Source organism: Mustela erminea, chromosome 15 (genome assembly GCF_009829155.1).
Source record: "Mustela erminea isolate mMusErm1 chromosome 15, mMusErm1.Pri, whole genome shotgun sequence".
NCBI lineage: Eukaryota > Metazoa > Chordata > Mammalia > Carnivora > Mustelidae > Mustela > Mustela erminea.
In genome coordinates, this window is record NC_045628.1 from 1,505,779 (window position 1) to 1,576,333 (window position 70,555).

At 58.2% G+C, this 70,555-nt stretch overlaps 1 long non-coding RNA gene across 1 annotated transcript; it reads left to right on the top strand.

Moving 5' to 3' along the window:
- Positions 1 to 18,268: 18,268 nt before the first annotated feature.
- LOC116573942 lies at positions 18,269 to 39,771 on the top strand. Its single transcript, XR_004279070.1, has 3 exons — positions 18,269 to 18,284; positions 24,925 to 24,927; positions 39,710 to 39,771. It is a non-coding gene; the product is annotated as an uncharacterized LOC116573942 (long non-coding RNA).
- Positions 39,772 to 70,555: the final 30,784 nt, after the last annotated feature.

Genomic DNA, 70,555 nt, shown 5'->3' on the forward strand with positions numbered 1-70,555 from the left:
CTTAAAGTGCAGGCGAGCACCTGGTTTTTGAAGGGGCGTCTGACCTTGTGATGGCAACCTCACACGGGCCGAGGACGCGAGATTTCTTGACCACGAGTGCGTTTCCACAGGCCTTTTCGTGTTCTCCCGCAAGCGGCATCATGCATAGCTTCTAACTCCGAGGCCAAAGCCTGAGTCAGACCACATCTGAAACGCCCCGAGTGGACTCAGCGAGGTCCCATGGCCGCACAGCTGCTGGCCTGGCAGGAACAAGGCGGCTCCTCTTCCCAGACTCGGGGAACCCCGTGTGGCAGGAGGGTGGGGCGCAGGGACAAGTGGATGGCGTCCTCCGGTCTCTGGGGGCCGGTTTGGAGCCCCGTGGCCCTCATGTCTCTGCCCCACAGGCTGGGTTTCTAAAACAGTATATGCCCGTCTCAAGCCCGCTCAGTTGTCCCCTTCCGGGCTGCAGCAGTTCTCACGTTTATCGTCTTCCTGTGCCCGCCGACCCGGAGGTGCCCACTCGACCTCAGCTCACGGATTCGTCCCTCTGTATGGAAGGACAAGGCAGGAGGATGTGTCTGGGACATCCCAAACGTAGTCTGTCCACCTGGACCCGTGCGAAGTCAAAAGTCACAGGGCGGCCAGTCTTTGGGGTGATTCTGACTCGGCCTCACAGCGACCTCAGATTCCACCTCCCTCGTCAGTCACTGTGCTCCGGCGGGGGCTGTGTCTGCTTCTGCCTCTCCGAGTTCTCCAGCTCTGCCACGTTAAAAATGCCGGAGAGAGTGCTGATGACCACCCCGATGTCCCCGGGGCTCCTCACTGCCGCCCGCCACTCTCTGCACTCGCTGGCGAAGGGGGTGCCTGGAACGTCCCCTCAATGCAGGGCTTGCTTCCCACGTGTCACCTCGGGGGCTGCTTCCCTGCCTCGCCGTTGAGTCATCACCCAGGGGTTTGTATAGGTGAAGCTAAGAAGTGCTTCGGGACCTGGATGGGACACTCAGCCATGGACGTGACCACTCTACGAGCCGACAGGAGCTGGGGGCTTGCCTGGGGAACGGGGCATCAAGGACCCGTGAATCCAGACGCAGCAAGCGTTCAACATAGACGTCCTCCACGGAGGGCAGCCGACTCCGCTCTCAGCGCCGCCCGAGTCCAGGTGTGCTGATGACCTCACACGTGTTGTGGCTCAGTGACTCTGGGGTCCCGGATGGAGACACACGTGTCACCATGTCATGCTGTGTCGGCATGAGGAGGGACGCTGACAGTCTGAGCTTCCCTGGGCTTTGAGATTCGCATCGAGAACACCTACAACAGGTGCATAAAATGCCAGCCTCCTCCATCCCCTGAACGCACCACAGCCAGAAACCCGAGTCAAGCTCCTGGAAGCTTTGACGACGCTCCGTGACCGTCTGTGCACCCGTCTCTTCGTGTGACCAGCGGTTTTGTCCCAGCAGACTTCCCAGCCCCAGGACTCTTTCTGGGACCAAGAGGTGGCAGCGAGGAAGGAAGCTCAAGGAAGCCCGGGGTGCAGGCCGGCACGTGGCGGTGCCTCCCCGGGGAGCCGGTCTGCACTGAGCCGTGGAGGACGGGGGCTGGGAGAAGCCGCTTTCCAGTTAGGTCACGGCTCAGGGAGTGGGGCTGACAGGACACTCAGCACTGCCGTCCACCATGGGGAGAAACTACAGGGATTCTTTTTTCCTAGTTCAGTCCCTGGAGCATCTCCTTCTCCCAAGAGAGAAAGAGAAGGCCTCCCGTCGGACCAGCGGCGTGCTCCGTTCTCGGCCGGGCCGGAACTGTCTGGGTGTGGACACCGGAGTGTCCCTCCAGCCTTGGCCACATGTGCCGGCTGCCCAGCATCTCACCCGCACCGTCTCGTCGGTCCTGCTCAGCCCCTCTGGGACCCGCCTTCAGCCCCATTTTACGGAGGCTGCAGAGGAGGACCAGAGAGCTTCAGCAGCCTGCCTGAGGTCATGGGGCCGGGAACCCGCAGAGCTGGAGCGGCGGCCCCGACGGTTCTGGTCCGCTAGAAACACGCTCTGCTCTTGGATCGTGTCACAAATCCCACAGGTGTGATGCTCACACGCACACAGCCTGCAGATGGGGCTTAGTTAATGCACAGGTTAGCCAAGCCCCCAAATGACCCCATTTAATCTCTGACCGGATCGCTTTCTGTCCTGTATAAATAAGGACATAACTGGAGGTGGGGAGCCTGGCTTCGTCACGGCGTGAGCCCAAGCGGGAGTGTGAGAACCCACGGCTTTAGACAGCAGACTCCGCGGAGCCCCCTTGACCTGATGGCCTCCCCTTTCCGACCCGAGAGGAAGAAGGCAGGTACCCTCTTTACTGATGTCTGCAAGTTGAAGAAAAATGACTGAAATTCAACAAGCTAAGAACAAGTCAAAGCCCATCGTGGTATTCAGTATTTTTCCTCCCACTTGTTTTCAGGACCGGATCCCCGGAAGCGAGCCGAGGTCCTGGAGGGTGATTATAAAACTGAAGGACTCTGGGTTCTGCCAGATCTGAACAGACGGGCAGCCCGGCTCCGGCCTCTTGTACCCAGACCGTTAGCATTGCCTCCAGGCTTCCTGCCTTGGGAACGAATGATTCTGGGAAGCGCACGGTTGTCGGGAATGCCGGGAAAGGTAACCCTGGAAGGTTATTGCTTCCTCTCGTCATGGTTAGCTTTCTCGGGGGATGTCGTCAAGTAGCCGACAGGACATCCCGGTGAGCCACGATGCCGCGTGGGGATGCTTCTCCCCGCTCGCGCTCACCGAAGACGGGACGGGTGAGACCGTGGACAGTGGGGCCCTTACCCAGAAGATACGAGGCTCTGACGAGTGAACTTGTAACATTCCCTGGTGCTTTCGGATTAAATGTGGACTTGAATAATGGCTCTAATTACTTCCGTTACGATTCTACCTTTGAACCCACGTCAGACAAGCATCGCAGCGACTGCCCCTAGTTCTGGGATGACTCAAGCGTTACTTCCCCGTGGACAGTTTTATTCGGCGGTGAACAGGTACTTCACACCTAACGGAACAACTTCCTTCCGCACAGAACTTCAGCGCGCGGGCTACCCTGAAGGCCGGCGTGACACTGTCCGCCGTGGACTTGATGATGTGGCCCATGGAGCTGGGGGGGCAGGGGGTCTCCCACAGCACCGCGCCCCCTTTGTCCCCACCACCAGGCTGCTAAAGCTGACACACCCTTTGCCGTCTGGCACAGCCGCCGATCTCTCTTCTGGAAAAGAGCTCATTACAATCATTCCATTTCACCAAGGCCAGCAATGAGAGAGGCCTGTGTGTATGAGTCGGAATTGGAAGGTTCCCAGCGACGGCCCAGCCCCCCTCCCTGAGCCGCAACCTTGCTGGAAACCTGCTTCCCAGGACCTCGGAATGGGACCTTGTCTATAAGTTTTGGTCCAGACTTCATTTATTTGAGCACGCGAGAGAACACACGTGTACGTGTATCGGGGGCAGGCGGCAGAGGGACAGGGTAAAGCAGGCTCCCTGCTGGGCAGGGAGCTCACATGGGACTCAGTCCCAGGACCCTGGGATCATGACCTGAGCTGAAGGCAGACGCTTAACTGATTGAGCCACCCTGGCACCCCAGAATGTGACCTTATTTGGACCGAGGGACTTTGCAGATGCGATTAGCTAAGATGAGGTCAGGCTGGGGTCGAGGGAGCCCCCACCCCAGTATGACAGGTGTCCTTTAAGGAAGAGACGCGGAGACAGACACAGGAGCAGGACGACCACGGGACAACAGAGGCAGAGAGGGAGTGATGCTCCCGTGAACCGACGCCACCAAGGCTGCCCGCGGCCACCAGAGGCTGGGGGTCTGGAGCTCAGCCTCCCCCACAGCCTCAGAGGGAGGCCCACAGCTCATCTCGGCCTCCGGGCCTCCACCCCATGAGACCGTCGCAGTCTGCCTGTGGCGCTCTGTCACCGTCGTGCTGTGTGTACAACAGAGGAGCGCGGCTGGGGCAGGCTCGAGGCAAAGTGGTCCTACGAGGTGACGTGTTTGGTGCTCACGAGGCAAACAACTAGTTTGAAGGCACGTTTGCTAGTCATGAGTTCTGTGCGTGAGCGTGGGGTGGCCTGCTGGGGCCGGGCTGCGGGCTGAGCGGGCCCTGAGAGGGGCGGTGGTTCCTACCCCGTGTGCGTGCGTGTGTTCCGTGTCCATACATGTTGTATCAACCTGCAGGGGCATGTGTACTGCTCAGCGCCACTACGAAGCCCTCAGTTCCTGCTGGAACGAAGCGGTGGCTACGCCCTGCGTTCCCAGGGACTGAAACGGAGAAATGGAACTTAACGGTCTGCCCCGGTGCCAGAGGCAGAAGCTCACCATGTGGTGGAAAGGTCCCAGGAGAAGATCTTCTGTCTTCTCTCTCTCTGGCCGGGGTCTTCGAGGCCTCAGAGTGTCGGAACCCAGCGCAGGACGGCCTGTGCGGGGCTCCGATTCAGCCCTGGGTCCTCAGGGAAGGAGTGGAGCCCAGCGGCCAGGCCCTCCTTTGGCTGCCCTGCGGTGTGGGCACCTATTTGCTTGGGGCAGCCTCACTTCTGAGACCGGAGAGGAAAGCAGACGGAGACCACAGCTCCGCGTGACGTGAAGGAAGAGTTTTCTAGATGAACGGAGAGCGGGTCCCTGCCTTTCCCCCTCCCTCATTCTACTCTGGTCCCTTCTCCTGCCCACGCCCGGGCCACGCCCCACTGAATTCACCTCTGCTTCTGTTGGACATTTAGTCATGCAAGCCTGCTTGTTCTCTCTGACGGCCCGGCACCTCCCCAGACCCGGCACGGCCACCCCCTCTCCTCCTGACTCCCCGAGCACGCAGCTCCCCTGGGCCGACACACAAGCCTTAGAGCGGGGAGTCCTAAAACAGCCGGGTCTGGCCGGAGCCTGGACGTAAAGCAGACACACACTTCGCTGTCGGGCCCAGGCTGCCGCGTGGCCTCAGAGCCCTCTTTCTCGCACAAACAACTTCCACCCACTGCGCACCTTCCAGGTTTCTTTAAACCGAAGCCATTAAAGCCACGACGTGCAGGGTTCTGAACGCAGGCTCCAGCTTTGCGTGATTTTCCCTGGTCGCTGACTCGGGTCTCGCCCGTGGGGGATTCCAGATTTTTAAAAACACCGGCTTGCTCTTACGTAGTCTTTTTAAAATAGTCTGTTTTGTTTTCAGAGAAAAACCAAGTCTTTATTATTTTTTTGCACTCGTGTTTCAGCAGTTTGCACAACATCTAGTCCCATCTCAGACCTGCAGCGGAGATGGCGAATAGCGCGGACGTGGCCTCGGAGAGGGGCCCGCGTGTCCGTGGGCTTCACTGGGAGGGGGGGTGGGCGACGCTGGTTGCGGCGAGGCGGCCCAGACTCTCAGCAGGAGACGACTACGTCGGCACCTAACGCGAGACCCACTGGGACCTGTCGCTGACACCGCGGAGAGCGGGACCTGCATGTCCTCACACACACAGGGGAGGGGACCGCGTGAGGTCTGGAGGCGGCGGTCACTCCCCGAGGGGTCACCTTTCCCACTGTACGGTGTATCAAGTCTCCGTGGTGTTCCCCTGAAGTCTCTCGCGATTTGTCGAGCCCACCTCGGTCAGTCTGCCACGGAGGGCGGCCGGGGACGGCGGTGCTCTCGGCGTCCTTCTCTCTGCCACCGAACAAGTGCGGCGTCGCTCGTGCCGGAGGTCTCCTTATGCACTCAGTCTCTCCCTGAATTGTCAGCCCTAGAACGGAGTCGGCCGGCTTTAATTCTGGATACAAATTTTCCCACCAACCGTCCTTGCCTCGGCTCAGTGCGATCTTCGGCAGGGGTGGCCATGGGGATGGGGACATCATTTTGGGGGAAAGAACGAATGTCTTCACCAGAGTTTCTTATGCTTTGTCTGGCAGGAAACGGTCGAACCGAACTCGCAGGGGTGAGTGCAAAGCCCACGGAGGAGAACTTACAACTTGCCGTCCCAGTAGACCCACAGGCCGGAGTAGGAAGTCGGCCCCGAACCCGCAGCTCACGCTCCCCCGTCCACTGTGCTTCTCTCCCGTTTGTTGTGGTAAAATACGCGCCACAGGAAGCTCTGCCATTTTGGACGTTTCTAGGTGTACAATTGAGCCGCATTAATTACATTCCCAGTGTTGCACGCGCACCACTGGTATTTCCAGAACTTTCCAAATAGAAGCTCAGTGTGCAGTAAGCAAGGACTTCCCCTCTCTCACCCCTTTCCCCCAGAGCCCCATCTCCTTCAGCGTTTGTTCGAGGAGATCCCCAGGCTCTCCTGCGTGCGTGTTCTGGTCTGGCCACAGTTCCTCAACGAGGCAATGACGACCCCTGGTTCTATGGAACTTAACCCCAAAGTGCCTCCATCGTACGCATGCATCTTATACAATAAATGAGTTCATGAACATTGTCTTCTTGGGCTTACTTGAATCCAATAATGTTATAAATTATCTGGTGACAATGCAGTGGGTGGGTGGTGGGAGGGGGCAGGAGGGACCTCAGTACGAACCCGTAGCACGGAGACGACCATGTCGATTTTACACTTTGGATCCCCCCAGGGAAAAATCCACACAGATCACTCCAAAACTTTTATACCTGGGGAAAGTTGTCATCATTTTCCTCGGGCATAAAAGTGCTTGCTTTCTGAGCCAGTAAGAGCATCGGACAAATCTGAGCTCGGTGGAGCACGTTCCCATCTGGAAGGCTGACTGTTTCAGCAGATTTCCTCACATCGTTTCAAACCCGTCTGCAGAAGCTCCAGCCGACTCAGAACTGATTTATTCCGGGTCGGGGAAAATTGCTGCCAATATTAGAAATTTGAATTATCAAATAAATACCGATGGAGAAAAAAAAAATCAATGTTTCTGGAATCGTGCGAAGCCGTTAGCACACAAGAACAGCAGTGACGCGCGCCTAAGAGCTGGGGCGTTCGGGGTTCTTACAGCCCTCATCCCCTACCCTTCTCCGTAAGCCACTCTTAATAAATGCAAACATCTGTAAAAGAAAATAAATACATCTGAGAGTATAATTTCTTTTAGTCCGCACGCTGATCTCTCAAAACACGTCTCATAAAAAATAAAATCCCATTTGGAGATGGACGCATTCCACCCGACTTCGAGAAGGAAAAGGGATATCCATGTCCTTGATCACGAGGAGATCCCAGGCTGGCCACAATCCTGAGGCGCATGCAGTGTGACAGTGGCGGCTTCTCGGAGGCACTCAGAAGCAGCTCGGATCCTGGGAGCAAAGAGTGTGCTTGCAGAGTACGATCTGGCTGATGCCGTGTTCTTTGCTAAAGGCTGTGAGGTCTTAGCCTAATAAGCATAATCTCATTACACTGCAAATAAAAGTTTCCTATTTATCTCCAGATTTCAAATGAATCTAATAAGGCTTATGATACAGCCACCCAATACCCTAATCATATTTCTGCCTATCTAAAAGCAATCAGTAATGGTGTTACAGCAGAACGCGCCGACAATGCCTCTGACACAGAGAGGAGAATGAGAGCCCAGCTGTACTAATTAAATTAAATGCTGGGCTGATGGAATACATTTGCCGCAGCCGGGAGAGTATGGGTGCAGAATTAATAAGCATTACGGCTCAGAGCGAGAGATGATATCATAATGGCCGCCCGGTTTTGATGTTGAGAGCCTCATTCAGATTCAATGTACCATAATGTACGGGCCTGACAGCTGCTTACAGAGGTGCCGAGCCTTGAACAAATTACCCGGGAACTTTCTCGTTTCCAAGCTCCTCACCAAGGGACGCGACTACTCGCTGGGCCCCCGCCGCCTAAAACCCGCCCAGGCCGCGCCCCTGGGAGGCGATCTGCTTGTCCCTGCCGGCCGCTTGGCCAGCCCCGGCTCTGCTGTCCCCCGGCTGGGACGTTTGGGTGTCCTCCTCGGTCGCTTTCGGATTAAAACCGTGGAAGGCACGGCGTCAGCACAGGCAGGAAGAGATTGCGCTGGCATCAGTTCGTCCTCGGGGGCTGTCCCCGCATCTCCCCGGGAAGGCCAGGGCCCGGGGTGACACTGGCACAGGGGGCCCGGCCGTGTGGCCCCCGGGAGCGTGGCGGGGACGGTGGGCCAGGGGGCCTCCCGGTGCCAGCGCCACACAATCTCCTGCTCATGAATGAGCCGCGCTATCTCCTGGCCGCCGTGGCGGAGTCCCTGGTGCCAGCCGGCCGGCCGCGACTCATTATCATGAGAATTTTGACAGGATATTAAATTTACTAATCCTGAACTTTCCGGACTGACCCTAACGGGGAACAGACAATGCCGGCGTCTGCCGGGAAAACATTCTCTCCGTGTTCTCCTTCCTCTGCCTTCTCTGCTCCCGCCGGCCCGCGTGCGCCCGCCGTCCCCCGGACCCCCGCCTCCAGTGCCCCCAGCCCAGGCTGCAGGCCGCCCTCCCCCCGGGTTGCGCGCTCCCTGTGGCAGGAAATCCTAAGAAGACGCCGCGCCCCTGCCCTCTGTGGGTAGGTGTTTGCGAACCCAAACTCTGGGCGCGTCCTTCTGAATGCAGCGGGCAGAGCCGAGGGTAACCCGTGGGTCTGCAGGGTGAACGTGACGGCGGCTGTGGTTTTGGACACTTGGACCTGAGGTGCGTGACGGACGCATGGAGACACACCTGCACGCCGGCCGCGGCCTGGCTCCAACCCGCACGCGTGTGCGTGCTCGGGCAAAGACACGCCCGTGCGCACACGGCCCCTGCCCTGGCGTGGGGTCGCATGGCCGTGCTCCCTTGGGACGCACCGCAGGAAGACGCAGCCCCACGCCGATTCCAGGCGCCGCAATCCCCGAGAGGCCCGCACACGCTGGTGTGCGCTCGGAGCTCCCTGCCTCTCCGACTGCTCGCTGTCGCTGCCCGCAAGCCAGACACCGCACATATGTTGTGATAGCAACTGGTACTCCTTGTTTATTCCGTCTATAAATAACCCGCAGCAGACCCTATGAATATTTTTAGAAAGTTTCGGGCATCACAGCGGAATCCGGCATCTTGCCCATTCATAAGCTTTCCGTGCTGCAGAAAAACAAAACGCGGCACAGATTTCCACTGACATTCTGCCAGTGTGATCTCTAAATAATTCAGCATTAAAATCTGGTCAGCTCTCCTACCTCCCCGAAAAACTCCTGCAAATACAGTGCCAATTAAGTTGCTGAAAACAGCAGATTTCCACTGATACTCTACAGATAAAGCTGACCATTAAATCCCCATTTAACGTCCAGGCAGCGGGAGCCGCTGACAGCCTGCAAAGCTTGTAATCTCATTTAACCCCTCCTGTCACGAGCAGGCCTGCCCCGTTAGCATAATGCCACCAAATTAGACCTGGCATGGCAACAAGAGAAAGAAAAACCTCTTTAGCTTAAAAGTCAGGCCACAGTGGGCAACCCTGACCTTCAGCATGGCCCGCTCACCCACTCCGTTCTCCAGGGACCCTGGAGACATTTACCCTGAGAAAGGAAGAGAGAAGGACAGAGGTGGTGGGGGGCCCGGCCGCAAGGCACTTGGATTTCCCTGGGGGCAAATTACAGAGAATTTTCCTAGACAATGGAAGGAAATTTCACCTGGGCTTTTTCAAGTCTTTCTTTGGTAATAAAAGATGAACCCCGATGGCTGTGTTCAAACTCTTTTGGCTCAATATTTCTCTTTGCCTGCAGTGGCCTCTGACTTCGAAGCCAGGGGACGCCTCTGTTGGAACACAGAGTTCCCCACTCCATGCCTGAGACAGTGTGCATTTTAAATGAGGTCATCCTGGCTGGGGGCGGACGCCTTCAAAGCCCACGTTGGAACTGGCATTTACTGGAGTCTGTTTTCATAAGGAAATCGGCGCCTCTGACAGCCAGAGCTCACGGCTCTCTTTCCCCGAGTCCGACTGATTTTGTTGAGTGGGTGGTGGCTGACCATGGGGTCCCAGCGGAGATGCTGGGGGAGGGCTCTTCAGGTCGAACCCGGGCTACCCTTAGAGAAAGAGCCACCCCACGTTTCACGCCTCCCTGAGCATCCGAAGCCCACGACGACACCAGGGCACACTCCGTTTCAAAGGAAAAATAACCCCTTCTCCATTTAAACAAGCTTCCTTCCCACGTATTAAGTAAGGTTTTTGTTTATTTTTCCCCTGAAAAAGTAAAACACGGTTTCAGGCCAAAAGTCAGAGGGACGTCTCCCAAAGCTTGCATCCGTGTCTCTAGCGCGTCTTCGGACCGGAAGACCCCAGACACGGCGGCACCGTCAGAAATCCTGCCGCAGGTCTTCCTTTGCCGGCCTTCAAACATTCGTGACCGCGCAGACCACAGGCTTCTAGAAGTCCTGGCAGCGCGTAAGAGACACAGAGAGAGCCAGAGCCAGAGCCAGAGCGCGGGGACAGAGAAGGGGGAGAGACTCCCCGTCTGTGCCCGAGGGGCCACTGTCAGTAGGAAGCAGCTTGGCAACCGTATGAATAAATTCTGCTCTGCAAAAAGGACAGAGAAGCCAAGATGCTTGCAAACGGGAAACTTCGGGGCCTCCTGGGCCGTCAGCACGCCGTCCCGCAGTGCCCCCGGCCTGGCCCTGGCCCCGAGCGGCTGCGGCCCCCCCAGCGCCTCCCGGGACTCACCTGTTCCCGTTCCCAGGGCCCACGCAGCAGGAAGGGACCTTCGGCGCGTCTGGGAGCCGCAAGCCCTCTCCGCCGCGGACCAGTACCTGCCGCGGGCTGGCTCCGATTCCGGATCCCGCCCCGATATACATATATATTTTTCTTTCCTCGCTCCTTGACCAAAGTTCGCTGAGACCGCTAGCAGCAGCTGCCTCAGTGTTCCGACTTCCCGGGGCTGCGGTGGCTGAAGCCCGGCCTGGCCGAGCCTTCCGGCGATGGAGCGGTTTATTTAATTTGTCAGGATAATGCGAGCGGCTGAATGAGGCAGAGAATGCAGCGTGGTATGAAAGAAACAAAGGCTGAAAGTAGCACTATTTTGATTCCCTTTTTAAAATTACTTCCAAAGTGTGGTATCTATTGTGGAAAATAGTGCTGAACAAAGCACAGTGTCTTGGCAATATTCACGGAGCTCACTCACCCACAGCCGGCTCTGCCCGTCCCCTCGGAGGTAGAATACACTTATAAATCATGTATTGCAGGGACTCGAGCTTCCATTGTGTCCCCAGTGTAAACAAAAAGGCAGACAGGAGCTGAATGGCATACGGGCAGCGAGGCCGCGCCGGAGGCAGCCATTCCCCCGGCGCTGGGGAGGGAGCGCTGAGGTCAGCCGAACCCCACCGAGGGCTGCCCCACTTTCTCCTCTTCGCCCACCGCCCCCGACTGGGGCCTGGAGCGATTTCCAGAAGCTTCGCCTGGGAAGCGCAGGCTGGGGACGCGCCCTGCCGCCTACACTCCCAGGAGGAAGGGCCACCCCAGCTCTTCCGACAATTTCCGGAAACTTCTGCGTGGAGGGCCCATGCGGCAGCCACTCGCACAAGTCTCGGCGCACTGCGCACGGGCCTCCTGGCGCCAGGGCAGGCCGGGCTGGTCCTCGCGGCGTGCGGCGTGTGCACATGGCCATCCGTCGCGTCGAGGGGCGCTGGGGCTCGTTCACGTTCCGCTGCCACACGCTTCTTCCGGAGGACGTTGCCACGCGCTGCACACGTGAGAAAGGGGCCCTCACACCCGCCTTCCCTGCCAGTCTGGGGAGGAAGCTCTCTTTGACCGTAGGTTTTCTCCTGGTCAAACCTCTCTAGACGCTCATGCCGACAGGGAAAACGAGCGCTTTCGGGGCGGTCTTCGCCTCTCGATGGGGAAGCGGGTAGGTTGGGGTTTTTCCCGCAGGGGGCCGTGCCTGCCTTCTGGAGACCTGCCTCAGATGGCATCTTGGCCCTTGCTAGAAATTTGTACTGCACACCCTCACCCCGCACCCGTCCCCGTCCCGGGGTGAACCACACCTAGACCCTGAGCCCTGGACCCACTCACAAGCGAGCTGTATCTGGAAATGTGTGTTTGCAAAGTCACTTGCTTCTGCACGGAAGGACCGTGTGGTCGTGGGGAGAGAGGCCCGGCCGCCACATCTGCGTGTCTGAGCCACTGCGGCCACGAGCCCAGGGGCCGTGAGGGGACCCAAGGACAGGTGGCTGGGCTCCTGTGTCCTTCAGGGTCGTTCGGGCCTCCGTGCGGAACACATTTCACAAATGAACACACCAAGTCTCCCAGAGGCCAGGGGGCCCGGCCCCGGCTGTGCGCGGTGGGCAGTCTCCGGTCTACTTGGCCCCACTGTTCACTCTCTCATCCCAATTCCGCAAATTAATGCGCCTTACCTTAGGCTGAGCAAAACAAAACAAAACAAAACAGAAAACAAAAAACCGAGCTCGTATCTCTTGCTGTTCGTCGTATTCCCCCCATATACAATTCTTCTTAGAAAAATTTATCTTGTGGGGCCCCTGGGGGGCTCCGTGGGTTAAGCCGCTGCCTTCGGCTCAGGTCATGATCTCAGGGTCCTGGGATCGAGTCCTGCATCGGGCTCTCTGCTCAGCGGGGAGCCTGCTTCCTCCCCTCTCTCTGCCTGCCTCTCTGCCTACTTGTGATCTCTGTCTGTCAAATAAATAAATAAAATCTTTAGAAAAAAAAAATTTATCTTGTAACTGAAAGTTGTACCTTTCCCCCGTTTCGCTTGGCCCCACTTCCAGGAATGCATTCTGTTTCCCTGAGGTCGGTGTTTTCGGATTCCACCAATAAGAGACGAGAGGGTGTTTGTGTTTCTCAGATTTAGCTCATTCAGCGCAACGTCCTCGGGCTCCGTCCGCGTGGTGGCGAGCGGCAGACTTCCTCCTGAATAGTATTTGTGTGCGCGGGTCTTTATCCAAGCTTCTGCAGGCGCACATACCTCTTTCCACGCCTTGGTCATCGTGACGATGTTGCTCTTGTCCTGGGATTCCTGTGTCTCCTGCGTCCTGTGTGCTGTGTCCTGTGTTCTGTGTCCTGAGGTGTTGCTGCATTTGCCCTTCCAAGGACCCTCCATGCTGGCGTCCAGAGCGGCCGCCCCCGACCGCCTTCCCACCAACAGCGCACGAGGCGTCCCCTTTCTCCACATCCTCGCCGACACCTGTTGTCTCTCGTCTTTTGATACTAGCGTGTCTTTCAGTGTTTTAAGGCTGGGCGTGCCCCCTGCCTGCCCAGTGTTCCCAGCTCCTCGCCAGCACGGCTGTGTGCTTAGCTGGGGCGAGCGCCCGTGTCACAGTCCTGTTCTGGAAGTTCTTCTCCCTGCAGCACACGTGCCGGTGCTGGAAAGGTGCACGGCGAAATACCATCCAAGTGGGGTTCCACATTCCGGTCCGGCTGTGACGGGGCCAGTGTCCAGCCTCTGAGCCCTGGCCCCTGTCTCAGAAACGGGCACCACGGGACACTCGCCGTTCGCAGTAATGGGAACAGAGTGTTAGAAGGGAAGCGTTCAGGATGGCTGAGTCAGAGCCTGAAGACGGGTCCCGAGGGGCACATCTTAGCTGTGTGAGCATCGAGCCCACATGGGTCTTGAAAGCCAGAGGCAGGGCCGACATCCGTGAGCCCCACGAGCTTCCAGAGCCCTCGTCTCCATCCCCCACGGCCCCGCGTCTGTCCGGCCTCTTCGTTGTGGCCACCGTTGTCGGCCCTGGAGGCACGAGGAGAACGGGGGCTTCTGGGACATCCCGCTGGGGCACACAGTGTGTGTGTGACGGCGGGAGCTCGCCGACCGGCCCGCCTGCTGCCTTCCTCTCACGGTGGAGGTAACGGGGCCCCGTGAGCCTGGGTCGCGGAGCCTCAGGGAACAGCTCCTGCTGGGAGTCATGGGATCCCGCTGGTCTAACTGTCCCGTTTTACAGAGGGAGAAACCGAGATCCAGGAACTTTCTTTACTCGAGACTGGTTAGGAGACCAAAAGGCTTTAGGTCTCGATCTCTGAAGGCCCCCAATACTTTGAAATCTCTAGACACAGGGTCCCCAAGAAGCAGTGGTAAAAGCTACGAATGCAGTTACTTCCGATGTGCAGACATGCCAAGAGACACTGCTGTTGTCTAGAGTTTGAAGTTTTGTCCACGAGGTTCTCGGACCGTGAATGACCGAACAACAACTCATCTGGGGGGCAGGGACCGAGACTCCGCGGCTTGGGGGGGCCCTCCTCTGTGCGATGTCCTTTCTGTTTGAGAGCGATGTCCTGCGCACCACGAGTGAAGTGGCCGGGCTCCTGGCCGCGTCTGAGCCCCTCCCCAGCCCCAGGCTCCGTCCGCGGGGCTGCCCAGACCGGCTAGCGGTGGCGGGAGGCCGGGCTGTGGCCCCCGGGTTCCTCCCTTAGCGGCGCAACGACTGTTTTCCAAGCGTCGGGACGCCACAGACGGCCACTGTCCGCAAGAGGCGGTTTCAAGGGTTTTGGCTTCTGGGGTCAGTCCGAGATTCCAAGGCCGGGGCACTGGCTGGAGGCCAGGAAGTGAGTCTAGATCTCACCTCAGGTTCTGGGGACACTGGTAGGTCCTCCGGCTCCAAATCTGTCTTGACAGCTCATGTGTATCGGCAGTACCCGTCCCCTCACTCTCACGTTTCTAGAGACACGTGTGCCTGTGACATGTGTCGGGACAGCCGCCTTGGGGAAGGGAAGTCAGTGTTACGTGTGCATCTCCGGCTCCGAGGGAGAAAGATGCTACGAAGTCTAGGCAGTGGAGGTCTTCGTCTGCAGGGGCAGCCGGCAAGGGTCGACACCCGGCCCTGCCTCCCACTTAATCCACATTAGCCGAGATCTCCCCGACTCTCCTGTTCAAATCCTGCAGGCCGTGGTCCCGCGAGGCAGGGAGTGTTAGTGCTCCCGCACTGCACGCCGGACCGTCATGTCCGACCCGCGGGAATCTGCGGTTCTGCCCTGAGGCACGGGTGGGAGAGGCCACCGTCACTCTGACTCTGAAAGTCTCCCCGAGAGTCGACGTAGCACGACGGCTTCATGAGGCATCTCCTGAATTCCGTCGCACGTTGCTGGGCTCTGGGATGTCTCGATTTTCAAACAAGGATTTCTGTCTACCGAGGAAGAGTCACCAAAGGAGAAATTCCCATTATTAGCCAAGCACTCTGCCTGCTTCGCGGGATTAAACAGCAAACCCGTTTACAAAACTCCATTCTCAGTCCCGTTTTCTTCAGCTCTTCTTTCTCCTCGTTTTTTCCATACGCTTTAAAACTCGCCACAGTCTTCCCTCCCAGCTGCACAGGATCAAAAGCCTCTGTGCTAATCCTCTCCTGCGCTGCCCAATTAATCACTTCTTGATTACAGAGCTTGGCGTCCTGCCCTCCAGCTCACCGACAGGCTCACTCGGCCTGCTCCTGCTCTGCTCTGCCGCGTGGTCCTCCTCATCCTCAGGCCCCGCTTTCTTCCCTCCCTTTCCCCGTTCCCCGTTTCATGCTCTTGTTTTCTCTCAGCCTCCTGGAAATCGGACCGCTCCCCGACGCGCTTGGCACACCCGGGGCAGGCCCGCTGCGCACCTCTGACGGCAGGCGGAGGGGGTCCTAGCGCGGGGTGGGAGTCACGCACCACGGCCCAGGCCGTGTCCATGCCCGCCCTCTGGGAGCCTCTGGAACTGTGGAAAGGGGGGGACGTTTGACAGGGGGGACAAGCATCAGTGACCGTGGCCAGCGCAGTCCCCCGCGTGACCTGTCCCACCGCTGGTTCTGGGGGATGTGGCTGTGGCCTGCCGACGTGGGCAGGCAGGGCTCCTGCGGGGCTGGTCATCGTGGTCGTGGGGGGTGCGGGCGGTGCGTCTTCCTGCCTCGTCTCGCAAGGACCACCGCGCTGCCCGGGGAGGCCGTCCTTCTGCCGCTCATCAGACAACTACTCCGATACTAGATTTACTCGTCAGTAACGAGAGTGCTCTTCATCTGAGCAGTTCAGTGGGATGTCAAAATGCGCAACAAAAGTGTCTGCTCTCATATAAAATACTGGATATGTTACAATTTGCGTTTTTTCTGAAGATCTATTTTAAAACTTCGTTATACGGCATAAGAGCATTTCTGATCCCTCTTTATGTAATTGCCCTAAAACGCAGGCCTTTCCTAAAATCACAGGTGTCCGCCGAATCCGGGAGTGTGTGCTGAGCAAGGCACCTGGACCCCAGGGGGACCCGTGAGACGAAACAGAGGGATAACCGCCAAGTGCTGTAGACAGCACGCCATGAACACCCAAACACAAGCGGCTTCCCTCTTGGGGTGTTCCGGAAGGACACACCGGCCCTGGGGAAAGTGGCTCACCAGCTCGCGTGTGCCCGGCAAAGTACAGAATCCTTCCTCGGTCCGTCCACGATGCCCCGTTACTGACGGTGAAATGAACACGGCGCCCGAAGACAGCCTTGTGGCCGGGAGGCTGCCCTGATGATGACGGCCTGGCTCCCTGAGCCTCGAACCCTGGTTTCCTGTCCTTGTGCTCCCCCCACCTAGGGCTCCATCCCGCTGGTCAGGCCCCAGTGCCCGGCCACCTCACAGCACCCAGGGTGGGAGCCATGAGCCCCGGGCGGCCACTGAGACCTGAAATCCTGCTGAATCAAGGGTGGTCAGTGCAGAACACACACACATCAGGTTTTGAAGATTCCTATGAAAGAAAAGTGCTTTAAAACATGTAATGTGAAAAAAAAATGTAATGTGTATACTCTGTTTGGGAGCTATTTAGGGTTTATGGCTATGCTGAGAGAAAGAACCAGGGATGCCCCACATGCCCCTGGTCCCCATTATCCACACCCCCAGGGACGGGGACCTTTGTCATGACGGATCGCTGGAGTCCACAGTCACAGTAGGCTCCTTCGCAGGGTTGTGCCCTCTGTGGGTCTGGACAAACGTGGAATGACGTGTCCACCACTATGGGGTCACGCAGAGAGGTTCTACTGCCCTGATATCCACCCTGCTCGGCTGGCTTGCTCCCCAGCCCCCAACGACCACCAGTCTTGACCGTCCGTCCCCAGAGTTTTCTGTGTAGTTGGAATCACAGGCTGCCGCCTTTTTTAACTTCTTTTGCTTAGCGACGTGCATTTAAGTTTCCTCTGTGTTTTTGTTTTAATACATTTGAGAGAGAGAGACAGAGACAGAGACAGAGACAGAGAGCACGAGCAGGGGAGAGAGGCAGAGGGAGAAGCAGGTCCCCACCAAGCAGGGAGCCCGATGTGGGGCTCGATCCCAGGACCCGGAGATCGTGACCTGAGCTGAAGCGACACTCAAATGACTGAGCCCCCCAGGTGTCCCCTCTGTGCTTTTTCAGGGCTTGACGGCTCATTTCTTTCCAGCACTGAATACGACTCCATTGTCTGGATGGACCCCGATTTATTTATCACTATTCTGCGGAAGGACGACTTGGCTGCCTCCTAAATTTGGATGATTATGAATAAAGCTGCTGTAAACATCCCTGTGTAGGTTTTTGTGAGGATGTCATGTTTAAGTCATTTTAGTAAGTATCAAGGCCCAGGACTAATGGTTTGAAAAGAACATATTAGTATATTGGACTAAACGAAGTATGTGATTAAAACTAGTTTTCCTTATTTCTTTTTACTTAAAAAATAGTTATTAGAATATTTAAACTCACACTTGGGCTCTCATGGCCTCTCTCCGGCAGCACAGGCCTGAAGATGCCTGGAGAAGCCGGTGGAAAGTGGTTGGTGGCTGGGCCCTGCAGCCATGCCACCCACACCAGGTAGATGAGCCCCCAGGCCCGGCCCCGAGTCGGAGCCCACGACAGTTGGCCAGAACCTCTCAGCTCTGGGCACCACTTCTGCAGCTGGAGAAGAACCCAGCCAGCGGGGAGGTCTGGGGACTTGAAATCGAGACGAGTTAGAGCAAAGAGAGATCCTGGAGTTCATGTGCGTCTCAGCTTGGTGCCAGCGGGGCAGCTAGGAGCTGATGGGTCCGTCTGAGCTCCACGCCCTCCAGATGGTGGCTGGTCTTCTGTGCTGCTTCTGTAGGACAGGACACCCGTGCCGTGGTGGGCAGTGCACGACCCCAGAGGCCACGACCTGAGCTCCCTGTGGATGCGTCACCGCGGTGTTCACGTCTCCCATCGTCCAACGGTCCATGCCACTCCCCGAGGCTTCCTGGCACCCACAGCCTTGTCTGCAAGCTCCTTCCCGCGAGCGGGGGCACCGGGGACCCGGTTTGGGCTGCCCTGGAGGGTCTGCTGCAAGAGCAGACGGGTCAGGGGTAGCGTCCAGAGTGGCACTGCGAACACGGCCATGCTCTAAGCCGACTCTGGCGCAGCAGCCACGGATATCTAGGGCACCGGCGCAGCATGGCAGACGCTTCCCTGGGGAAAGGGCACAGACAGGGCTCCGCGGCTGAGCAGAGAGAGAAGAGGGTATGTGCCAATTTCTGTGTTTGTGGCCGGGTGGTCAGGGGGCCCGGCTTCCCGAGCGAGCCCACCTGCTTACTGCAGGGACCCCACAGGAAGCTCAGGCTTCCTACTCAGAAGTCAGGGACACGATGTAAACCCCTACTGAGAGCTGCCCAGCGACACCCAAGCGGGCCCAGTTTGGCAGCTGCTCCGTGAAAATGCCCGGCCCCAGCTGCCCGTGGGGTCCTGAGTCCTGGCCCCACACGTGCCTTCTGCCCTCTGGGCTCCAGTGACGACAGCAGAGACGGGCAGCTTCGCTAACACGCAGCACCTGCCGCATGCAGACGTGGCCTGCTCTCGCCGCAGTCTCGCTCGCCGGTGTCCCAACCCTGCACCGCAGGGACCATGATTATTACTCCCGCCACGGAGGGAGAAACTGAGGCAGGAGACGGGGCGAAGCTTGGCCAAGGCCACACAGAGGTCAGCTCACAGAGTGAGGATTTGGGCCCAAGAAGCGAGGTAACCGCGGCAACCGCGGCAGGAGGTGCCCAACCCCCACGGTGCCCGCTGAGTAGTCCCCAGCTTCCCGTGGGAGCCCCACACCTGGGCCCCGCTGGGGTGACGCCCAGCTCATGGGGGCCAGGGGGCTGGAGGCGTTCAGAGAGACGGGGCTCAAGCGTTCAAAGGTGAGGCTTGGAGGCGAAATGAACTTGAGGCCGAGGGTGCCGAGGAAAGACACGTCTGTGTGTCCGTTGCTGTCTCGCAGGCGCAGCGGGAGGGCCTGGCCCGGAAGCCCGGAGCTGCGGAGCCTGTGAGCCCGGCCTCGCTCACGCTGTCCCGGGAGCTCCTCAGAAAGCCAGACGCACACACACGGCTTTGGGTCTGCAGGGTTTATCTACAAATTGGTCATCCACATGGGATGTAAAACAGTCCCCAAAACAAAATTTTAAGAGGAAAACCTTGTTTTCAACGGATCTTTACAAGGCTCTGTGAAACGCCAAGGTCGGCTGGAGGTCTGCTGCCTGAAGGAGAGCCGGAGGCGGGAGGCACGCACTTCCGCACGGTGGGGGCTCACCGCGCAGCCCAGTGCACAGAGCGCGGTCGCAGGCCTTCGGTGGGACGCACAGGGCCCGCACCATCCCCAGGCCGGGGGCCGTGGCTGCTGGAGGCGCTGGAGACACCAGCAGAAGAGGGACGACACTTCCTTCTGCCCATGATGAGCCCTTGTCCACGATTTCGGGGGGAAGCAGAGAAGCCGCATCCCCTCTGGGAAAGCGACCACACTGGGCCCAGCCACATCCTGGCTGTGCAGTTACAGCCGTCCTTCCGGAGACAGCCTGCAGCAGGGTCTTTGCGCGGGAGAGGCGAGCGCTCAGAAAGGTGAGGCTTAAAGTTCCGCATTTAGGGCGAAAAGCAGGTGATCCCAGGGCCCAGCCGGGAACTGGAGGAGCCCCGGCCAGCGTGTGGGCCGGCCAGAGAACTGCAGCCTCCCCAGACGGAGGGGCTGCCCCTCGCCCGGAGGAGGCCTTCCGCTTCCCGCCCCGGGGCCGGCGTTTTCTGCAGGGACCGCTGTTTCCGAGTTTGGACCCCTCCGGGCAGGTTGTGCTCTGGCCACGCCCCAGCCTCTCAGCATCTGCCCGGGGAGATGCGTCCTCAGGAGAGCACGCCACTCTGCATCAGGGCGCGGGACCTCTAGGGTCCAGACCCGGCGGCCACTGGCTGGCTCATGGCATCACGGCCCCAGTGGGGCCATAACGACCACGCTGAGCCCGGGTGGATGCCGCTGCCCCGTCTGTCCACAGTGATTCTCAGCCACCCTGCCTCCAAGCGCGCAGACCTGCTCCCGCGACGGGTGTGGCGCAGTCTGGGGACGGGGACTTGAGGTCATTGCCGGAGAGACGGGAAGTGGAGAGGGAAGACTGTCCGCGTGTCTGCCGGTTCGCAGGCTGGCTGTGAGCCAGGGGACAGAAGGCTGAGACACTGTTTCTAGGGCCGGGATGGCCAAGACCCAGGTGCCAGCCGTGCTGCTGTGGGGCGGAGTGACAAAGCGGAAATGGAGAGTATCTCAGGGTCAGTGAGGTCTGAAGGGAGTCGGAGGGGAGTCCGTGGGCCTTTTGGCACAAGAAGGCTGTTGCGTGTCGGCAAGCATCCTGAGCTGAGAACTCATGTCCCTTGGTGGCCCAGGCCATCCCGCGGCTTTCTGGCCAGACCAGAAATAATGGGAGACTCAGGGAAGGCAGAGTCCTCCAGGGAAGGACCATCAGGATGGTAGCAGAGCTGAGATTTTGTCGCCAACGACAGGACCCGCCGTGGGTAAACAGCCCAGAGATGGGGCATCAAGCAGGTTTCGTTGCGCAGATAGGCATACCGATGTCCAGATACGTGTAACGCCAAAAAACCCCTTTCAAGGGTTTTTTTCAGGTTGAACAGCTGCTCCACCATCCAAACTGGAGGCCAGCTACCAAAGGCTGTGGTAAGGAGTGTCTTTCCGACAAGTTTGTGGGAGAAGAAATCATCTCAGTAGAGACCACTTTCGGCTCAGGCTCCGCGCATTCACGAAGACAAGAAGGAGACCTGGGCCGTGCCGACTCTCACCCTCCCCGCTCCGGGGAGCACTTGCTGGGCCTCTCCGTGCCGACTCTCACCCTCCCCGCTCCGGGGAGCACTTGCTGGGCCTCTCCGTGCCGACTCTCACCCTTCCCGCTCCGGGGAGCACTTGCTGGGCCTCTCCGTTCCGACTCTCACCCTTCCCGCTCCGGGGAGCACTTGCTGGGCCTCTCCGTGCCGACTCTCACCCTCCCCGCTCCGGGGAGCACTTGCTGGGCCTCTCCGTTCCGACTCTCACCCTTCCCCGCTCCGGGGAGCACTTGCTGGGCCTCTCCGTGCCGACTCTCACCCTTCCCGCTCCGGGGAGCACTTGCTGGGCCTCTCCGTGCCGACTCTCACCCTTCCCGCTCCGGGGAGCACTTGCTGGGCCTCTCCGTGCCGACTCTCACCCTCCCCGCTCCGGGGAGCACTTGCTGGGCCTCTCCGTTCCGACTCTCACCCTTCCCGCTCCGGGGAGCACTTGCTGGGCCTCTCCGTGCCGACTCTCACCCTTCCCGCTCCGGGGAGCACTTGCTGGGCCTCTCCGTGCTGACTCTCACCCTTCCCCGCTCCGGGGAGCACTTGCTGGGCCTCTCTGTGCCTGACTGCGCCCCAGACCCTGGAGAGATGGCCTGGCTGCTGTCCCCTGCCCTCGCGGCAGGATGAACTGAGGGCAAGGGACCAGGCTAACGGGGTCAGCTGCTAATCAGTGGAGGTGTCTGTGGGAGCCTCCGCGGCCCGGGGGTGCTCAGGCAGAGGTGCCGCCTGGGGGAAGAAAATACATTCATTTGGCTTTATGCTATGGACTTGCTTGAGGTCCAACAACATCATTTTCTGTATTTCATAAATACTGTTTTCTTTATTGCCTCACTCAGCAAAAGATTTGAGATGGCTTGAAATGATCCACAAATATGAGAAGATTAAGTAACTGAGGGAGTCCACCTCATTTAGTAAAACTGAGGTAAAATGCATAAACCATTTTATGTAACAGGAGGCTCCTAGAGGGTTGGGTTCATCACGCCGAGTGCAGTCATTAAAAAATATTAAAATATATACATAAGAATATAAACAGCCCATTGTTTCGCCAATCAGATAACCCCACCCACATAAAAATAATTCACACACAACAAAGAAACGCGAACATTATAGAAAAATACAGAATGGAACGTGAAATCCCTCAAAGCCACCATAATTTCCCCCAAATTCCTAGTTCTGCCAAAGTTAACCATAACAATTTCTTGTGTTCCCTTTTAGGAGAAATAAAATAGAAAAGGCAATCTATTTTTTTTAAACTCGCCATCCCTCCGTCATCCGCCATCCAACCTCCATCCGTCCGTCCATCCGTCCATCCCTCCGTCATCCATCCGTCCGTCCATCCGTCCATCCGTCTGTCCATCCGTCCGTCCATCCCTCCGTCCATCCCTCCGTCATCCATCCGTCATCCCTCCGTCCGTCCATCTGTCCATCCCTCCGTCATCCGTCCGTCCATCCCTCCGTCATCCATCCGTCCCACCAATCTTTCCGTCCATCTCTCCATCCACCCATCTGTCCTTCCCATCTCTCCCTCCCTCTCTCCTGCCAACCCTCTATGCCAGGTTTAATTTTAATGAACAATCCAGAAGTCTCTAAGGTTTCAAGAACAGGTGCACGGGGAGATCGTTGGAGCCACGTCTATGTTAGGCCTGATTATTCCTGAGCTCTAACTTCTCCATGATGGGGTTTCAGTAGGAAATGCTCGTACCCAGTCTTCTCAACTTCTCACTGTGTTGTAACAGTTAAGAAAAGGTTGGCAAGGACTGGGATTATTTCTCAAGGAGTCTGTAATCTGAAGGTGTTTTTACGAAAAGTCCTAAGTGGAATTTTAGTTGGCAGCCTCTATTTGTGTGGAATTCTCAGGTGCATGAAGAGTGGGGCCTGTGGCTTCCTTGACTGCGCACATTTTATCCAAGCACAAGGGGTGGGGCATGCCAGGGGAGCCACTCTCCTGTGGGGCATGCCAGGGGAGCCACTCTCCTGTGGGGCATGCCAGGGGAGCCACTCTCCTTTACTCAAAACCCCGTCAGGCTCCACGAGGCCGGGGATGTTGCGTTCGGCATCGGGAGGGTCACACCAACTCAACGTACAGACAAACCAACGGACGTGAGGAGAAGCACGAGGCTGTCTTGAACAGACGAGACTTTGCAAAGCAGGCGGGTGACATCACCTGGGTTGAGACGCCAGTGGAGGTCTAGTTTTGATGGGGCCTAAGTCTCTTTAATAAAGACCTGAAAACTTGCAAACTTACCATTGTGAGTATAATCCCATACAGAGCTTTGGAAGGGCCCGTGGAAGTGAGGGGTCCTGTGCGACGCTTTCCTCACTTCACAGAACGTCAGTCTCCGCCAGGCCCGAGCATCAGGCTCACGCGGCCGTGGGTTCTCGGGGCTTCCTGTGGGGGCCACTCCTCTCCCAGAGCCCGTGTCCCAATATCCGGAGACAATCTGATGGTCCCACCTGGGGGGCCGAGGAGGTGCTACGGGCATATTTCACGCGCAGGACACACCCTGTCCTCTGGACCCACGACGTCCGTGAGGCCGAGGCTGGGAAGCCCTGAGTTACCGGTGGCGACGCGCTCCTACAGAATGCCAAGTTCACCCTGTACTGTGTCCCACCCATAGGGCTCGAAATACCGTATGCGGGGCGACTCACAGACTCCACAGGGTGGACATAAACATTCGGCTGCCCCGTGCCGCGGCCGCCGCCCGCTGGTTCTGGGCTCCCAGGCTCTGAGAGTCACGCCCGCTCAAGCGTCGGGACCAAGGGCACTGTTTCCACCTTGTCCTTTGTACTCGGCTACCAAGTGATATTTGAATCTGCCTCGACGAAATTAATATATTTTAGCGCTTATACCCAAAAATCATTCATCTCGAAATCTGCATCTCTTATAAGTTCATCATCTTCATTCACACTTTGTCACAAAAATTAGGAGTTTAGCTTTTCGAAAATTTCATTTTCCACTTGTCTTTTATTTGCAGCAAGACAGTAAACCAGCAGATTAGCGTTTCTTTCATCACAGCAGAGGAGGACCAACTAGAACGTAATACAATCAAAACAGATTGCTTGGGGAAATAATCCCTTTATTTAAAGGAATTACCAATACGCAGCCGGCTTTCAGAGGGAAACAAAACTGTCACGGAGCTAGCCAGGGTCGGAGAACGCACAGGCAGAATTATGCTCTTCCGCAGTCGCTCTTTCAAATTACAGCGACGCTCGGTCCCTGCGACGGCTCCTTAGCCTGGAGTGAGTTACACTCCGCGCTCACATCGGCGGCTCGTCGTGCCGTCTGACGGTGTAAACGCAAAACACCTTCACCTCATGTGCAACGGAGCCGACAACCCCTGCCTGGCCCGAGTCCAGGCGGCACCACGTGGCCATGCTGGTCCCATGTCGCGTGCACCCGTGACAGCTCTCGCGGCAGGCCCCCCGCGCCGTGCGCCCTCACCTTCTGCTAAAACGCTCCAACTGGCTGGGAGCTGCTTTGGCCACGGGAGCGCACCCGGGTTCTCCTCTCCAAGGTTCGGTGACAGCAGGAAAAGTCTACTGCCACGCGAGGGACAGCCCAGTGGCGCTTTCATGAACGTCGTACGTCCGCATTAAAGTAAGCACACGCTGCCCACTGACATCACGTCTATTTCCAAAACAATTTTAAAACAAATGAAAGCAAAAGCCTGAAACGAATTTGTATGTTTGCTGTCTTGGGGTCATTTTCACTGTATGAATAAAGGAAAAAGGTGAATTGAAGTCATCCCAGGATATTACTTGTAAGAGGTTAAAGTAGGTGCTAAATGGGCAGATTAATTCTGTGGGGAAATGATGTTAAATCTTTCTGAAACCTTGAAATTTCTCAAAAGCATTCTCGCTGCTTTCTTGCGCTGTAGAAATGCAATCGTCGGGCTGGATAATCTGGCGTCTTAAATAACTTTGCACTTAAGCCCCGTCAATTTGATCTTCCAAGGTTAATTGATTATTTCAACAAGCATTCTTGCCAGAGAAGATCTGAGTGCTTACATCTTTTCATTAATTCATGCTGTTTGGTGAGAAGGTGAACATACGAAGGCGCTGTTTGGTTTAACGCTTTCCTGACCCTGCCTCCTCGAGCGCGGAGACGCAGGGCAGGACACAGCCTCGCTCAGCTGAACCGCGGCCCCGTCTGCGCAACGAGCATGCAGACGCAGACCCTCACACCCCACACGCACACCCGGGTTTCCCAAACACAGATGCGCGTGCCCATTTTGTAATAATACAACAATTTCACTTCGACCGCTTCCCTATGGCTGGCGCTCGGCCTTCCCGGAAACACCAGACCATTCATGCGGGACAAAGCCTGCTCTACCAGCGACCACGTTTGTCGTTGACATCTCCTTTCCAAGGGGCAGCCGGAACCCCGGAGGACCACGGCTCACACGGACGGCGGCCCTGCTCACCGGCTGAGCAGCTCGACCTGCTCCAAAGTCAGGATCTCTCTCACGGGCGTCAACACGGCGCGGCAGTAACATGTTTCTTAAACAGACAGAAAGCAGCCCCAGACCTGTGTCTTTCTGAAGTCCCTCTGTGGCGGCAGTTCTGCTTCTGAAAGCAGCATGTCCGGTCCCGATCGCCGGGAGGGCAGGGGACGGCGGACTGCCCCCGCAGCAGAACGCCGCCATCTCCTCTTCCCTCGCTGCCGTTCCTGACCAGGCGGGCTTGGACAGCGCACGGAAGGATGTCCCTTCAGCAGCCAGTCTGGGGCCGGCGGCTCCCCTGCGGCCACCTGCCCCCACGCCCCTCGTGCCAGCTGGCTTCTGGTCCAATGCCTCGGTGGACCCCTGCCCCGCGTGCCTTGGCACAGCCCGTGCGCGCTCCAGGGCGAGGAAGGGGGAGGGAGGCCCGGGGCGGGCAGCGCCGGCAGGGTGGGCACCGCCGGGCAGAGGCCGGGAGCGCAGCCGCGGCTGGCAGGGCTCCCCCGCCCTCCCTCTGTGCGCTTCCAAATGCAAGCAGCCGCACCACCCCGATATTGGAAGGAGCAGGCCACAGCTTTATTTACATGACACAAGAGAGGGACAATAAACAAGCCCTAATCATGGTCATTACCCAAATCATACAGAGCAGTGCTGCTGACCGCTTCTGCGGCTCCGGGGCTAATTTTGTTCCTTTCCTTTCCCTCGATGATAAAAGGGGGGACATGACAGAATCACGAGAGCAACCCAGGGTCCCCAAAATCCACGCACGTGTAAATCAAACACATACGAGGGGCTCGCCGTGCGGCAAATTGGTGCGGGAACAGGCAGGGCCACGCGGCGGAGGCCCCCGGCCCCCGACGTGACAGGTGCGGCTGCCAGCGGCACAGGGACTCCGGCCCGGCAGGAATCCCGGGGTCCAGGAACGTTCCAGCCCGGTAGGAATCCCCGGGTCCGGGAGCGTCAGGGGACTGTTACTAGACAAGTGTAATTAGGATCTACCCTGCTGCTCCTAACAAGCATTTAATTAACTTCCAGGCAGTGTAATTAGCCCCAGACTGCGGCTGATTTCCGTCCTCACCTTCTGCTGACGCGTGGCCTGCACGAAGGCGTCCGGCCCGCTGACAGCCTCATGGCTAGTGTTGGCGGTGGGCAGACTCTCCAGCCTCTGGGAAGACGCAGCCCGGTGATGAGGTAAAAGACGCCAGAACACGGCCGGCCGGGTCCCGGGGAGTCCCAGAAGTTCGCAGACCCCCAGGCAGACGCAAGGCTGTTTACCAGGAGGGGAAGGACGGTCAGCTCTTGACTTTGCCGGCTTAGGTGCCACGAAGGCAAAGACGTCCCAGCAGCAAACCCAGGGCTCCCCTCTGTGCTGGGCTTTGCCACCCACGGCACCGGGGTGTCTCTTTTCCCAACAAACCGGGTGGTGTCTGCCTGGCCATCTTCTCCCGGAGGACACGGTGTCTGACAGACGCCCTGGCTGACCCCTGCCTGTCGTGATGATACAGAGAATGGAGGGCAGGGCCCAGGCCCCGGGGGCCCCGGGAGCCACCACCTCTTTCCAGACGCTGCCTCTCGGGGTGCACACCGTGTAGCCTGCTCCGCGGTGCCCCGGCCTTCCCCCACCAAGGGCAGCAGCACCTGTTGTGCTGCCCTGGGCCCGAGGCGTCGGCTGGGGCAGGGGGAGAGGTCCAACAGGCCACGCTCAGCCCTGAGAGGACACGTGCTGGCCAGCGAATTCTGTTTGCACACCCCCTCAACGGTGGCCCTTTCCCCAGCAAGCGAAAGACGGAGGCGGCTGCAGCGTCTGTGGGCCCATGACTGTGGTCCGTCCGCATGACGGAATATTCCTCAGCCCCGGAGAGGACGGTCCACACGGATGGGCAGACGCAGGAAGACGGCACACACATGGGGTCCCTAGAGTCCTCAGCCCCATGGGCAGGAGGCAGCACGGTGGGTGCTGGGGGCAGGGCAGTGAGCGTCCAGTGGACACAGAGACCTGGTCTGGGAGGAGGAGAAGGTTCTGGAGATAGTGTGGTGGCTGCACCGTGGCCTGAATGTGCTCCATGCTCCTGAGTTAGGGGGCTCACGGAGTCCATGGTCTGTGCAATTTGCCGCAGTAGAAAGGGAATCGGTTCTTCATCTTCTACCATGTGTGCCCGGGAGCACATTGGGGCACTCAGGGGAGCTCTGTTACTTTCTCCCGGAAGCCTCCCACATCCCACGCACCAAGGCCAGACCTCTCCATCTGGGCCATTGCACCATGGGGACAGCCTGAAGCTCCTTGAGTACGTGCTGTGCTTGTGGTTACAGGTGGCTGGGGGACAAGGGGCTTGCTCTCAAGTCCTGGAGGTGCGTCTGTGCCGTAGGCCCCTTCAGATGGGACACACGGCTCAGCTCCTGTGGCTGCTACAGCCGCCCTGGGGGAGGGGGCTGTGCCTCTGTCCAGCCTCACGGCCCCGGCCTCCGTCCTCAGCAAGTGCTCCCCTCCAGCCAGTCGGCCAGCGGCTCTCAGGCGGGGCTGCACCCACAGCCCGCTCCCTGCGGCCCTCGGAGCTCCCACAATCTCATGCGTGTGTTGCAGCCCCCACGGCGTCCACACCATCCCAGGCGCAGTGTGTTGGATGGCGAGAGGGGCCGGGCCTGGAAACCGCACGCGGAGGCCCGAGGTTGGGCTCCCGTGGAGTGAGAGTCGGGAGGGGGCTGAGAGGACAGTGTTGGGCCCAAGTGGGTGTCGGTGACAGAGCGCCACGGGCAGAGGGAGCAGCAGATGCAAAGGCCCTGAGGTTGGGTGACTTGCCTGGAGCTACGGAGCAGGGGTTCCCGGCTGTCTCTGCTCAGGCCCCAGACGCACCGCCATGACGGTGTGTCGTGTCCACTCCGGTTCTCTCTTCTCCCTGTCCAGGGCGGCCGGGGAGCCTTGTGCCACCCGCCTGCTCCTCTTTGGGCAAGACCTTGACTCCTAATCATGTGCAAAACCACCTGAGGATGCGGGTGGCTTTTCCATTCACTTCCACGCTGGCGAGGGTGATGCGGCAGTCGGGGCACGTGCACTGACCCTCAGGGCACAGGACATGCCACCCTTGCGCTGCCTGATCTTCCATCGTGTGGGTTTCCATGAACACGTTATTTTTCGCTATTTCTGGAACAGCGTCATTACTATCTTGTATTTGCCCCAAAGAAGAGAGCGTCAAATGGTGAGCACCTCCAGGGCTGGCATGGACTGGGACACAGTAGGGAAACCTGCCTGTGATGTGGACACTGGGGCCACTTCAGGTGGAAGCTGGGGGGTGGACATGCTCATCTGTCGGGGGAACCTGCCTCCGCTCCTCCGTGGCTTCCTTCAGACCTGGAACGGCGGCTCCATGCGGCCCCATGGGCGGCCACAGCCACGACCCCCCCGATAGCTCCCAAGCTGCAAAGCCAGACACACGCCCGCAAGCCTCAAACACCAGCTCATGCACTTAAAAATGAAGAAGTGGCTGTCCGTCCTCCTCTTGGCTTTTGGAGGAGAGAGAGAACCCCCAAACAAACTGGACAGAAGGGGCTGGTGGACCTGCCTGCCCACCTCCCGTTTCTCCCGGGCCCCCGCACCGATGTGAACTGACCCATGCCCGTCCCCTCCCCCTGCCCGGGCTTCCGTCATGGTGTTACGACCTATCGTGCACCTGCTTCGTATCTGGCTGTTGCCCCACCCCCCCGCCTGCTGGAGGGCCCCGTGTCTGCTTTATCTGCGGTTCCTGACACCGTGTGCCGGATGCTCGATCAATATCTAGTAGATGAGTAAAGAAGGAATTCACTCCCCACACTGACATCAGGGATTAGGAAAAAATAAATCAAAAACAGGAACATCCTAAGTATGTTTTGAGTGCGACATTAACTCAATCTGTGTTTTTAAGTAAGCTCTACACCCAACGTGAGGCTTGAACTCATGACCCTGAGACCAAGAGTCCCAGGCTCTTCTGCCGGAGCCGGCCGGGGGCCCCAATTCCGTCAACCTATTGTTCTTGTCTGCTGAATTTTACAATGGGAACCAATGTTCAGAGGAACGGCCGTGAATACTGGAAAAGTCAATTTAATTGATTCGTGGAATCAACATGCTCCCCACGCTTGCTGTGTCCCTGGCATCGGGGGAGCAGAAGCAGGTACGGCGCCGTCTCTCGAGCAGCTTAGGAGGCACCTGCCGGTGCAGGCTGCGGATCCCTCATAAGAAGGAGCGCAGGGAGGGCTCTGAAGGAGAGGACCCCGTCCTCACGCAAGGTGCCTACATTGCCGCGGACCCCGCACACTCGGCAGCACGAGCCTCCCCCCCAGACTCAGCCTCCGGAGGCGTCTCGGCCGCTCCCCCGTGCCAAGCCCTCACGTCACCGTGCACCCAACCTTCCCTGTTCGAGGACATCCTAGAAGGAACACTTCAGCAGAAAGGCGCAAAATGACCCCAGCGAGAAACGAAATTGTGCAGAACAGAGCCACATGCAGAGAATTCAGTGTTTGTCCCTCTGTGGGGGACAGACACCAGCACTGGCGCCTGTCACTCGACGTGCAGAAAGGAAACATCACTGAAAACATTGTCGTTTGTGTGCATAAAAATGAACTTGGGCAAATAGGAAAGAGTGCTTTCTCCTCGTTTCCTACCCCAGCCTTTCCGCCGTGGATTTCTAGCCCTTCCTCAGAGCACCTCCGCGAAAGGCAGAGAGACAGGGGAAGTCGCGGGATTTCCTGCTTTGTCGCAGGAGGTCCAGGAGCCTGTGCCTGCTGGGGACGACAGAGCGCAGGTCGCTCCGTGGTCGTGGGTGGCGAGGACACTGCTCCTTCCCCACGATGGGGACACACGCGGCAAGGAGTCCCGGGCGGGGGGCTTCCGGATCCCAGGACGGGCCGGGCACGTCTGCTGACCTGATGTGGGGTAGCGGCTAGATGGACCGGGACATCACAGTCAAAGCCCCGTAGAGGCCTCAATAATGAGTCGGGGGCTCCAGGGGCTCAGTCAGTCACGCATCTACCTTCGGCTCGGGTCATGATCTCCGGGTCCTGGGATCGAGCGCCGCGTCGGCTCCCTGCTCGGCGGGACCCTGCTTCCCTCTGCTCCTCCCCCCCCTTACTCAAATAAATCAATAAAATCTTTAAGAAAACGCCCAAAGATGCACATGGTCTCATCCGTCTCACACACGTCCACACATATGAACACACACACACTCACACACTCAGATGTTTAAACACAAAACCCGCGATCCAGAAACCTGACTGTTTCTCCTCAAACATGTATTTTCCATTCTGTTGTGCTGTGATGTATGGGATGGCGAGTTCACCGTCAGAAGACCTCGAGCTGCTAAATGACTTAAGGTCGGATGGTCCGGAGCTTCGGACCCAGGTTTTCTGAAGACGCTCTGAGAAGGGCTAAGGCGGTGGAGCCCCTGAGCCTCCGCTCTGCCGGAGCAGCCGCCGGGCGCCCGCTTCCACACGGCGGCTCCAAGGGCTATTCCCCTCGACACCCCTGATCTTTCCGAATCCTCTTATGTGTAAAGATATTAAAGCCAGACCAAAGACGCTGCCTGCCGTGATGGGGGTGATCTCCTCCGAGGTGGTGGCGGCAGAGGGGTGCTGCTGTGTGTGGACACGTCCTCTCTCACGGGGTGGAGGCCACGGGTCAGATCAAGGTGTCAGCAGGGCTGGCTCCTTCTGAAGCCGCGAGGGTCGATCTGCGTCAGGTTCTCTGCCGGCTGCTGGTAGTTTCTGGTGGTCCCTGGTATTCCTTGGCTTGTAAAAGCTCACCCACCTCTGCCTGCACACCCTCACCTTCTCTCTGTTCCTCTACTGCGTAAGGACTCCAGTCAGAACGGGTGAGCATCGGGATTTACAAGGGCGCCTGCATCTTAATCTGACCGTCTGCTATGACTGTTCCAAATAAGGTCAGTCTCATTCACAGGCACTAGGGGCTTAGGACTTCAACGTCTTCACGGGGTCCGTGAGAGCCGGCCTCTCTGTCCATTCCTGGAGGGCTGTGGTGCAAAGTTTCCTCGAGACTCTGGGTTTTCAGATTATTTCAAGATAAGGACTTACAATGATTGCAATTTCATTTTGGGGACTATGAAGCTTCTCTAGATTCTCTGCTATCAAAATGCCACGCTGCCTAGGATCCTGCAGCTTGGTGGGCGGGTGGGTGGGCGGTGGGCACCCCTGTGGCCCAAGAGGCAGCAAGAGGACAGCGTTGGCTCCCTGTCGCCACACCACCAAGGAACCGTCACCAAACCTGCCAGGGAGGCAGCTTCTTGCTGAGGTGTGGATGGAAGGGTTGGGATACTGGTCGGCAGAAAACGCTCTGGAATTCAGCCACAGGCTGACCCCGGCAGTGCTGACCGGAAAGATGGGGGTCTCTGAGTCAGCTTCCACAGCGCGTCATGGGGACCGGATGGTGAGAACAGCCTGTGCCCGTCCACATGGAAGATAACCATGGCAGACGCTCGCACGTGCTGTCGTTAGGTCAGCAACAAGGTCCGTCTCTCTTTTCATGCTTTCTCACGGACACTCAGGCTGTCCTGAACATCGCCTGACCTTTCCCACACGTGGTAGATAAATAGTACGGAAACGTGTCACGTGCCTGTCGTGTCTGGCCCTTGCTGAACTTGAGTGTGAACGAAGATCTTGTGACCCGATGGACTCGTGTGACCTCCTCGCTCTGCCTTCTGAAATCACAGCCGTTTTATTATGCTTTTCCTCACAGTGAACCAACGGGAAAGGTGAAACACTGTGCCGAGGGAGCTGGGCTCGACACTTCACCTCGCAGTTGTTACTGTGCTGGTTACGGTACGTGACAGATGACCGGGGGAGGGGACGTCCGAAGAAGGGCATAGAATGGGGGACACTTCACAAAGTCAAGATGTTCTGCGGTTTGTGGGGTGGCGTGTGGCCACGGGGGCTCTGCGGGGCTGGCCGGGAGGAAACACGGGGGCTGCGGGGGCGCCGGCTCTTTCCTCCACGCTCCACCCGGAGATTTCCCGTGCACACTTCCCTAGCGAGCAGCCACGATTCTCCCCGCAGTGGCGAGGTCTGCTTCCTTTTGGCGAGAGCACACACGTGCTGGTGCGTGTTGTCCGCGCACCGTGGAGCGAGCCGTCCTCGTCATCACAGGGCTGTCACACAGGCGTGTGTCACACAGGGGTGATCCTCGTCACACAGGGGTGTGTCGGCACCACCAGCAGAAACGGAAGGAGCCGGTCCCACGGGTGCTTCTGTCAGGTCGGCCGACGGCCGCTCCCGGGAGGGTTGTGGGCTGAGCACCGGGGAGGGAGTCCTCGCACGTGCGGGAGACAGGAGCTGCCCGAGGTGAAGATGGGCGGACCCCGCGGCCGTGTGTGCTCGCAGCCAGGCTGCCCACGCTCCGCACTGTGATGGAGACCCTGTGCGCTGCGGGCTCGCGGGTTGGTAGCTCGCGTAGGAAGTGACCTCAGCACTTCCGGGAGGGCTGGGTGTGGCCGGGGGCCAACGCGAGGACACCCCCTCCAGCCCGCCCCCTGCTGCCCCTTGAACACACACCTTGTGCAAACGTCACTTTCTGGGAAGAAAGAACACAGCCATGGAGACCGGATCACGAGTGGCCGTGTCCCCGATGAAGTGGGGTGCGTCCACAGGCCCGTCTACACTGACTGCGGGACTTCACCTGCCAGGTGACCGTCCTGCACCCGCATACACCCCCCAGGGAGAGAACGGCCTGGGAGTTTCTATCCACACTCGGGGTGTCCCTCCAGGAGGAATGATGTCACCATGTGGTTCAATGTCCCTTTCAGGGACACCGGTAGGTGGCCAGCTTGAGTGTCCGCCCAGTGGCTGCTAGAGGATGGGCACAACCAGCAGAGTTTCTGTTGTTCTGCTGGACATAAATGGCATCTTGCGTAAGGCCCAAAAGGAAGACCCCGCGTCATGTGTGGCCTTGATATCTGGTGCTGCTGGGGCGGTCTCAGGCGGCCTCACGGCAGGCCCCCTCCCAGCTCTGCAACCCGGGATAAGGTCCCCCAGCCAAGCAGACCTCCTTATCACGGGGACCAGGCCCAGCACCTGCTTCATCCTGAGTGGTGGGCTTCAGCTCCCTGCCAGCCCGTGGACTCATTCCAGCAAGGCAGCCGCGAGCTCCCGGAGGAGCCAGGGCAACCCCCGCTCCAGCGGTGTCTGCTCACCCCGTCCGACGGAGGGGCCCCGAGCGGCCCGGCCTGGGGAGTGCGGTCCCCTCCCTGGGCTGAATGTGTGTCACTCCGGCCTGCTGTCCAGCTCCCCTGCCCCGCCTCATCAGGGTCCGGCCACCCCCGTAACCTGCGGGCGGAATCCTTACCAGGAACAGAGCCGGGGAGGCAGGCAGCTCTCGGGCAGCGGTCCGGGCTTGGTAGCAGGACCAAGGACTGTTGGCGGATAAGCAGCTCGCGCCACGGGGCACGGCTGGCGCTGGAAGAGGTTGTGGCCCGGGGAAGGACGCGGTATTTATCACGCTGTTCGGGACGTGCTCTGCTGCTGGCTCTGCGTCCCAGCTCCCTCCCGCTCACCTTCTCCAGATTAACATTCTGAAACGGGGTGCACCCAACAGTCCACCAACAAGGGCTCCTCGAGGAACGGAAGGCAACGGCCCGGGCCCAGCCCGCTCCCAGCCTACAGGCGAGAGGAGGGTGCACGGCTGTGGACACCGAGGAGGGCCCTGCGGGGTTGGAGAAGAGCCGGACGTGCAAAAATCCCATTTGTCACTGCACAGCCGTGCCGGGTCGGAAAGGAGCTCAGGCCCAAACCAGGAAGAGACGGGTCTGGGGTCAATGGGCCCAGTTGTCCTTTTAGAACTTATGCTAAAACACCGGAAACGCTCTCACTGTTCGTGACGGCTGAAACAAGGGTGTTGACGTCAGCCACCGCGACAGTGTGAGGGAAACACTCCGAACACATACTGGTTTCTTTCTTCCTAATGGACGCACCAAGAGGGGCCGGAACAGCCTGACGGCCGGCGGAGTGGGTGCGGCCTGCCGGCCAGCCGCCCAGCACCCACGCCACCCACACGGCTCTGCCCTGTCTGCTCCCCCGGGGGGTCCTCTCACCACAGACGTTTCCCTCACGGCGGGCCCGCGGCTGCGCGACTCGAGTCCCCAACAAGGTGGAGCCTGTCCATGTGTCTGGGTCCACTGCAGTCTACACCGGCCCTACCCAGCTCGGTCCCACCACTTGTCCGTCCACACCGGCCCCACCCAGCTTGGTCGGCCCACAGGGCCATCTACACGGCCCTGGCCTGGGGCCTCCAAGCCGCACGTCAGGTCCCTCTGTAGCCTCTAGCTTCATCCCGTCCACGGGTTCGCCGCCGGACCCAGGGCGGCGGCGCGGCCACCCACCGTGCTGTCCACGCGGGCCAGCCGGGGTCCTGCCGTGGCCGGTCGCAGACCTCGGTGCACGCGTGTTGCCACCAAAGGGCCGGCAGCCACTGTGTGCTTTGTGCCGAGCTGTGTTCCTGGGGAGCTGGTGTTACTCAGAGAGCGCCGGACGCGAAATGCGTGCGTGTTGGAGTCCTGGGCGGAGGACCGTCTGCGAAAGCACACGGGTCACGGACGTGGACGTCTGTGTGGCCGTGGGCACGTGTGCGTGCGTGTGCGTGTGGTCTGTGTGCAGAGAGGCCGACCGGACCGAGAGGGCGAATCTTTATTTCCTGGGCGGCTACTCGGGAAATTTCTTTCTTTTCTTTCTTCCCTTCCCTTCCCCCCTCCTTCCTTCTTCTTTTTTTTTTTTTTTTTACCATATAGACATCTGTCTTTTTTTTTTCTTGGCAACAAGCTTATCTTACTTCTACAATCAGAAAAAATCCTATAAATATATGTAGATGATGCAATTTTTTTTGCAAAAGTTTTCATCCAATTCCTGAAAGAAAAGAGACCGGGCTTAACGTCCCGTTAACCCCCCCGCGAGCAGACAGCCACAGACACTCCGTCCCCACGTGAAGGGGGATGGAAGGTCGCCGGGCTGGGAGCTTGACCCCGGGACCCGCGGCGCCTCCAGAGAAGAAGAGCGCGGTCACGTGATTGCCACTGTTCGGAGCACAGCCCAGGCCAGTACGGCCATCGACTTCGTACTTTTCTGTCAATTGACTTCAAATCGGCTCACTTCTCATATTTAGCCGGGCAACAATAATGCGGAAATCTTGGGTTTGATGTGCTAGTTTTAGCGTTTTCTCTCCCAGTCTAGGTTAGAATAAACACACGGCCATTAAAATAAAATGCTCCTTCTGGTATCAGCTCAGATCCCTGCGGCCTTGGGAGAAACATGCAGAACCAGCAGGAACGGGTCTGTGGGAGACGCACGGTTTGGTGAGTGAGCCAAGGCCTGGCTGAGGGTGCGGGGAGTGGCGCGCGGGGTCCCAGCACGGACCCAGCGCTGAGACCCAGTCCGGGAGGGAGACACCACCACAGCAATGCTCAGAAATTGGGGCATTTGGGTTAGATTACAGATTTTTTCTTGATGAATGCAGTTAGCCCATACCTAGTTTTTGTTTTTGAGAAATGCTATTAGAAGTCTTTGTAAGATGTGTGGGGATATTGTCCTGCCTTGGCGAACCTAGAACAGGCGTAGGAACTGGTGCTCCTTTGCTGGTTCTGGATTGTGCACGTTTGTCGGTCGTCCGGAATATCAGTCCTCGTGATGAAATGGCAAAGCTGTGTATGGGAGCACACATGCCTTCCTCGCCTGGGGCCGGCCAGGAGCCAGCAATGGGGGACGTGGGCACCCCCCCACCCCGGAAGAGCAGAAGAAGTGAGCCCTGGTCACCAGCTGAGCTGGGCACCTGGCTGGACCCCGCGGACACACAGCGTCGGGACCCAGAGGCGCAGTGGAAGGCAGTAGGAGAGCCAAGCGCACCGTTGTCCCTCTCCTGCTCCTCCGCCGCCCCCCGCCCGGGAAGGGAAGTCGCACCCCAGAGCCAGCGGACCGGGCACGCGCGGCCTTGCAGGTCAGCGTTGTTCTCGGCTGGAGGCAGAAGAAAGGTGTGCGGGTGTGACGGGCTCCCGGCCACGTTTCTGCCCTGCAGACCCGATGGGCACGAAGGTGACGGGAGCACATGGACACGCACGCAGGGTGACCTGGCAAGACCCTACCCGTTTCCGCTCCTGGGACTTCACGCCGCAAGCGCTCGTGCAGTCTGTGCCCGCATGAGCGTGTGCGCCGCCGGGCTGTTGGCACAAACGGGAAGTGACTCACTGCCAAAGGCGGTCAGAAGTAACTCAAATGTCCCACCGTCCTTGTTGGTGAAAAAATAAACTACGAAACCGTTAGCGCAAGAAAACAGGACGGGTCTGTGAAAGGGGGGAGGAGGAGGAGGCATCTGCGCGGATCTGGGGCGAGAGCGGCCGCTGGTCACTCGGTGGGAGCCGGGCTGTGGAACTGCAGGAAGGGCGTCGTCTAAGACACGTCTAAGTCCGTTAGTCTAAGACACAACAGGGCAGGATCGGAAATAGAGACACGGCCAGCGGCACCGCCCTCGGGCCGTCCACGGCAAGGACCCCGGGACACCAGCCGCAGGGGCCATGCGCGCCCAGGGAAGAAGGCTTCCTGCGCTTCTGGTTCTAGGCCTTATCTGAGGGATCTTATAGTCCACGCTTTCTCCGTCTGCGAGGAAGTTACCGGTGTCGGCTTCAGAGAGAAACGGCGTGTGTGCCCGACGCCTGTGCCCGAAGGGGAAGAGGAACATGCTTGCTGTTTCCAGCCATCTCGGCCACCGAGGACCACAGAGCGCTCCCGAGGTAAAACTGACGGTGAGGGGCACCCGGGGGGCTCCGTAGCGACGAGTCTGTCTTGGGCTCAGGTCGTGATCTCGGGGTCCTGGGATGGAGCCCCACGGCCGGGCTTTCGGCTCGGCAGGGAGGCTGCTTCCCTTCCTCTCTGCCCCTCCCCTGCTCATGTTCTCTCTCGCGCGCGAATAAAGAAAAATCTTAAAAAAACAAACTGGTGGTAAAGTTGGGCACATGCCTGCTAAGTCGTTAAGCGCATGTGCCTTCTCCTTCTTTGGCGCGGCCTTTCCTCAGTCTTCTCGATTTGTTCAAGGACTGAAACAGTGAAGAGCTTCCCCCCTCTGGGCCCTGGCTCTCGCTTCTCCCTCCTCCTCCTCTTCAATTTCTTTCTTCTTCGGGTGGTTCTACGATGGAGCCTTCTCTGAAGGGAAGAACAGAATTCTCTGCGGAGGGACAGTGGCCGTGACCCCGGCGGGGATCCACTGTAGCCCTCGGGGCAGGGGCCGTGGGAGCGGCGCCTCGAGATTAGCTGCACTGAGCTCTGACGGCCTGGGGCGTGGTGGGTGCCAGGCCCACGGCAGCCTGAACGCAGATGCCGCCCCGGCAGGGAACCCTCCTGGCTCCATGGGGACACGCTGGCCCGGGCACCCCCACCTCGGATCAGGCTGGGATGGCCACAAGCCCTCCCCGAGATAGCTGCCCCTGGGTTTCAGGAAATGGTGACAGGGGACGGCTCGGCCACACCTCCCGCCCATGAGTCACCTCTGGGGAGAGCTGTCCCCGAGCAGAGGCGAGCACTGCCATGCTCTGTGCCCAGACTTGAGGTTACAGGGTAGCGAGGCCAAGGGGCCAGAGCCCTCCTCTACGACGGACACTGCTGTGCGGGGAGAAGTCGGAGTCCGAAGCGTCGAGAACTGGAAACAGGAGAGCAGGTGCTGTAATCTAGAAGCATTTTCACTATTTTGTTTACATGGAAGTTTAGTGAAGCAGAAATCAGTAAAAAAGACCGTGAAAACATGAAGAAAGAGACCTTCTGGAAAATCGGAAACAGCAGCACACGGCAGGTAGGCGGGCATTACGGAAAACCACGGGCGTCCCATGAGGGCCACCGTGAGCTAGAAACAGGAGTGGAAGCGGCACTCCCTACAGAACAAGCTTCTCGGGGCACCAGGTGGGGACTCCAGAAGAACTGGTCGGGAGGGCGAGTGTCACCCTGGCTGGGATCTGGAGAGCGCAGCCTCGGAAAATTGTACTACAATCAAACGTATCAAATTCTATAACCGGCAATTTTAAATGGTGCATTCCAAATTGATACATTCTACACAAATAAAAGGACCTGATTTCGGGCTTTGAGCGCAGCCGTCTGCCTCTGTTTGCCGTGCAGCCGTCTGACTCCCTAAAAAGCTCGGAGCCTTTTTCCCTCGTGCACCTGCCTACCTTGGAAAATGCCAGCGGCTCTCGTCAGCAGCTCTGTGTGCCGCCCGGGCTGCGGTCCCCCGACAGCACCGGGCAGAGCAGGTGGTGGCCAGGAGGGTGGGGCCAATGCCCCCCCCACCAGGAAGGGTGCGGGAGCCAGACCGCCCCGGGCCTTGGCAGCCCTCCCAGGGAAGGGTCCCCTTGCTGGGCGGCTCTCCACATCGTGTGACAGGTGGTGCCCCCGGTGTGGCCGTTATTGCTGACGGACGGGGCGGCCCGGACCCCAGGCGGGACTCATCGCCTCCATCTTGGGCCAGTGCTCCCCGGGATGAACCCCCCTTTGAAGTCGGCGTCACAGAGCAGGGAGCAAGTCTCACAGGTATGGAACAGCACGATATTGTGGGCGTGCCCATTAATCTTCAGTCTACAGACCTTAGCAAAGCTGCTGGAGCCCTCTGGCCCTCACTTTCCCATCTGGAGAATGGGCGGATCCTGGTGTTCCCTCCCGAAGCTGTGAGGGCACCTGTCAGGGGCTCGGGACGCGCTGGTCCCGCAGCTTAGCGGCTGGGACCCCCAGAAACCAGCCGGTGCCCAGACACTTCATGGGGCTCTCCGTGCTGGTCTGACTGGAGCTGTGACCCCCTCACCCAGGGCACACCTGCCTCAGGCACTCACTGTCCCGGGCCTGTTCCACTTGCCCTTCCTCTCCGCAGGATCCGCCTCCTCTGTGGGCTACAGGATCATGGGGGCCGCCCCTGGGCCTATTTTCTATTCCTTCTGTGCACGCCGTCTCTCCCCTTAAGGCAGACATGCTGGTGTATGTCCCTGGGGCTCCTCCCTCCTTGCCCGCCTGGCAGAGTGCGGTGCCCACTGACGGATGGGGTCGTCCCGTCCAGAGGGACAACTAAAGGGGGAATCAGGACGAATTCAGGCTGAGGTGGAGACGGAGAATGCACGTCCCGGGGAATGTTCTAGAAAAGACTGGGGATGAGGGACTGAGGTTTAGGCGCAGGAGTGGGCCAGGCTGGGAAGATGGGCAGTGGGGCGAGGGGGCAGGCGAGGCCTCCAGCTGGAGCTGAGCCCAGGCTCAGCCCAAAGCCTTCTCCACCTGTCCTTGTGAAAGTCTGTGTACTATACGTTTACTTTAGGAAATATTGAGTAGGCATTTGGAGAGGACGCGAGAACGTGCCAGTGCGTGGAGAGAGGGCCCCAGGGAGGGGGGACGGCACCGCAGCAGACTCCCGGCTGAGTGGGGGCCCGGCGCGGGGCTCCGTCCCACGACCCTGCGTTCACGCCCCGGGCAGAGCCCAGGAGTCTGACGCTGAAGAGACGGAGCCTCCCGGGTGCCCGTGGTGAGCATTTTCAGCCGCAGCATCTCCGCGGGTTGAGAAGCCCACGGGAGGAAGGGAGGACGCGCCGCCGGCAGACGCGGCACGAGCAACGCCGCGGGGAGCGCTGGCCGATCGCGCGCCCAGGGAGGTCCGAGCGGCGCCGTTGTGGTGGGAAGCGGTGACTCTCCGTCCCTGTCCCTCTCTGCGGTGGGCGGTGATCGTGGGGCCGACACCGTGGGAAGAGCCACGGCTGTGGGCCGGGACGTGTCCACGCCGCACTGGACGCAATTCAGCGGCCCCGCGTGGGTCTGCGTGGGCACGTGGGTGCCTCGCGCACGACCGGTGACGGCTGGTGACACAGCACCATCAGGATCGCCTGCTTCCACAGCCGCGTGTTCGCACGCTTCCTCTGCTCCTCTCCCCGGTCGCGGAGAACGAAGAGTACTTGGGATTCCGGCGCACGGTTACCTCTGCCTCCGCCACCCTCTGCTTCCAGAGACGCTGCCCACAGTGGCGGTTAACGCCTTTTCGCTTATTTTGGCACCGACGGAAGGTCCCTGAGCTGAGGACAACCTCGCCCGTCTGAGCTACGGAGCAGAGCGGTCACTTCCGCTCGTGGAACAAGATGTGAGGACAGGATTCCCACAGACCCGCAGTCGAGCCCCATGACAAGATCTGTCTTCCAAAGTGTCACCCCCGAGTGTGAGTCCTTGCCGAGGAGGGACGTTTCCGGACTGGAATCGGCCATGAACACTTCAGCAGGTGCGTTCCTTGCAGAAAGGTCTTATTTGACTTTCCGGATCTTTCCTGCGGACTAGGAGACTCAGGGTTGGATCAACGGCACCAATCGCTAAGTCCAGGGACGTCGGGCAACTGTCTGAGAAACCGGTTTCCAGGGAGCAACGGGGGTCCGCCAAGACGGCCCCTTCCTTTCCTTCCAAGCGAATGACTGCTCTCCAGTGAGGGAGCCGCCGGTTCAGAGGGGACACGAGTAGAAAGGGGCACCCACCCCAGGGTCGATAGGTGGCAGGTTTAGACCTAGATCCTAGAGCTGTTCTCAAAGCCAGTGGGGCTCTGTTGGGGAGCCCCTAAATGCCCACACAGTGTCACTGAGGGGAGACCCCACCCAGCCAGCAGCAGCTTCACTGAGGGTCCGCTAGAAAGGCACATTCCCAGGCCCCACTCCGGCCACACTGCGTCTGACATGCTGGGGTGAGGCCGGCGATCTGTGTGGACGAGTCAGTCTCCTGCCAGCTCAGCCGTGGGCACCCCCACTCCCATGCGCCCTCACTTGTCCCCTCACAGCAAGGAAGGCTTGCGATTGTCTCATTTAAATAATCGTGCTCGGCGGAGGGGCTCCGCCGGCATCCGGGGGGCTCCCAGAGAGCCTCACGTAGACACAGGCCCCAGGGAAGCCGTTCTGGCTGCCGGCGGGTGTGCCTGTCTTGTCTGGGAGTGCGTGCCCCTGCCCGCCTTCCCCTGCTCACAGGCAAGACACAGAGTTTTCCTGATTTCTCCACGCTCCCCACAGGGGAGGACTCGAGCAAAGACTGAGAAACACGATGTCAGGGGAAGCCAAGGCACACCCAGAAACCTCTCCCTGCCTACACTTGGCTGCTAAAATGTCACCCGAGGCTGGGTGTTCACAAGAAGACATAAAATTAGTTCTTCAAGGCCAAACCCAGGGCTGAGCCTCCCCCTCACAGCGGATCTGATAATGTCCCCAGGCACGCCAGAGGATGCGGCATGTGGGTTGCTATGGTGACGGGAGGCGAGGAGACAGAATTTGGAGGAGGACCGTAACATGTTGGAAGTAGAGACAGGCTTCCCAGGAGCCAAGCGCGCTCGGTCAGAACGCGGGCGGGGGCCACCAGCCTGCCCTTGTGCTGCTCTCCTCATACCCCGGAGCAGAGTCCCCTGGTTTTTGGTTCTGCTACAATCTCAGGACCCCGAAAGTCCAAAGCCACGGACAAGGGTCTCCATCCCGGGGCCTCCTGGGCCGTGGGCGAGCTCCACGGCACACCTCGCGGTCCGCGCTTGTGCGGGACGGAGCCCGGGTCCGCGCTGGGGCTCCCGGAGCCGACGCCGACACCCCAGGTCTGCTCGCTTGCACGCCGCATCCCAGTGCGATCGCAGTGTTTCGAGAGGACTGTCACTCACGAAGCATGAAATTACATTTAATCACAAACCTAATGTAAATGAATGTAATCAGGTAATTAGAATGTGTGGTGGCGTGATATTTACAACATGTAGTGATGCACTTATCATGTTGTGTAAAATTATGTTAAAAATTGAACTTTGTAAAAAAAGGCCCTGTTCAGCGAAAGCAGATGATTCTGAAGTTCAGCGTCTTGATCGTTTCAACATTTCATTTATGAAACGCTGTGTTTAGCCAATACTTTTAACAATTTGCTAAATATGTTTTGTAAAAATCAAACAATTTCATAGTTAGTGGAGTGCTGAAAACGCCTAGGACCTATTCTCTTGGCTGCATATAGCTCCAACAGCTGAAACCAGTTTAAAAAGATGCTTCATTACAAATCATTGAAAATAGGAATTCAGAACAGAAATGCTGACACGATCCTTTATTGCAAATGAGGGCCTTACGCGCCACCAGATTCCTGAATGTGACCAAATGACAAAATCCGACGTGACTACTTGGGCAGAGACGGCGTAGACCGTGCTGCTCGCGGGGGGCCTGTCTACACAGTTGTGATTCACTCCCGTCCTAGCCCAGCGACCCGACAGGCGCTGCACCTGCTTCTGCGAGTGAGCCCTGCAAACATCCCGGCACGGGGCGGGGCTTCCGGGAACTGCTGGCCGCGCAGAGGGCCCCGGGGCCGTCCCGAGGTGCCCCACGGGGAGGCGCTGAGGGACCCGCGTCTCTGGCCTCCCTCCTTTCCCAGCCAGAGCACCTTTGCACCCACCTGCTTTATCTCGAGAATCCTGTGACTTTTCACGGGAAGAAAGATGCTGAACATGTTTGGAAATGGTGCAACTCTGGGGAGGGGGGCTTCACCAGGTCACAGCGGGGCAGGGGCTGAGGTAGGCCGACGAGGGCAGGACCGAGGGGTGCAGGGGACAACGGGCTGAGCGTAGCCCCAATGCTAGAGAGGCCTAGATTGAGGGGGGTGGGGTATGGCAGCCGAGACGCAGCAGGAGCGGCCGATCCGGGTGAGACGCGGTCTGTGGCGTGCCGCAGCAGGCGCACAGGGCCACCGTGGCGTCCCGGGCTAAGCCCCGTAGCTCCGGCGCACAGCATGTCAGAACGCACGTCCGCAAGACCACTTAAACTTGTGGCCACAAACATTAAAAGTCATCTTAGAAACGGGGGCATGAGCACACGTGGTTTTTCAAGTGTTAGTGGCACATGAGCGAAGCGTGAAGATCCCGGAGACGCCGGTCTGGACAGTGAGAACCGGGACACAGGTTCCAAGCTGCGGCGGCTTGAACGGCGCCCACACAGTCTCCCAGGGCCTCAGAGCGGGGCCCCATGTGGCAACGGGGTTGCTGCGGATGTCGGCTGCCAAGACGAGGTCATGCTGTGGTCGGTGGGCGCCAGCCCAATAGGACAGGAGTCCCTGTGAAAAGACGCTGCAGAGAGGCCACGGTAGATGAAGGCAGAGGTTGGGGGAGGCCTCTACACGTCCGTGGCCGCTGTGGGGAGCCACCGGAAGCTGGGCACCATGGGACAGTTTCCCTCATGGCCTCCACGTCACTGTCCTTTCTGGGGAGGTGTCATTCTGGGGAGCCCGGGGCTGGGAGCCCTTCCGGTCCTCGGAGAGATCATTGTCCTGGGCTCTCCGGTGGGGGTTTGGGACGGCACGACCGTGTGGCCCAGGGCCTGGCTCTGAAGCCACGGCTCTTGCTACTTGCCCAGGCCCTTTATGTGTCCCAGGGAAGCTGGCCACGTGTGACCGGGGCTCTTAGGTCCACCTGAGTAATGCTTCTAAACAGAGGGAAACCTCTGACCATATTGATCAGTCCCGCACTCAAGGCAGAGCCACTTCCCAAATGCGTCGGGTTCCACATGGCATAGACCAAGCCTACCCGAGGCTCTGGCGGGCCTCTGGGTCTTAGGAAGTGAAAGCCTCTGTCTGAGTGGACTTCACGTTGGAGTCACAGCAAATAAACGAGCCGTTGGCTACGCCATACTGGAAACTTCTCTGGTCCGAAACACCAGTGCTTGGAACCCTGGCCTCTGTGGGCCCTCCAGAACCAGCGGGGTTTGTGAGGTCTCTGTCCTGCATCTTTCTGTATCTTGTTCATCCCTGCCAAAGGTTTCATGTCTAGGACCCCGGGAACCGGAGAAGCAAAATGTGTCCTAAGACCACCTCTTCGTCGGGGAAGAGCCGGTGGGTGGTCAGGACCCACACTTAGGTCCCAAGCCCTCGCTGAGCCCTACACCACACTGTTGTGCCCACACAGGCAGGAGGCAACCTCTGGGAAAGGCAGAGCCCACCTGAGGACAGGCCTGACAGGCCGGCGGGGCCCCTGGGGGCGGCAGACACCAGTGAGCTGGTCTCCAGGCAGGAGGCGCTGCTCTTGGTCTTGGCCTCCCAGAGGCCCGTCCCCGGGCCGGGCGGTACTCTGCTTGCAGACGGCTTTGTTCCCATGGTCCTCCCCTGGCGGCAGGGCTGTGCCCTCTGCCCAGCTTTGGTTTCAGCAGGGGCCAGGCTTCGGTGGGCCGCTGTCCCACATCAAAGTGCAGCCAGCCTCCTCCTGCCCCACGGGCACAGGGCCCCTGCCGGGCACAATGACGGATTCATGTCTCCGCGAAGATGAGTATCATGTGCGGCTCATTATCTGATGCGTTTCCGCTCGTCTGAATGACTGCGCTGCCCGCGCGGGACCTCGGGAGGCTCTGGGCCTGGGAACGGGACACCTAACACCAGAGGCTTCGTGGGAACCCCGTTCCTGGATAAGCCCAGAGTCTCAGGTGTTTGGAGACGAGGCAGCCCCGCCCGGGACCAGGCTCTGGCTGGAGGGGCCGGGGAGGGTGCTCAGCCCTAGGGACAGCCTCCCTGTCTGAGTCCTGGGTACAAAGGCGGCCTCAGATGAAGCTCCACGCGCTTCTGGGGCTGGCCCCAGGCGTGCAAGCCAGGCCCTTGGCCCCTCCAGGACTCAGGTCTTTGTCCCTGGGGCTGACAGACTGCGGACCTGAGACGCCCACACCATTGCTCAGCGGGGACATATCTCCTGGCTCGGTGTGGGTTCTGTGGAGCGGCCCCTGTGCCCAGGAAGGAAGGGGGACCCCGCTGGGATTGAAAGGGCGGGCGTGGGAGAGTACCGCCTGCCTTACCACACGGGTCTCTGGGGACGGAGAAGAGCCAGGATATCATAACTCCGGGGTTTTCCGCAGGCTCATATATGCAACATAAAGGGATTCTTTTTTAACCCTCAAATTCAAATGCAGTTTTCTGACCCACTGGCACTTTGGGTGAGCAAAAGTGTAGCTCAGAGGGCCCAGGAGGGTAGGGGAGGGACGCTCAGAGGGCCCAGGCAGCCTGTAGAGATTTCCAGTGAGATCAGGCCCTACCACCAGGCCCTGCAGGGCCTTCCCTGGCCATGTGGGGAACGGTCACACAGCGCGGCCCGCGCAGCACTGAGCCCCGCCGATCCCTCGTCCCGCATGGGCGTCTGGTCCAGCTTTCTGTGGGCATCCGCTTATGGCGCCCGTGAGGGGCAGGAGGCTCCTTGTACGCAGTGCGTGAGGGGCACTCCGACGGCAGAGGCTAGGGCGACCGGCAAGCCCGCGAGAATGTGTTCCTGGGGCTGGTAACAAAGGCCGCCTGAGCTCCCCGACAGGGAAACCGAGGCCCCGAAGGCACATACGGCAGGGGATCTCCCGGATTGAAAGAAAGAGCCGCGTCCTCCGTAGCTCAGAAGCCCGGTAACCGGCTCACAGAGACCTGTAAGCCACGCTCGCCCAGCCCCGAGGGGAGGGTCCAGGTGGGGTGCTGGGGAGGGCGGCTTCGGACGATGTCAAGTTCTCGGTGGCTCAGACAGGCTGGCACGCAGGAGGGCCAGTCAGATGCTGGGGTCCACCAGGCAGTGAGAGCAGGGCCCCTTGGGCGAGGCCTGGGGTGGGGCGGGGGCAGCACTGGGGGTCTGCGAGACGCCCACAGTTGGAGATCCTCCATTCCTGTGGTGGGCAGGCTTGTGCACGGCTGGAGGAGGCCCGTTTCCTCACTTCTACACGCTTAGTGGAAACAGCCCTGAAAGTCACAAAGGTGGTGCCAATGGGCATCAGGTGTGCCTGTGTATCTGTCTGTCCGTCTGCTCCAAAGCCCTGCTTGGGGGAAGCATGAAACACCTGCTTTCTCCTTGCTGCTTGTGCCAGGCAGGGCGGCTGCCAAGTGACGGGGGCGCGGGGCGTCGAGCCAGCGGGGGAGCCTAAAGGGCTTGTCGAGACCCCGCAGCAAACTGTCCCTGAGCCCTCCTGACCCAGCTGCGGGCTGGCGCTGGCGGTCGGGGGCTGGTTGGACCAGGCCTGGAGGTGGGGTGCTGGCAGGAGAAGATGTGTGCATTAGGGCTGCTGACTCGGGGGTCTCTCTCCTGTTCCCCAGAGGGAGTTCTGGAAAGAGGTTCTTGAAAATGGGCAGAGGAACCTGCCTTCAGTGACCCCAGGCTGGCACATGGGCTATGGGGAGGCGGCCTCCAGACTCCTTGTCCGCAGCAGGCATCCTTGCCCTGCCCTTGCACACCCCAGGACTGCGCTGCGGGGCTTCTTGCTGACCACAATCAGCCAAGTAGAAAAGACGGGGAAACAGAAGCTGTGGGGCGGAAGAAGTAAGAGACGCATTTTTTTTAAAATCATAAAAAAGTCGAGGTTTATAAGGCCATGACAGTTAGGAAAGGGAGTGGTGCCAGAGGGAGAAAACAGACTAAAGCCGAGACGAGATGGGCCATCCACACCCCACAGACAACGGGAGGCAGAGCGGGCAAGCCAGAGTCCGAAACGTGCAAAGGCCTCACACGACTCAGTAGCAAAACCCCAAACAATCTGATTAAGAAATGGGCAAGGGGCGTGAGCAGACATTTCTCCAAAGAAGACATCCAGACGGCCGACAGGTCCATGACGAGGTGGTGCACACCCCTCGTCGTCGGGGAAATACACCTGAAAACCACCAGGAGATGCCGGCTCCCACCGGTCGGAGCGGCTCGCATCAGGACTCAGGGGACAGCAGGTGTCGGCGAGGACTCGGGAGAGGGGAGCCTCGTGCACCGGCGGAGGGAACGCAGGCTGGGCAGCCGCTGTGGAAAACCGCGTGGACCGTGCTCAGAAACTACAAGTGGAGCTCCCCTACGACCCAGGAATCCCACTTCCGAGTATCTGTGAAGGAAGCAGAGTCTGCACTCGAAGAGGTATCTACGTGCCCACAATTACCGCATCCCTGTTCACAAGAGCCAGGACACGGGAGCCGCGGGCTGTGCGGGCGGACGCGCGGGTACTGAGGTTGCGGTGCCACACACGACGGCGCAGGATTCCGCAAGAGAGAAGGGGGTCCTGCCGGTTGCTACGACACGATGGACCTTGAAGGCATTATTCGAAACGAGGTAAGTCCGAGAAAGACGAATACTATGATTCACTCACATGTGGCACCTAAAAAAATCCAAAGAAACTGAAAACCCAAGCAATGAGGCCCGTCGACACGAGAAAGGACTTGGGCTGCCGGAGGCCGGAGCAGTGGGGAAACGGGTCTCTTTTCAGTTTACATAAATTGAATTTTAAAACTCAGTGAGGAAGGGCTCAGGGCCAGTGGGTTGGAGATGATGAACGGATGCGTCCAGACAGTAGGGAAAGGGGAGGGCTCGGAGGGGACCCGAGACAGGGCCCACGGGCGCCCGCGGGCTGGAGAAGGGGCGGAGACGAAGACCTGGAGGAGCCGTAAGTCGAGTTTATGACACGTTTAGAAGGAAGTACTTTAAACTATGTAGATATTTATTTTCGAGAGAGCGAGCGAGAGAGCGAGAGCGAGCGCCTGCGTGCTGGGGGGAGGCGTGGAGGCAAGAGCCGGGGCAGACTCCGAGCTGAGCTTGGAGGCCGACGCCGGGCTCCACCCCCGACCCGCAGGTCATGCCTGGGCTGAAATCGGGAATCAGACACGGAACCGGCTGATCCACCCAGGCGCCCCGAGAAGAAAACATTTTCAAAAGGAAACAAAGCCGTTCATTTGAGGAGGAGGAGGGAGAGAGGTCGTGCCGGACGAGGAGGAAGGGGGCAGAGTGTAGGCAGGCCTTTCTGGATCTGGGGGGTCCAGCGGCCTGGCTGGCAGGTGCTCCCCACACAGGGGCCTGTGCTCGGGGCTCGACTCCTCCGCACCCGGTTCCTGGAGGGGCACCCGCCTCTCTGACCGGGGTCGGAGGGCGGCCATCAGCCCTCGCGTCAGACTCGGGCGGCGCGGGTTCCGGTCTGTTCTAGAGGAACATGTCAGGCAGACCTCCTTGATCACATGGCGCCAATGCGTGTGACTGGCGTGGGTCTTCAGCTACATTCCTGCTAATCGTCCCGTCTTACAGATTCCATGTGTCCGACTCGAGTGACGGGAACTGGTAAACGGGGCTCAGCAGATGTCCGCTTTTGGTCCAAAGGAACGGGCTCATACCGGGCGCCCGGCAGCGTCGGCTAACTCCGTGCAAGCTCCGAGTCTGAGACAGAAACTGTCCGAGTCAGCCGGCAGGTCACGCCAAGCTGCCCGCGGGGTGATTTCGTGTCGCAGTCTGTGTCGTGCTACAGGGCGCACCCCAACCATCAGGTACCATCGTCATTGCCGAGGCCACGGCCTTCCGATCACTGAGTGCCTCGAAAGGACTTCATAACAGGGAGAAAAGTGCCCCGAAACCTTTTATTGAGAAAAGAAGCATTTTATTCTCAAATTACTCCTGTTGGCAGCGAGGAGGTTCGTATAAACGACGGTTCAGTTTCCCAGGTGGTGTTCCCAGCACTTCTGTCTGGTTCGCAGGCCGTCACTGCGTGGGGACGGGGACAGGCAGATCGGACGCACAGCGACACGCGGCCCTCACGCTGGAGGGGAGCGCCCGCGGAACTCCAGCCGGGGGCCCCGGGGAGGAGGGCAGGGTGGATGGAAGCAGGGCAGGAGGCAGAGCCAGGCTGCTCGGCAGAGTCTGTGATGAACCCACCCTGTGCACCGGACGCCTGGGTCCTGAAACAGTGGGTTCCAGCCCAACGGGGCCAACAGGGCAGGGCCAGGGCTCCCTGCGGCTCCCTGAGCACCTTCCTCACACCACAACTCCGGGTGCTCCCCGCCCTCCTGGGCAGCCTCTCCCCCCTCCCGCCCCGGGCTCAGCAGGTGTTTGAGGCCCGTCCAGGACACACGGCTTCCTGATGCCGCGGGATGGGGCACTGGTGACACGGCTGGGGAGCGGAGGCGGGAGTCCCTCTGTCCTCGGCGGACGGGCTGCTCGGGCTGCAGACTTGCCGTCCACGCCACGCACTCGGCGCAGTGTTGCTGACGGCCGCACCGCCTCGCTCCGGGAGGTCGTGCGTCTGTCAGCATCTTCTCCGGGGTCTGGTTTCAATCATTTTTCCCCCAGCTTCCTCCCCACACACCGCATCCTTCTTTAGAGATATTGTCACAATGGACTTGCTCGAAGTTGGTTTTGTTTTGCTGCTAATCGCTAATTTAACACGTATCTACTGGGTTTGTGCAGCCTGAGCCCCGGAGCTAGGGGCTAGGCTACGGGAAGGACCGAAGCAGAGCCTGCGGGAGGGGCTGCCCCTCCAGGAGGAGACCCTGGGGTGGGGACGTGGGTGCGGGTCTGCTGGGGACTGCCTGTGGGGACGACCCCCGGCAGGTGGAGCGGGGCGTCCACAGACACGGAGCAGAGACGGCAGACGTCAGGCAAGTCAGAACCGGGCAGCTGGGGCTCAGCTCTGTGGCGAGACTCTGGTGGGCGGCACAGAACACAGCCCAGAATCGCCCCACGGAGGAGTTTATCCCTCAAATTCCCCCATCCCATGACTGGTTAGAGCTGCCCGGCACGCCGGCTTCTCATTCCTTTAGCCTCTGGGAAAGCCCATGTCCCCGGCGTGGGCGTGATCCCCCTGCAACCCCGGGGTAACCCCTGGCTTAACCAGTCCCTGGTGCGCTGGCGTTCACACCCGGGGAAGAGGACCAGTGGCCACGTGCTTTGGTGAAGGGGGGCTGGGCACCTGTGCACACGTAGGGCACACCCAGCCCAACAGGCTCAGCAAGGGAAGCAGGGGCGGTTCGAGGCACGCGGTGGAGTAGCACACGAGTCTGGCATTTCAGGAGGGGGATCGGCAGGGGTGTGGAGGTGCGCAAGGAAGGAGCTTCACATGGGATTTGCGGAGAGGAGCGGGGGACGAGTCGAGGAAATTCATCGTCCCTAGGGCTTTCCAGGTCGCTCTGGCGACGGTCTTCGGCAGCAGGAAGCTACTGTGGAGTTTCAAGCCAGAGAATGACCTGCTCGTTCCGACTTTCCACAAGTGGACTCCCCTGTGTGAGCGGAGGGAATCTGGGACCACGTGAGACCCTGGGAGGGGGACCCGTTAGGAGACCCTGGTGCAGAATTGGGGCAGGACACGGTGCCAGCAGAACTAAGGACCCAAGTGACAGAGACCCACTCTAGAGAAGCACAGATTTCCAGAGGGCCAGGAACCCGCGGGTTCTCTGCCCACCAGAGGAGCAGAGGGAACGGGAGAAGACGGGAGGCGAGGTGCTGGCGAAGGGTCTGGGGGCCGAGGTCGGGAGGAGAGGGCTAGTGCCCGGGACGGCACAGCAGGAGCAAGGGACATGCAGCCCCAGATCTCCCGTCAGACGTGCTCACGATTGTCCCCTCGGCCGGCGGGGTGTCCCTGACCCCGCGACTTTTGAACATTGCTGGGACCAGTCCGGGCTGAAATACGGCCCTGTCCACACGATTCCAGGATACGCGGCCTCTTCCAACGACCAGGCCCTCCGCGGCCAGGCCTGCAAGGCCACAGGGACCCCCGTGACGGTAAAGAACACGTGTGCATTGGATCCGAAGCGGGCGGCCCAGGGCTCTCGTCCTCAGACCTGGGGCTGAGGCTCCGGCTCAGCTGAGAAGCCCTCTCTTTCCGCATCCGACGGCGGTGGACAGCCAGTGGGCAGCGGCGAGAACGTTTCCAGGAAGGGGAGAGCTACAGAGTTGGACGCATCTTGGGACGAGGCTGACACAGGCATCTGGTGGCCGTAGATGGGTCCCCTCTGCTGGGCTGGCGTGGCCAGGCCATGGCGCTGACTGCTGCAGAGCCAGGGTCACCGAGAAATTTCTCCCCTTGGGAGTGGACGGGGTCCCTCATGCAGCTCCCGGCGTGTCGTGGGCAACACGGAGCGTGGACTGAGCCGTGAAGCACACGGGATTTCTTGGCCAGCTACCTTGAGACCAGCTCTCCCCCAGTCCAGAGAAGGCTGAGCTTGATGGGTGGCTGTGTTTGAAGCGGTTTTATTGTCACTTGGGAGCAGTGAGGCCAAAAGATCCAGAGACCGGTGCCCTGAGCTGTCTGTCCCACACGGGTCTAGAGAGAAAGGGACATGTTCTGCCAACAGGGTCACCCTGGGCTGGTTGGGAGGCAGAGCGAGAGGGGAGACCTGGACAGGAGCCTTGACAGTGGTTTCTGGGGAGGGACGGGGGAGCAGGGTGAGTGAACGTGGGCCCCACGCTCAGGGCGTGCGTGCCTGTGTGTGTGCCGGCCCCACGCATCTCGTTTGGTGTGTGTATTTACACACTTCCGTTCCCTGTGTCCTCGTGCACATTTCCACGTGCCCGGATGTCCACGCACAACACGCGGCACGGGGAGCGTCTGCAGCTCTGGGTCTCGCCACGGGAAGGGCGCAGGGCTCGCTGCTCGGCAGACGGCCTTCCTGGGCCGGGAGAGACGTGCTCCGTTGGCTCCCGCACGAGCTGGCGGTGCTGCTGGGGCTTCCTCTGCCGCCGCTCCTGCTGCACCGGCAGGGGACCCCCCGCCCCGAGCGGCGACCGGGAGCCGCGGCGCTCGTCCCCGCCCTGAGCCACCGTGGCAGGTCTTCCTCTTCAAAATCTTGAAATGGAAAAACGTGGACAACAGCACCTGAGAACTGGTGCGATGGGTGTTTCCTCTACCCTTGGCTCGCGGGGTGCACAGCGGAAGGGACTCTGCTTAGGAAAAACAAGGACTAAACTGAAGCTGTTTAAGTCCCTCCCGCTGCCGTCCCCGGAGAACCAGCCTCCCCGTCCCGCGCTGACAGGGAGGACTCTCCGACTCTCAGCCACCTGCCCTCCGCGATGCTGTCCCGTGAGGCAGGCACGCGGGGTCCCTCTGCCATCCCCCGGGTGGGGCCACACAAGGGTTCTCCAATCAGGTCGTTCATTTCACGTGTGACGGACACTGCGGGTCCCTCAGCCACTCAGGCCGGCAAGTGGCCACGGCCACGGTGCTTCCCGGCGTGGAGGGACGTCTGTGGGCTCCTCTGCTCACAGCCTCGTGAGGGAGGGTGTCCCCTTTGCGAGGCAGCGCTGGGCACCAGGACAAGCCTCGGGGTGGGCGGGGTAGGAGGGCACCCAGGCCAGCAGGCCCAGCCCGCTGGCCCACAGATGCTTTCCACCTAAGCAGAAGGGAACGAGGTTCTGGAATCTTTCAAATTTACTCATCGGTTCCCCGTCCGGGTTGGAAGGCGGGCTCTGAAGAGTTTGCGTTTCTTCGTAGGAGGCGGAAGAGTGAGAGGCAGGCCTGCCGCTCGCCGGAGGTGCCCGTCTTCCTCCCGGGCCCCGATGGCCATGGGTGCAGGGGCAGGACTCCTGCCTCCCCCCAGGAAAGCCCACAGACTGGACTTGACCGCCGCGGTTGCTAGGAGAGCTCCTAACCTAGCAGGACTCATGCCCAGCAGTGAGACGTGCAGGGCAGAGAGGTGGCGGGTGTGAGATGACCGCTCGGACCGCAGTAGGCCCGGGGCAGATGCTGGGCTCCGGCCCGAGGCACGGAACAAGGGCTGCCAGACCCACACAGGTGACTGCAGGGGTCTGCGTGCCTGCCACGCGGTCAGCAGCTCTTCTGGAAATCAGCTGTGACGAGCAGGAAGCTTCCCGGAGAAGAGTGCTAGCACGCCGGGGTCAGGCTTCCAATAGCCGCGATGCCCACGAGAGTGTGGTCACCTTCACACCCAGCGGCCATGAGACTTGACCCGGAGCCTCTGGCCGCCCAGCTCATCAGCCTCCTCAGCTCAAGCCTGCTCTGGGGCCCGCACGGGGCCGGGCGTCCACCCCGTCCCCAGTGCCGTGCACCCCCCAGCGCTCTGTTCCGGCCACTCCCTTCCTGGGTCTGTGCAGGCGGCCGCAACCCGGGTTCCCAGCGCGCTCACCACCACACCGCCGTGGGTCGGCTGCCGCTTCTCAGACTGTCACCGGAACCGCGAAGGAAGACCCTGAAACCCCAGTCGGACGCCTGCGGGCCACGTTCTCTCCACCTTACCCTTGCTCCTCGTTGACCAACGTCTTTGCTGGGCAGGCCCTCCGGCTCCCTCGCGCCCAGCGTCCCAGCAGGGGCCCCTCGACGGCTGTCCTTGCCTGTCCCGCCTCCCTTGGTGACACACAGGGCCCTCAGGACGGCTCCTTGCCCTCCCGTGACTCCATGTTTCCACCACACGCTCAGCCAACCTGAGCCTCCTGCCGTCCGCGGACCGACAGAAAGCTACACGGCCATCGTGAACGCGGGATCCAACGTGCTGTCAGCGACATGTAGGCCATCCTGGAGGGCTCACTCTCAGAGCAACGGGACACACGATCTCAGAGACACACCCAGGGAGGCCGGGGTCAGGCAAAAGCGCTGTTGACTGAAAAGGAGCCCAACACCCCCCCATGCGCCCGTGACCTTTCACATGTCCTTCCAAGCAGAGACGTGTGGTCATGTATGAGTGCGGACTGCCGGCTCTGGGGGCACGCGAGAGGCCGAGGGCTCCAGTCAGGGGTCCCGGGGCTGCCTCCAACCTGCCTCTCCTCAGCGTTGTCAACATAGCTCCAGACAGACGTGACGGTGGCCGAGACAGAGGGCTGACCCAGGGTAGTGGACGCCAACATGAGACTCCAGTCCTGCTCACGGGGAGCACCTCGCCAGGGCTGTGGTGTATCCCCTGGACATCGTGCTGGTGGCTACACTGAGGTCAGGGAACAGGCTCGTGTCATTCGGAGCTTGATCCCTCCACAGCCCCCGCTGCCCCTGGGACAGCCAGCTGTGAGGCTCCGACCCAGCATGCCGCCTACCAAAACCCTCTGTGTCCTTTACACGAGCGTCTGGACTGCCTCGTTGGCAACCCTCACGGAGTACCTGGTGTCGGAGATGTGCCCAGTCCTCGCCTTGCCACTGGAGGAGACAACGACAGGTCAAGCAGCTCTGGGAGACGGGGAGACCCTCCTGTCTCTGCTCTGCCCAGGCACCGTGCTGGACACTCGGAACCCAAACACGGCACCTCGTACTTAGTCCTCTCACATGACGTCCTGTTGGTTCTCCAGAATGTTCCCTCCCTTGCCAGGTTTACGATCAGAGCCTCACCAGAGTAATACTCAGTTACTGCGGACAAGAGTTTACCTGCAGATCATGGCTGGGAAGATAGGCTTACGTGAGTGGGGAAAAAGCGGCATGTATTGGTTTCCTGGTGGTGTCTAGAGCTAACTACTCAATTTCCCACAAAATACATCATGCAAAAGTGAGAGCGAACACCTTCACTCACTTCTGTTGATCCAGGCAGGCCTGTGAGTGGAGATCTGCACGGGGCCGTGCCACGGAGGCGGTCGGTGTGTTTTCACTACAGACACAGAGACTCCCGCGGTGGCCGCCTCTGCCCCATCCTGACCTGCACAAGACCACCTCCAGGAGCCCAGGATGAAGCGGCCCTCGGCGCCTTGGTCCCGCACACAGTGTCGCGCAGCCGCACGGCTGGCTCAGGAAGACGACACCCGGGTGTCATTGCAGCCATGACCAGAGCCAGCCAGGCGGCCAGATCTACACTTTGCACCGTCCGCGGCCGGCAGGTCAGTGACAAGGAGCCATTTGGAGCCAAGCCTGGCTTGCGGTGTGTGATGAGTTGCAGAGAGGCAGCTGTCAGCAAGCTGCTTCGGTGGGAAGAAGGGGTGCGGCGCCCGAAGGCAAGTGGCCAGTGCCAGCTTCAGAAGACCAGCCTTTCGGGGCAGCTGTGGCGCCAGGCCCTGGAGCCCTCGGCTCGCCTCCCCCACTGTGATGTCAGAGTCAGGGCAGGACCCCCCACCCGGAGGGCAGCCTGGCATTCTGTGAGCTCAGTCCCACGTGCTGCCGGGCCACGGAGCACCCCGCGGTCTGTAGCACCTCAAACCTTGCCAAAAGCCCCTGCCGCGGTGTTATGAGCCGCGGAGAGAAGACAGCGAGGTGGGGGGCTGGTGTGTCTGGCCTTCTCTCTCTGAAGAGCCCGGGGCGCTCTCTGGAGAGTCTGTGCAGGGACATGAGCCCGGGGGGGTGGGCACCTCCGCCACGTCTCCCCCGCCAAGACTCACAGAGAGCCGAGCGAGAGGGACACCAGCTCTGGAGCGAGCCGAGCCCGGGCTGACGGCGAGCGCGGGACACCTGCTCATGGGGAGGCGCCCGTTCAGCAGCCGGTGTCCTGCCTGTTCCGCGCATTGTCACAGCTCGGGGCAGCTAAACGTTTCTGAGCACGAGGCTGACACGGAGGTCAGAGAAGATGTGTTTTAAATAAAGCATCAGTGAGGGGTGGGTCTGAACACCAAGCCCTGATGGTAATTCTGGATTTAACCCATTAAGAAAGAAAACCCTATGATAATTCTGGCGACCACTTGGACCGATCAATCAACGTGAGCAGAAGAGCAGGGCCGGCCGGCAGCCCTCACCGTGATTAGCGCATGCAGGGAGGGCGACGGGGGAGGCCCAGGTCGGCAGGGTGCGGGGGGAACGGGCTTCATTATCACTGTGGCATTTGCTCCCCAGCAATTGTCCTCGACCCCAAGCTTAATCTCGTGCGTGCCATCTTGTATTCTGTCTCCCTTTCCCCTGCAGAATGGGGCATGAGGGTTTGAATGTTCTGCCTGCGTTCTATCAGAAGACTTCTGTAGAGGTTTACGCGCGGATAGGAACCCAGCGAGGATGCCGGGTGTTGGGTTTGCAGGGTGACACCTACTGTCTGATGTGGCCAAGCCCAGGTTTCTGGGTTCCCCCAGAGCTCTCTGAAATCAGCCGGCTGAACACGATGAGGGCCCAGCCAGGCTCCAGAGCCCTTGGCAAGCTCACGTGACCACCCGGTGATCCGGGTCCGTGGGGACAGCCTGCCCCACGGCCCCAGCGAGAGCCAGTCCTGCTGCCTGAAACTGTCAGCTTCCATGTTCACGTCTAGCAACCAGATCTACAGAAATTACTTTTATATATGCCCGTCAGGCTTTGCAGATCTTAAAAGTTAGGCTTCAGCGAGATAAAGTTCGGTATGTTTTGTTTAGTTTTCCAACAAGAGCTGAAGCAACCACGGGGCTCCCGCCTCCCCCACGGGCACTGCCGATGACCACCCCCGCACCCCTGCACGCTGTCCTTCCTGCCATCTGGGGGCTGGGGCTCTGCCCAGTGGGGTGTGTGTGGGAGTCATCGGGATGGAGCCTCCCCAGGAGGCCGAGCCCCTGTGGCCCACAGCTGTCCAGCCAGACATCTCCCTCTCTGCCAAAGAGCGTGGGGGACGCCCTGCAGGCATTTCTGCCTGCGCAGGTCCGGGGCTCTTATGGAGAAGGGGCACTCCCCTTAAGGCACCTTCCAAACCCCGTGCCAGCCTGACTTCCATCTGTCCCTGCTCTGAGACCAGGATCTTCGTCCCGCGGCCATCGGTCCCTCCCTTGCTCAGTGTGCGCTCACCCCTCCAACGCTACCCTGGGCTTCCTCTCGCCCCACTCCACCGCTGGCCTGACAGAACCAGCAGGCATGACCCTGGGTCCCTCAGCTTGCCCACTGCGGACCACTCCCTGTCCCCATGGTTTCCGGGGCTCTGGTCCCCTGCCCCCCGGGGGCTCTGCAGCGCCCTCTGTGGTCACTCCCCGGGCTCCGGTCTGTTACAGTCGTACTTCCTCCTCCAGGGACCCCGACTGCGCATCCGCGCTCACCGCACCGTACGTGGTCCGCAGCCGGCCTACCGCCGAGTCTGCAACCATGCTCGAGCGACTCGCTGTGCCCCAGCCTCCCTGGGGACCCACGCGCCCTGTGGGTATGTCCGTGGACGGCGGCGTCCCAGCCGGAGCCCCACAGGCCTTCTTATCCCCTTCTTTCTCACCACCTGCTTGCGATGATCACGTTAGCTCCTGGATTGCTCTTGAAGGAGATGCCCACCTTTCCTCCTGCCTCTGGAGACGGGGAATCGCCGTCTGGCCCCCAGGCCTCCAGCTGCCGCCCAGGGCCTCAGTGCATCCCATCCCTATAGCCTTGGTTACGGGACACCCTGGACGCCGCCAGCGCCGGCACTACGAGCCTGAACACGATGCGGTCAGACAGTGGTAAGAGCAGACATGTCCCATGCGCTTTCTGCCTGTTGAGTGCATGGAAAGGCAGTAGATACTTCTTTCCTGGGAGGTGGCACAATTATGACCTGTTTTCCATTGGAGAAAACAGGCAAAGAGCTTAAGGAGTCCGCCTTGGGAGCCGGGACGTGCCCTTCAGCCCATGACTAGGCTTCACACCGCAGGGTTGCACCAGGACATCCAGTGGGTGGGGCGCCTGGTCTGGCCATGCCCTGGGTGCAGTGTCCCTGAGGGGCTGCCCTCGCCTGTGGCTGCGAGCGGCCTCAGGCAATCTGAGGTGCTGGCACCAGAAGGGGGGCTCAGCTTCCCGCTCACACCGATGTTCACGGATTCCGTTACCCTCTGCCTCTCCCTGATTCCAAACGCTGACAGGGGTGGATTTGCAGGAGAAACAGAGCAGCAAGTAGACAGAGTCCCGCCCTCCACAAAGGGGATGTTCTCTGGCAGTTTCCAGAGTCATGTGAAAAGAAGTCCCTGCCCCAAGCAGCTCACCCGCGCAGGATCCTGAGCCCCCGGCTGACACAGCTAAAAATAATGAGCCTTCTTAACACATTCCAAACAGTGGCACGAAATTACATAGGACGCGCTGAAGACCGCGTTGGCGGCTCGGCATGGGGCCGCTGTCCTCCAATGCTGCTCCGTGGGAATTCTTCAACACGCTTTCTCCCAGAGGCATGCGGCTGGCCCCTCCGCAGCGAGCAACATGTTCTTACTCTAATTACACTGGTAATTAGAACTCGACTCTTTGAACCTTGACCAACCACTCCCTCTCCGGGGAGTCACGTGGGACGTGAAGCCTTCCTGCCGGCCTGCTCTGGGGAGGGCTCCCAAAGACCCAACCAACCTCCGCATCGATCTGTTCACCTGCTTATCTTGGGCTTCCTGACCATGAACCGCTGGTGTCCAATCACGGATCTGTGCTCTGTGTGTGCGGAAGGGCCAAGAGCCTGCCCGTCTTCTAGGTGACCTGAGTGTGCGGCACACAGGACTGGACGCTGGTTCACCCACTGACACTGGGGATCGGACAAAGGAAGGTTGCAAAGACGAAGCTCAGGGAATACACTGGATCTGTCGGTTTTGAAAAGTCTGCTTCTGCTTGTGCCTTTGAATAACGGTATGTCTCAGGTTTGGCAGTAAATTCTCTTCTACCAAAATTTTCAAAAATCAACTAACCCAAACGATCAGGCTGATTTCCAAAGTGATTTTGACAGAATGAATTGTAGCCTTGACTAAATGCCAGAGTGAATCCTCTCAAACCTCACATGTGTGACAAGAACAAATTAGTCCATTTTGAGGATTGACTCTGAATGAATATTTTAGTCTGTGAACAAACCGGGGAGATTCCTGGGCATAGACATCCAATCCTCCTGGACGTCCGCTGACAGCGTCCAGGAGGCACAAAGGACAAAGGCGTCCACCCTCTATGGACCCACTGCCCAGTGAAAGCACAGGTGCGTACGTCTGTAACTTGAATATGAGAGCACCTGTCGTAACCACTCTAACTGGGGCTCAAGGAGTGACAAAGGAAGGGGAAGGGGTCTCTTTAAGATTCCGGAAGATCTCCAGTGGCTGCACATCTATCTTGTGCCACCTGACTTCCTCCTTTGTTTTTTAAGAACTTATTAATTGAAAAAATAATTCTCTTTTTAAGATTTATTTTATTTTATTTTATTTGACAGAGAGAGAGAGAGAGCACAAGTGGGGAAACAGCAGCAGAGGAAGACGGAGAAGCAGACTCCACACTGGGCAGGGAGCCTGATGCAGGACTTGATCCCAGGACCCTGGAATCATGACCTGGGCCGAAGGCAGATGCTTTACCCACTGAGCCACCCAGGTGCCCCAGAAATATACTTCTTATTTAAGATTATAATATTATATCCATGTTCTGTTAGATCTATGCTATATAAAGTCCTTTGGCCAAATCTTTTAAAAGGAAAACTTCTAAAATCCTTCTTGATCAAAGGGGCAAAACTGTAGTTGGAAAAATCAACCCCCAAATTGGAAAGAATTCAGAATTGCAACTAACCAGAACTAGGTCTGAAGCTGTGTCTCAGTGAGAACGGTGAAGACTGGGCCCTCAGCCAAGGCTAGGAGATGTACTGGCTCCAGGTGTCTAAGGGAATTTTTGCTCAGTCATTAGCTGACCACTGGGCTAAATGAGCAGAGAATTCAGTGGCCACGCATGATGAAAAACATACTCTACAGAATTAGTTCAGGGAATTTGCTAAACAAATCACCACAACAAATGCCAAGGAGGCGAGAGAATCTGATTTCCAATGTTGACATGTTGTATTATATAAAACATCCAGTTTTCAACAAATAAATCACGTGACATGCAAAGAAACTAGGAAGTATAGAGAATACATGGTGGGAGGGTGGGGGGGGAAGCAATCGATAGAACGTGTCCTGTAAAAAACCCAGACACAGGCCTTTCTAGACAAAGTCCCTTGAGTAGCTATTTAAAATGTGTTCAAAGAACTAATGAAAAGTATAAGAAAAATGTCTCATCATGTAGAAAATATCACAGAGGGAGAGAAGTTATTTTAAAAAAGGACCCAAATAGAAATTTTGAAAAGTATAATAACTGAATTGAAAAGTCCATCCCCAGGGCTCAGCAGGAGATCTGAGCCAAAGAGAGAAACAGCGAACTCAAAGATGTATCATTTGAGATTGTCCTTCCCAGAAACAAAGAGAAAAAAGAACGGAGCAAAACAAACAGAGCCTCAGAAACCTATGAGACACTTTCAAGCACAGTAACGTACACGTAATAGGAATCTCTTGATGAGGGAGGTAAAAAGGGGCAGGAAGGCGATCTGGACAAATAATGGCAGAAAACCTTCCCAAATTGGATGGAAAACATTAATCTGTATTTGTAGGGAGCCCACCAACTCCAAGTTAGATAAACCCGAAGAGGTCTGCATCTAAATTAGGAACTGTGGAAAGACAGACAAGGAGAGCATCTTAAAAGCAAGAAGAGAGAAGGGACCCATCACACAGAAGGGATCCTTAGTAAGACCGACAGATGGCCTTGCAGACACCATGAAGGCCAGAAGGCAGTGTAATGACATTTTAAAATGCTGATGGGGGGCGGGAAACGCTGTCAACCAAGAATTCTATATCCAGCAAAACTATCCTTTAAGAGCGAAGGGAAGATTAAGACATTCCCAGATAAACAAAAACAGACTTTTTCCCTAGCAGACCTACAAGAAATACTAGAGTCCTTCAGGCTAAAATGAGAGGATATGAGACGGTAACTCAACTCCTACAAAGACATAAAAACACACCAGGAAAGGTAACTACACAGGTAAATATAAAAGACTATAAAAGTATTCTTTGTTTGCAAGTCTTTTTTTTCTGATTTAAAAGAAAGTAGCATAACACAATCGTTACACATCTGCGGTGACGGCCATACAATCTGTAAGAAAGCAACTTGCAGGACGCTGCGGAGCGAGGGAGGGAACAGCGCTGCAGAGGAGCGCACTGTGGGGTTAGGGTGGTATCGACCAAACTAGATGCTTTTAGGATTTCTTTTTTAAAGATTTTATTTATTTATTTGACAAAAATCACAAGTAGGCAGAGAGAGGAGGGAAGCAGGCTGCCCGCTGAGCAGAGAGCCCGATGCGGGGCTCGATCCCAGGACCCTGAGATCATGACCTGAGCCGAAGGCAGAGGCTTCACCCACTGAGCCACCCAGGCGCCCCTACTTTTAGGATATTAATGGCGGTCCTTAGGACAGCTGCCAACAAAATAAAAAATGCAATAAAAGAAGCAAAGGGAGTAAAAGGGTACAGTAGAAAATATACATTGAACAAAGAAGAAAACCGTAAGGAGAGGATAGAGAAAAAAGATGGTTCCTAGGAAACAGCAAAAGGGCAGATGAAAGTCCCGCCTTATCAGTAATTACGTAAAACAGGAAGGGATTAACACTTCCTTCAAAGGGCAGAGATAGGCAGAATGGGTAAAAATAAAGTCATGCGATTGTATCTTGTCTGCCAGAGACGCACTTTCCATCCAAAGACACAAATAGATTGAAAGTAAAAGGATGAGAGGAGACAGCCTGTGAGAGCCGGAGCCGAACAACCACAACCCACAGACGGAACCGGCGCTCGTACCGCACAGAGCAGCCTTCGAGAGGAGAGTAGCACAGACACGGAGTAGGACATTTGACCCATGAGTCCGTCTATCACGGAAACTGAACAAGTGTCAGTAACACGCACCAAACCAGCCTAGACCTCGGGAGGCAAGGACTGACGGAACCGAAGGGAGAGAAGTTAATTCATCAAGAATCAGCAGCGACTTCAAATGCTCTACTTCCAGGGACGAGCAGAGCGGCCAGACGGAAGACCCACGAAAACCAGAAGACCTGAAGGTCGCTCGGAGCCACCTCGACCTCCCCCACGTCTAGAGGAACAGCTCACCCAGCAGGGATGCGCGACCTTCTCGAGGGAACGCAGAGGGTTCTCCAGACACACAACATGTTAGACCATAAACTGTAATAAAATCGCAATAAATTTAGAAGGGTTGAAATCCTGAATGTTCTTTGATCACACTGGGATGAAATGAGAAGGGTCTCTCATGTCGTATGAGAGTATGGACAATATTACATTATCAGAATATATAATACAATAACCGAAGGAAATTTGGAGATTCACGAATACATGGAAATTAATCTACACACTCCTCAACAGTCAGCCAAAGACAAAATCACAAGGGAGGTTAGCGGATACTTTGAGATGAATGGAAGCAAAAACAGGACTTACCAAAATCTACGGCATGTTTCTGAGGAACTGCCAAACTGTGCTCCACGGAGCTGGCGTGGGTTCCGCTCCCAGCAGCAGGCTGCCGGGGTTCCCGCTGCTTCCCCGCCTCACCCACATGCGCTACTACCTGTCCCTTGAGGGGACCCACCTCGTAGCTGGGACGCAGTACCCCACTGTGCGTGCGATTCGCGTTTCTCCGATGACAAATGACGTTGAGCGTGCTCTGTGTGCTTGTCGCCCGTGTGTAAATCTTTGGAGAAAGTCTGTGCAGATCCTTCGCACATTTTTAATGAGGTTATTTGTTTTGTCGTTGTTGAGTTGTAAGAGTACGTGACATATTTGGTCCCTAGACCCTTGTCTGATAACTTGAACACCTTTTCTCCCGTTCTGTAGGTTATCTTTTCATTTTCTCGGTGTTGTCCTCTGACGCATGGAAGCTTGTCTGTCAGACATTAACCATATCAAGTGTTGGTGGGGTGGGAACAGCTGGGGTTTCCCACACGGTTGCTGGGAGTATGAGAGGCACAGCCCCGCTGGGAAACGGTCCAACAGTTTCAGTGAAGTTAAACACACTCGTTAGGTGACCCAGCAAGCCCACTCCTGTGAGTTTACCCAGGGGAAATGAAAATGAGTTTCCATAAAGACCTACACGCAAATGTTTATTCACTTAGAATCAGCAAAACGCAGAAACCACCTGAATGTTCCTCAGCTGGGAAATGGGTAAAGAACCTGGGATTCTGCGGTACGACGGACACTAAACACTGAACACCAGAACACGAGGCTCACATTTCCAGTCCATCATGGCGGGACCAAACGGGACTCACGTGTGGTTGGTGGAGTGGTCTTCTGGAAAAGGGACAGAAGTGGGATGCGGCACAGATCGTGCGTTGTCAGGAATTAAGGGGAAGGTTTAGACCACAGAGTCATAGCACCAGGCAATTTCGAAGGCGAAGGAACTGTTCTGTGTCTTCTTTGTGGTGGGCACGGGCCTCTGCACATTGGTCAAAACTCACGCATCCATGCGCCATAAAGGTGTCTTAACATACGTAAATTTAAAATAAAATGAAAACTCAATAGTGACATGGGACAGCCGCTGTGTGTAGCGAACACCGTCCACCGTACAGCCCTGTCACATCACCACGGGGCTCGCCTGAACTAATGTGGTGTTGCGCGTCAGCTCCGCTCAAAACCGATCACAAAATGAACTAAGGAGTGGGGACCTTCGCAGATGAACAGTGGCCGATCAATCAGCAGACTGTTTTCACAGTAATTATTTATCTTAGGCTGTGCCTCTCCTTAAGATGCTCTCCCTGCCACGGCAGAGAGCAGCTACTATTAATGTCACGCAGCTCCCAAGCACGCGGAATCGATCCCACGGCTCTGTCTTCATTTCTCGATGGCTGCTGTCATTCTGCTTGATCTCACGATGAGCTGGGCTGGACAGTTCGCGTGCACTTCAGACCAGAGAGGAGCACGTCAGCGCGGTTTACATGTCGGAGTCGCATGCCGAGGAACGGAGGGAGGAGGGACAGTGACAGGCAGCGTGAGGCAACACAAAGCGGTAGAAGGACCAGGGACTCGGTGACTCTGCTGAGCCGTCGGGCCTCTCTCCCTGGATTCCTGCCGTTACTACGTGTCCTGGCACGAGGCTGTCTTTGTAGATGTGACGCTGTCTTCAGGGAATTTGCACCGTCCTACTTCGAGTGACTGAGCTCTCAGGGGTCTGCGGGCTGTTAGGTTACCGTTGTTTCGCCCGCACTGATTAGATACCGCAGGATAACTGTTTGCGCGTTGGCTGTGCAGTACACCTCACTGCGGAAACGTGGGGACGCCCGGCTCAGAGCCAGGTCACATCTACAGCACGGACAGCAGCGGAGCCTCTCCTCACAGGCAGAGCGGTTCAGTCCATAAGCACCACCAGCCTCTCTGGATAGAGGGGGTCGGGTGACAAGAAGTCCTCATGCAAAGGACACCTGTGAGCTCCCGGCGAGGGTGAGGCACATAGCTTGAGCCCCGCAATGCTGGCTGGTGTGCTTGGCCTGCCAGTGGTGGGACAGCTGATGGGTCACCTCTGTTCTCCTCAAGTCCTCTGACCCTGAAGACTCACCTTCAGAGTGATGGGGCCGGGAGGTGACTCGGTCCCAGTGCCACACAAGCAGAACAACATGGCCCAGACCAGGGTGACAGGCCAGTGACGACACATCTTGAAGCAGAGGAGGCTTGTTTGGCCTTTGCCATGTTAAGACCCACATATCTCCTGGGTGTGACTCCACCACGAGCCCCAGCACTGCCTGCTCCTGGCCTTGGGTCTCCTCCGCGCGTCGGCTGCACATCTGGACATCTGGAGCGTGTGGATACGACTGTTTCCGGTGCCCTGATGTGTCCAGCTGCATGACGACGCACCATGGATGGCAGAGCGTGCCCGGTTTCCACACGTGCTTGGACGCAGACGCACCGCACGTGCTCGGAACGAGCGAACTACCATCTCTCATTGGCGGGTGTCTGTCACTCTGTCGGTTCCTGATCCAGCCCAAGGTCCACAGAGGCTCCGACCCAGGCCCCAGGCGAAGGCTGGCCTGCACAGCGCTGACTGCATGGGTGGGAAAGATCGAACACCTTTTAGGCAGTGGAAGCCCATCCACTTTCATAAATCTCAAGGGGAGAAGAGTTGATGGAACTGTTGGTGAGACCAGAATGCAGAGTTGTAGGAACGTCACCATCCAGAACACCAGGGGCTCTCAAGGGGGCAGGCATGTGTGGGAGGGGGCATATCAGAGGCCCCTGGGCCTTTGCACAGCCTTCCATGGCTGGACCCACTGCAGAAGGAGCTGGTGCCTGTCCATTTGGGGTAGACACTTCCCAGGAGACACATGTGGCAGGTAAGGGGACTGAGCATCCCAAAAGGACTTCAGTCTGATTTTTTTTTTTTTAAATTTCAGTGTTCCAGAATTCACTGTTTATGCACCACACCCAGTGCTCCATGCAGTCCGTGCCCTCCTTAGTATCCACCACCAGGCTGACCCCATCCCCTAATTCCCTCCCCTCCCAAACCCTCAGATTGTTTTTCAGAGTCCACAGTCTCTCATGGTTCATCTCCTCCTCCGATTTCCCCCAACTCCCTTCTCCTATCCATCTCCCCTTGTCCTCCATGCTATTTGTTATGCTCCACAAATAAGTGAGACCATATGATAACTGACTCTCTCTGCTTGACTTATTTCACTCAGCAGAATCTCCTCCAGTCCCGTCCATGTTGCTACAAAAGCTGGGTATTCGTCCTTTCTGATGCAGGCATAATGTTCTGATTTTTAAATAATCATCTATTTGCTAAGCCCATGGCCTCCCGCCAGCGATTCCACCTGCCAGGCGAGTGGCCCACTGTCCTTCTCCCCCAGAGTCCGCTCTTCCTGTAGATTTGGAGACTCGACTTTTCTCTGGTTCTTCTGCTTCTTGGCCTTGCCTCACGCTGCCTGTCACTGTCCCTTCTCCCTCCGTTCCCAGGGTGCGAGTCCTACTGCCTGTTTTCAAACCCGTGCCTCTTCTGAGCTTCAGACCTGGGTGGGCGGCTGCCTCCCGCACGTGGACAGACTCCGCACGTGTGGGCGGCAGCCCTCGCCTCCCGCAGACACCGCTCTTCTGTTCTGAGCACACGTGACGGCTTCCTCCTTCGCCCAAGCAGCAAGTTAGAACGCGAAGCCGTCCGTGATTTTCCTCTCCTTAATCCCACACGTCACCTGACCAACCATCCTCTAAATCTGAACCCGCAGGGACCTTTGCGGTTGAGACGGGACCACAAACTCCTGGAAACTGTAGGTCCTCTACGGGTAAGCCACGATGCAGAAGGCTCGGAAGTGTGATTGTGTGTGTGTGTGTGTGTGTGCGCGCGCACATCTTTTTCTGGAGAGAGGAAACAGTGGGAAGAACACCACGTTAGGGCAGGTGTGTGTAGATCAGACAACCACGGCTCCGTGGCCATGCGTCAGAATTTGGGCCACGTCACAGTTGAGTTAGGCTCGTTTATCTGGGAGTAACCGTCTCTCATCACCAATGATCATTTCTCTGATTCTGCAGATGCATTTCCCTTGGCCTGAAATCTTTTACCGTGCTCATCCGTCTTCGGGAAAGTCGGGTCTTCTCTACAGGGGGGCTTGGTCTTGTCTTCCCTGTTCCCTCCCCCATGTCCCTCTGCAGATGTCCCTGTTGCCTCCTCGGGGTGGGAGCATCGGACACTGTCTGGATAGGTCATCAGTGAAGAAAGGAGGGAAACTGTAGATCGTGTTAGCTAGTCGTAGCGTTTTCTCCAGTCGTAGCTACAAAAAAGGCAAGAGTAAACCCACCGACCAGGCTGGAAAAGGAGCACCCACCTCATGTAAAGTTGCCTCAGAAGAGAGAAGCTGATTGAACCCTAGAGAAAGCAAGCCGTGTGAGCACAACAGACACGGAGGTTTCCAGGTGATAATTCGTGCTCCTTCCCAGTGGCGCCTTGTTGTGGTTCCTGGAGAAGACGGTCCTCAAGGGAGCTCGCAGCCTCCGTGACCTGCCGGTCCTGATACCCTGCGGCCCCGAGTGACTGAGACGGTGCCTGTACCAGGGGCAAATGGAGGACATCTGTCACGGGGGCCCTGGACCTCCAGCCTTCCTGGTCTCCGAAGAAAGGTGGCATGAATTACTGCTGAAAATCCTTTACCCTCCGCTCCGGACACGACTTTGTGGTTCTCCCGGCTAGAGGGGACACAGCTCCCCTGCCCTGCGCCGTGGTCCCCAGCATCGGCCGACGGATGTTAGCAGACGCGGTTAAGCAAGACCGGACGTGTGCTGGCGTGATGGGGCAGCCCTCTTGCTTCTCCGCCACAGCCCAAGAGGAGTGTGTCGAGGGACATGAGGACAGATAGTGCCCCTGCCCGTGGCAGTGAGCCCGGCCCTGCCCAGCGCACACGAGGTCGGCTGGGCCCGCCCAGCCTGCCGACCCAGGAGCCAGGGCTGGAGAGTCGAGAGCCGAGGACAGACAGCAGGCTGGACACCCGGGTGGGATTTCTGCAGACACAATTCCTTCTTCTGTGGGAAACGTCAGCCTTCGGTGGTTCAGCCTCGGCTGAGCAGAAGAGTCCCCCCACCATATTCTCCAAGGGACTCTGCTTTACGGAGAGCCCACTGATCGTGGGTATCAGCTGCGGCTACGAGACGCCTTCACAGAAGAACCGAGACGCGTGTCCGATCGATGCTCTGGCTACCACGGCCCACCCCGGCGACACACGAAACGGCCGCAGTTGGCGTCTACGGCTGCGGTTGGACGCCGCCGCGTCGGGAGTGGTTCTACTCGGTGGCACGGACGGGGGCTGGCGGGTGCGGAAGGTAAGAACGAGGAGCCGCGGGGGGTCGGAGTCCGTCCCTGCCGCGGACGCGCTCAAGCGCTGGTATCCGGCGTTCGACCCGCGCACCCGGGTCCGTGACCCGCTCTCCGCACACAAAGCCCAGGGAGGAAGCGCCACACCGTGAAGGGAACAGATCGCTCCGATCAGTCACCGACCGGCGCTGTGACAAACAGCCCTTCATAACAATTATCTAGTTAAAACACCATTAACAATTAATGACATACATCACAGAACTTATTGAACCCATTAAAGACTAATTTACTGGCTATAAAAATATGGCATTAAGAATTTATGGATCATTACCTTTCATCCCAGAATGAAATATTGCTGACTGAAACTCTTAGAAGCCGTCGAAAACCATTACTCATTAAAGCCACATGAAGGTAAATGATACGGCGGAGCAAAAGAGGGGAGGAGAGAGACAGAAAAAAAGAAAAAAAAGAATCAAGCAAAAGCAAAGTTTGAAAATGTGTTTTTGAGTAGAAGCCCTAACTTTGCGTGACACTGAATGGATAAAGATGATATTTTCAAACAAGATTAAGATCTACAATTAAAGAACTCAAACGAAGTAATTTTAATGTGCCATAAAATCTTCTTTTTGGAAAAATGTATTAGATCATGACTGATAAAAATTCTGATCATGATTAATCACTGCTAGGTATTTTGGAACACTATTATGGAGAGTATAACAATGTTCAAATTAATTAATTCCTTAAAGGGTTTTAAAACATAATACGATGTAACAGCTGTTGTAGCTTTAAATATGATTATTTCTTTCCGCCCTGCAACCAGATTTGTCAGTCAGAAATCAACCTAATTTCATTGCAATCTCTAATTTATTACTCTGTAAGGAGATCAACTTAATAGTGATGTGCCCCTTGTCTCCTGAGATACCATACGCACACTTGCAAGCCCTCTGGTCTGTGACACACGGAACGTGCACACGGAAGTAGTCGTGGCTACGGCTCACGTGGAGCCCCCGGGGTCCTGGCCAGAAGGGCCCGTGAGCACCAGCTCGCATCCTCTCTGATTTGTGGGTTCTGCTTCTCCAGAGAGGCTGGGCCCCATGGCCCAAGCCCTTGTCAGAAAAGTTCTGAGCTTAGAATAAAAACATCTGCTATTTGAGAAAGCGAGAGAGTGAGCGCCAGAGCAGCAGCAGGGCAGGGGTGGGAGCGAGCGGGAGACTCCTCCAGCAGACTCCCTGCGGAGCGCGGAGCCGGGGACTCGGGGCACGATCCCAGGACACTGAGAACGTAATGTGGATCGAAATCAGGAGTCAGTCACCCAACCCACTGAGCCATCCAGGTGCCCCTAGAATACAGTTCTATGTAAATGAAATAGAATTGGAACACTTAAGAACTAGAAAAGCCCAAATGTGCTGATTTATAAGTGGGGGCCCAGAGCACCAAGGCAGCGCCCACCCTCCCACCCCGGCCCTGCCATGAGTCACGGCAGAAAGACATGGGAACCTGCGGATGCCCCGTCGGGCGCCGCACCACGGTTTGTGGCTGGAGCAACAGGGGCGGTCCCTCGGGCCGATGCGGAGCAGCTGGCCTGACCACGCACACACCTCGGGGCTCTGCAGATGTCCGGCAGGCGTGGTTCACACCGTCCCCGGGGGGGACGCCTGGAACGTACCGCGTCTGACAGTGGCTTTCGGATGCCGGGTACTTACCCCGCTGGGTACTTCTTGTCCCACTTCTTACTGGGCAGGGACTAAAAAGGTTTACTGGGCACAGAAGTGTCAAAGAGGCTCGTGCAGCCAGCACACATGACTATCGGCGGCATGCGGCCTCCCGGGAGAGCCCACAGGACGGCTGCGTCCCACGCCCGCCTGCCACAAGGAGCCCCTTCCAGGGTGGCCCCCATCCTGTCCAGGAGGCAGGACATGCCGGCACTTCAGCGGAGCCGCCTTCAGTCTTCCAACAAGCCCGTCCAGACTCTGTCGTAACGCGTAAAATTGCCGCTTGTCTGCTCCTGCGGGTGTCCAAGGAGACCAGCCCGACGAGCCTTGTTAGCGGGACAATACTGAAAGTCACACGGTGACGACGCACCAACTCCGGTCCCTTACAAATCTGCTTTAAAATATCACTTCCTAATATTTTCAGACATTAGGCACTAAATAAAAAACGGATGTTCACATCCCTTTCTAGACGTGCAGGGGCTGCCTCTCATTCTTCTCCTCTTGTATTTTCTCCCACACAAACAGAGTGTGCCGAGGGTTGCAAACAATCTGTAATCCTTAATGACTCCGCGCTAACCAGACAACAAAGAGGTAAATTCTCTTGTAAAGATGTAGCCATTTGTTTTCACTTGGCTTTAATTTTTCCTGAACCTAATTATAATTATTAATATATATCCTTGCCTATTCTAATTGCAGAATGAAAACAGGTGCCAAATAACAAGAACAACCCTGTAAATAAAAGACTGATAAATAATAGCTATTCTGAGCAGAACTACCGGCGTGCGCGCGCGTGACAGCGCAGCCACCGAGTGCTTCCCCCCAGAGGATCGCTGACTGCGTGTTCCAGAGACAGAGGTTCTGACTCCGTCTAAACCCGTCATCTAGTACCACGTGCCGTGCCACGTCCCTGGGCCACCTGCCGGCGGCTCCCTCTTCGGGCGCCGGGGGACTGGGGACTTAGGTGGCCACGTGGGGAAGTGAGCACAGAGGCTCCTGGCGGGGCTGGAGGACACCGTGGGCGGGCGCGACATCGTCTCTCAGCCTCGGACGCGTGGGCAGCAGAGCGTCGCCCTAGCTCGGCCAGCGACGGCGGTAAACCCACCGGTGAGTGTGTGACAGCAGCGCCCGTGGCGGGACCCTGCATCCTCTGACCTTCTTCCCTCCGGGAGAAGCACAGCAGCGGGTGTGGGGCTTGCGAGGCGCACGTCCCCAGACCGCCCGATTCTCCCCGGGACCCTGGTGGCATGCAGAAGAGCACACGCTCTGAAAACAAGAGTGCCCACCCAAAGTTGGAACGCAGGAGCCTGGGACCCAAGTCACTCGTGACACTGTCCTCTGGCGCCGAGCCGTCCCCTCCTTTCGCTCCTCCGGCTTCCTCACCCGGAGCACGTGGCGCTCTCCGCAGGGCCGTCTGCCCGG